The 53,930-nt window shown below is 43.3% G+C and overlaps 1 protein-coding gene across 2 annotated transcripts; it reads left to right on the top strand.

The window, feature by feature from the left end:
• Positions 1 to 26,763: 26,763 nt before the first annotated feature.
• BST1 (bone marrow stromal cell antigen 1) lies at positions 26,764 to 45,717 on the top strand. 2 transcript variants are annotated; one of them, XM_054708043.1, is made up of 9 exons: positions 26,784 to 27,040; positions 27,408 to 27,534; positions 32,064 to 32,199; positions 36,393 to 36,475; positions 37,983 to 38,059; positions 38,406 to 38,498; positions 39,804 to 39,890; positions 42,621 to 42,680; positions 45,348 to 45,717. In XM_054708043.1, exons 1-9 carry the CDS (start codon positions 26,835 to 26,837, stop codon positions 45,352 to 45,354), a joined length of 876 nt encoding a protein of 291 aa, XP_054564018.1. In that variant the 5' UTR covers positions 26,784 to 26,834; the 3' UTR covers positions 45,355 to 45,717. The 2 variants fall into 2 exon arrangements, with proteins under 2 accessions (XP_054564022.1, XP_054564018.1); XM_054708047.1 differs by lacking the exon at positions 39,804 to 39,890 and having other exon boundaries at positions 26,764 to 27,040.
• The last annotated feature ends 8,213 nt before the right edge of the window (positions 45,718 to 53,930 follow it).

Below are 53,930 nucleotides of genomic sequence, written 5' to 3'. Positions count from 1 at the left end.
TGGAAATAGTACTACCTATCTGACAGGGTTATATGAAGGTTAAATGAGATGACACAGGCAAGGAGTTTATGACAGTGCCTGGAAGGTGATCAAAGTGCTTTAAAAAAGAACCTGCCCATTTCTGTTATTATTTAGCAAACTCTGTGGGACTACCGTGTATCAGAAATTCCAAATTCAGTGTTTCTAAAAGTGAATTCACTATTTTCTCGGTCCACGGCGTTTGCCAAGCCTGTATCCTCACCTGATTTTTATCGCTGTCCATCCAGTTACCCTCGATGGAACAATGATAGCAAACAAACTTGAGTATAAGACACTGTTCTAAGCACTTTTTGGTAATAAGTTATATCTATTCACAGAAAAGCTGTATGAAGTGTAGATATGATCATCATCCCTACTTTACAGATGAAAAAACTGAGAAGGAGAAGATAGGCTATCCCGTTAATAACAGAGCCAAGATTCCAATCTAGGCAGGCCACCCCCAGAGTCTGTATCTTCTAGTGGACGTGATACTGCCTCTAGAGATTTTGGAGTTATTTTAAAAGCTTTCGCTCTCCATCACTTCAATATTTAATAAGATACACAGTCCTCTTAAGTACCTCTAGTCCACTCCCTCTTCGCTGCTCATGCTGTTGTCGACCCAGTTTAGGCCCTACTTGACTCCTGCTTGGTCTCCCTGATTTTAACTTCTCCTTCAATCCTCTACCAAACCAACTAGTCAGACATGTTCCTAAGACATAGATCTGATAAATGACTCTTCTTTAGTTACAAACATTGAATGGGCCCTGGTTAGTTTGGCTTAGTGCATAGAGCATTGGCTCTATAAACTGAAGGGTCCCGGGTTTGATTCCAGGTCAAGGGCACGTACCTCGGTTACAGGCTCAATCCCTGGCCCTGGTTGTGGCATGTGCAGGAGGCAACCAATTTGTGTCTCTCTCACATTGATGTTTTTTTCTCTCTGTCTCTTCCCCTCCCTTCCATTCTCTAAAAATCAATGGGAAAAAATATCCTCAGGTGAGGATTAACAAACAAAAAAATCACATTTAATGGTGCCCCAATTCCTCCAGAATGGGACCCTAACACTCTTACGTGTCATTCAATGAGGCAGCTAGCGCAGCACATCAGCTCACAATGAAGGTGTTGCATTTTCTTTTCATTGATGTGAACACGGCCTTTTCCTCACTGACGTGGGCCCTTTTGGAAAGTAGGGACACTGCTTGGTTCATCTTTATAGAACCCATATTTCTCCAGGTCCCACCAGCCCCCAGATACAAATGAGGTCACAATAGCGTTAATGTGTGAACCTTAATGATTGGTCCGCCAGCAAGCACAGAACCTGAGGCCTCAGCACATCTTCCCAAGCATTACTATGAAGCGCTTGGGAGTCCCCAGGGGTGTTTCTCACAGGCTCAGTTACAAATTCATTGTAACTATGCTGCTACTCCAGGTGACCAGTGAGCCACTGGGTCTCTTCCATTCCTCCTCTAGGTCCTGTATTTTCAGATCGTGAGCTTAGGTGCAAAGGTAGCAAAGAAAGGCTTTCTTCTTTGTGACATGTTAAGGAGTCTCAAAGGAGAGTTGTTTCAGCCTCATGTGCCCTAGGAAGTAGCTTCCAAACGTATTCACTTAAGTCCTGTAGCAGCGGGTATGCTCTCAGGGGTGGGAGCCAGGGCAAAGGTGAGGTATAGCCATACCATCATGTTCAGAATCCCGCCTTCTCTCCAACCAGGGTTTTTGTGCTGGTCCAGCTCATTCCTCTTCCCCTCAGGATGACCTGTCTTTGTAAGCTACCTCAGAAAATCAGGTAAAACTTTTATGGGCCACGCTACAAGGATATCACATGCATCTAAAATAATCCAAACTCCAGAGTGCCCATAGGTAGTACCCAGGTATACACTCCTCTTCCCGCTCTCCTCACCAACCCCACTGCCTACGTGGAGCTTTGTGTACACTGGAGCCTTAATAAATGGTTTCAAACATGTAATAAAAAATGACACTTTATGCCACCTGAGCAGATTTACAGTTTACCCGAGGAAAGGAAGACAAACTTAGGATGAGATTACCTGGCCCTCAGTTCAAAACTACAAAAATCCTATCATTTGAAGAAAAAAATAAATAAAACAACCCCACATCCATGGGCTCTCAGTTGAGATGGATTTCGATGTTGTAGGACCCTGAAGACTAGTTACACACACCTGTGTTCTCTAAAGGAGCCTTCCAAAGAATCTGGGTCACAGGCCATGTGCCACACCCTTGGAATGAAGCAAGAGGAAGTTGAATCACTTTCCTTACGGTCAATTGCAGGCAGATTGCCTCAAGTTCTATTGACACATTTGTTGTTGTTTTTTTAAGTGCAATTTCTATTTTTTTTTTTTTTCTGGCGAACTTTTCTTAGTCCTTAAGGACTTAGCTCATGACATGGGCTTTGGTGGAGGTCATGGGGCAGCCCCCGAGGTCTAAATCAGGGTTAGGGTGTTCAGTCCTTCCTGCTTCCCAAGAACGATTCCTGACCACCTTGCTGTGAATGGCACAATTCACACAGCAGTGGAGTTTCCCATACAGCTTGGGAAGCACATAGGCGTAGAAGACACTTCGGAAATATTTCTAACGGCTACAGTCTCTCCTATGTTTCAAATGACAAACTTCTTTTTTTTTAAAATTTTTTATTGATTAAGGTATTACATATGTGTCCTTATTCCCCCATTACCCGCCACCTCCCATTCATGCCCCCAACCCCCTGTTGTCTGTGTCCATTGATTAGGCTTATATGCATGCATATAAGTCCTTTGGTTGATCTCTCCCCCTTGCCCCCACTAGGCAGAGAAAGATAAATATCACATGATCTCACTCATTTGTAGAATATAATGAACAACATAAACTGATGAACAAAAATAGATCCAGAGACAGAGAAACATCAGATGACAAACTTCTCAATGGCCTTGTCCTTGGGTGCGCATCAGGCACAGTGGCTGCAGTGAACAGGCTGCACACGGCCACGGCCTTTGTTTTGGCACGTTGTTCTGTCTTTTCTTAGTCATCTTGGAAGCGAGAACCCCGAGAACCTGAGAGAGGATCTGGTATGGCATCCGGCCTGTCTCTCTTGTATATTACTGACACATTCTTTAACACACACACACACACACACACACACACACACACACACACACACACCATTTAGTTATCTTGTTTATGTAACGCAAACCTTTTAGGCTTATTTGACTTTTCAAATTTGTAATACATGTCTGTTGCTGTTTTGATGAAACTCAGCCTGTAGGGTAATGTAGTATTTATTCATGGAGAGAATTCATCCAATTGCTAAATAAATTAATGTTTTAAACATTGGTATTGTATCAGTTCGCTGGCAGTAAATAAGCTTTGCTTCAGAAGAAATTACTAGAGCCCTCACTGATGTGGCTCAGTTGGTTGAGCGTTGTCCCATGCACTGGAAGGTCGCCAATTCGATTCCCAGTCAGAGCACATGCCTGGGTTGCAGGCTCGATCCCCAGTAGGAGGCAGCTGACCAATGTTTCTCTCTCTCCTTCTCTCTTCCTCTCTCTCTAAAAATAAATAAATAAATATTTTTAAAAAGATAAATTAACAGATGTTAAATACTTTCTAGTTGAATGTGAACCTTATAAACCATACTAGTACTATTATAAATTGTAACTATTAATCATAAAAGTTTCATCCCACTCTTCTTTTTTAATATGTTCTTATTGATTTCAGAAAGAGGAAGGGAGAAGGATAGAGAGATAGAAACATCGATGACAGAGAAACATCAATCAGCTGCCTCCTGTATACCCCCTACTGGGGATCCAGCCCACAACCCAGCATGTGCCCTCACTGGGAATCTTACCTGCAACCTCTTTGGCGCAGAGACAATGCTAAACCAACTGAGCCACACTGGCCAGGCACATCCCACTCTTAATGATCTAAATCATGGTATAATACAGTGGTCGGCAAACTGTGGCTCGCGAGCCAGATGCGGCTCTTTGGCCCCTTGAGTTTTTAGCAAAGGCCAGCTTAGGAGTACCCTAATTAAGTTAATAACAATGTACCTACCTATATAGTTTAAGTTTAAAAAATTTGGCTCTCAAAAGAAATTTCAATCGTTGTACTGCTGATATTTGGCTCTGTTGACTAATGAGTTTGCCGACCACTGGTCTAGTGCAAAGGCACTTTATGCTACTGTACTTAGGTTCTGTTCTTTGATTCCCTCACTGAAAATCTCCATGATCATGGTCAAGCTCTTTCACCTTTATGGCAATCTATAAGAAAACATATGTAAAAGTTCTTAGCACAACACTTGGCATATTTGTATAAGTATTCAATATTGATTAAAATGGAAGTTCTAACACATATTAAACAACATATGTCTCTATGAGTTACATGCTAAGTAGCAGTACACTCCTATTTGACATGTAGATCTAGAAAGACTCATCATGACATTCCAATGAGACTAAGCAAAATCTCACGTTGCCTCTAAACACAAATCAAATGGCATAGTGTAGTGCTTTTGTAAACAGCAGGTCACAAGCTAATCATGGATGGAAATGAGCAAAGTTTTTAATTGGAAATGCCAGAGTAGCTTACTCTGAGCAAGGACTGTGCCTGCTGCCACAACTGTGGCCACTGTTAATTCCTGATAAATAAAACAGAAATTGGCTAGGATATTTTGATTTCTATCTTCTCACTTGGCATATTGTGAAGCAGAAGAGAAAACGACTCACATATTTTCTTCTAGTATGTTTAGATATGGTGTGTATAAACTTAAGTCTCAGCTAATTAATTAAAAGCTGTACCGAGTGACAGCACAGTACCTCGTTTGTTCACTATGGCAGAACATTTAGAAGCAATACTGAGCACAAATCTATAGATATAGCAAAAGCCAATCTGATGAGAGCAGCTGCATAACACTTTCAGTTTGTTGGGTATGTGTAATAAGATCATGCAGTATAGGTTATGTCATGTTGTTTAAACATAACTTCACACAAAACTGAATTAGATACACTATTTATAGTAGATACTATATTGCTGAAGAATATTAATTGTAAAAATGCTTTATGATGGAAAATTTCAAACAAACACAAGACTAGAGACAATGGTATACTGAATACTGCCATGTACTTGAATCTAATAATTATCAACTAACATAAAATATAACAAGTTTGCCATCCAAACACATTCCACTGTTTTCATTGAGGTATTGAAAAACACAGTTAAAAGTTTTTTTAATAAATATTCAACAATACTTGCCCAGCCGGTGTAACTTAGTGGTTGAGCATCAACCTATGAACCAGGAGGTCACGGTTCAATTCCCAGTCAAGGCACATGCCCTGGTTGAGGGTTCCATTCCCAATATGGGATGTGCTGGAGGCAGCCGATCAATGATTCTCTGTCATCATTTATATATATATATATATATATATATCCCTTCTCTCTGAAATCAATAAAAATATATTTTTAAAAATTTAAAAGAAAAACAAAAACTAATACTTGGTCAAATATATTTTATTTTTTCTAGTTGAAAAGCAATTATTATTTGGGAAAACATTTCCAAAGACAATATCTAATTAATACCATCACATATGTAATTGATATCTTCAGCATTCCTGATTAACTACTTTTACAACTACAGGGATTTATTTCAACATCAAACATATACATAAGTTCCAAAAGGCATTATTGTCATGGCAATAATCACCCTCGCTATTACATGCTCTCCGAATTGTCGCAACATATGGAAGAGAACATTAAGACATTTTGAAAGAAATAAAAGGAAAGATTGTTACATCTCACTTTTTTGATGTATACTTTTATAAAAGCTTTATGGAGTATAAATGACATACAATGAACTACACATATTTGAAATGTAGGATTTGATGTTTGACAAGGGCAAACACAAGAAACTCATCTGAATCAAGGTGTCGCCACCATCCCCAAGTCTTACAATACCCTTGACGAGCCCTCCCTCCTGCAATGTCAAACCTGCCTTAATCCCATGGCATTTTATATTTCACACATTATAGTTTTCATCCCTAGCGTTTGATGTCTATCTTCCATGTCCTACTTAACTTTTTAAACATATGGAATAGTTATAATATATGCCTATTCTAGTTTCAGTTGTCTCCTCATAATGAGTCCTTTTCCTACTTATTTGCATTTTTGGTAAACTTTGGATGCCAGACATTGAGAATTTTACCCTTCTGGGTACTAGCTATTTTTGTATTCCTATAAATCTCTGTTCTGAGATAGTTACTTGGAAACAATTTTATGCTTTCAGGTTTTGCTTTAAACACAAGGTAAGATAGAACAGTGCTCAGCCTAGGTCTAATTATTCCCAACAACTGAGGCAAGATCCTTCTATATACTCTACCTAATGTTGTAAATAATGTTTTCCAGTCTGTCTGTGGGAACAGCCATTATTCCCAGCCCTCTCTGAGCTGGACTCTATTACTTCTAATACTTTTGACCTCAGATTATTTCCTCACCTGCACACATTGATCAGTACTCACCTGAAAACTCAAGGAAAAACTAAGGGAGATTCTTTCCAGATTTCTAGAGTCCTCTGTGCAGCTCTCTCCTCTGTAGTGCTCTTGCTGCCAATTCTAGACACCGTGGTTTCACCAGACTGTCATCATCAAATCAGGGATCCCACCAGGCTCGCTGGTGTTCCCACTCCTTGTGGTATGGCCTGGAAACACTCTCAAGGCAGTAAGCTGGAACAATCACAGAACTCACAAACATCATGGATCAGCTGCCTCCTGCACGCCCCATGCTGGGGATTGAGCCTACAATCCAAGCATGTGCCTTGATCTGGAATCGAAGCATGACCTCCTGGATCAGAGGTCTACAATCAACACTGTGTGGCTAGGGTTCACATTTTTAATTTCAGTGTCCTTAAAAACATTGTTTTATATATTTTGTCTATTTTTTAATTGTTTCTGGACTGTCTCAAATGTTAAACCATATGTCCCAGAAAAATTAATTGATGCATTCAAAGAAAAATATCTGGAGATTCATTTGCTTTCTAAAACTTTGAATCAAAAGTTGAGCTATATTTGGTAATTAGGAATATGAATTATAGCTTACTTTCTGTAAACAATAAAGAGTGACCAAGAGACATTAAATTTATGATTCTTTTGGATGAAATAAAATTTCCCATTACAAGGAATGCAGCACTAATTAATAGTACTTTTAATATTTAATCCAATTAAAAACAAAGGAAATAGGGTTACTAGTGTATCAAATATGTGACAATTGCCCTAGACTTGAATAAACTTATGAACAGAAAGCACACTAATCACATTAAATATTCCTCAATTGTTATTTCTATTGTGTTTAGTTGGGATTATTTCTCCATGTTGCATTTAAGTATTAGTAAAATTGTATGTGATCACTTTCTTCTTCTTTCAAAGGTATAGTTTCGTGAAACTTTTACTTCAGTCATAAAACTTTCCCTTCTCCCATCAGCTAACTCATTTCTATTATTAGAAAATGATCAAGGTAAAGGCTTTTAAAATAATTTGTGACTCAGAGGTTGAGTGTCAACCTATAAACCAGGACGTCACTGTTGGATTCCAGGTGAGGGCACATGCAGGCTCCATCCCCAGTAGGGGGGCATGCAGGAGGCAGCTGATCAATGATTCTCTTTCATCACTGCTGTTTCTATCTCTCTCCCCCTCCTCTCTAAAATCAATAAAAAGTATATTTTAAAAAAGATTTTTTAAGATAATTTGTCATATGCTGACAATCATTGTTTTTGCAAATTCTCATCAGTGCAGTGGGAGTCACTGAAAAAGAAAGCACTACGTTTATACATCAAACAGATAAAGCAACTCTGAGATATTCAGTGAAGTGTAACCAGGCTGTAAATGGCTTTTAGGCATCACTGATTTTACAGCATCTGCTCAGTTATGTAATCAGTAGAGGAATGTAACTTCCCTCTAGTGTTCACTGTCTATATTTTGTTACATAATTTATTTTCTTCAAATTAACATTAACTCGGTTATTTATAAGACAAGCAGGGACTAAAATGGGAAACAAAGCATACCAGTATAAAAATAAATGAGATGAACAAATGCCACAAATAATAATTATTTAGGACTAAATAACTGACTACTATGGTAGCCTATAAAGATTTCTTTGCATTCTTCCCATCCTGGATTTACCAGGCTTCAGGCTTAGTCCTACCTAAGGCCTCTCTCTCTCTGACTTCCAAACTCAAGTCTTAGCTCTCACACTGGCAATGCAAAACACAGGACTACTCAAAGGTATTGAAAGTTTCAAAGGTATAGTTTTCGTGAAACTTTTACTTCAGTTATAAAGCTTTCCCTTATCCCATCAGCTAACTCATTTCTATTGTTAGAAAACGATCAAGGTAAAGGCTTTTAAAATAATTTGTGATAGCCTGGCTGGTGTGACTCAGAGGTTGAGTGTCAGCCTATAAACCAGGACGTCACTGTTGGATTCCAGGTGAGGGCACATTTATCCAAGGCCCAATTATCCAAGTGATGTAACCTGCATGTATTAACAAAATAAACCGCCAAAACCTGTAAAATTAATATACCCAATCAGATTCAATGTACAATGTCTTACCTTTTCAGTCAAAAAGCTAGCTGGACAGGCAGAAATGCCATCCTGACTGCCTCTTCTTTTTGGATGCACAAATACCTTCAGAGTATGGCATATGCAAGTGAGGCAAGTTTTTAAAGTAGTTTAAGGTGAAAAAGAGCCCTACCTTCCATTAAATTAGTTGCTTTGGCCTTTGGCAGATATTTAACTCTCTGGGCCTTATTTTCCCCATCTGTAAAAACAGTGGAGGTGATAAGACTACAGAGGAATATAACTTAGAGGAATCATATTATTGCTTTATAATTCTTAATTCATATATAGTAGGACACCATTTCAAAATATTATTGAAGCTTTCACCTCCTGATATATATGTAGTAGTGTTTATAAACTACCACATAAGAACTATTTTTTGTCTCCCCCCAAAAAGAGTCAAACTTTAACTTAGTCATTTACTCTTAAAGGGAGAGCCTATTATATATTAAGAGATACAAAAAAAAATCAACCAAATGAAATGTATAGACACAGTATAGATCCTAATTCAAAGAAACAAGTGTGAAAAAGCATTTTTTTGAAAACATTTTAAAAATACAAATACTAGTTATTAGATGAAATGTTATGATGACCAAGATTCTTTAAAGCAATTCTGGTTGGGAGTGGGGGGTGTGTTTGGTGGGGGTGTGTGGGGGGGGTGTCTGCGTGAAATGTTTTTGTGGTGGGGAGGGGATAAAGGAATAGAAAATTTGGCCAAATATTATTAATGCTTAAAGCTAGGTGTTGGGCTGTTGGGTTCATTTTACTATTCTCTATGTTGAAATTCTTTCCCCTTGATTTTAGAGAGAGAAACATTGATTTGTTGTTCTACTTATTTATGCATTTGTTGGTTGATCCTTGTATGTGCCCTGACTGGGGCTTGAACCCTGAAACCTTGGTGTATCAAGATGACACTCTAACCAACTGAGCTACCCAGGCAGTGCAAAAATTTTCATAGTAAAAAAAAAAAAAAGTATGACTTTCCAATCTATTAATTTTTTGGACGTTTCCTGGTATATCACCACTCCTGTTGCACAAATGGAATTCTAAGTACAAAATCTTAAGATAACACACACACACACACACACACACACACACACACACACAAACACACACACAAGTAGTCACTGAAGGCCCAATTATCCAAGTGATGTAACCTGCATGTACTAACAAAATAAACCACCAAAACCTGTAAAATTAATATACCCAATCAGATTCAACAATTGTCAACTCACAGTACAGCTTTTTTCCAAGATATCCAAAACCCCTATTCCAAATTAGAAATGATTTCTTAAAAGGCTCATTAGTTTGCTTTTTATTGAATTGCTTTGAAAGGAATTTTTTTTAGTGTTTGGGGCAAAAACCATTTCCTCTGCTTAAGTACATTTTACTTTCACATCTGACAGGTCAGGATCATGCACATATTTATTGTTAAATAAATTAAAACACTCACTTAAAAAGAGAATATATTTTTTACTCTGAAAATTGGGAAGAATTTATTAAATAAGATATAAAAGAGGACAGTCCATTAACAGATACATCTTACTTTCATTTAATTCTTATCCGCCAGTAAGAAAAAACTAACAAACACAAATAGCACAACAGAAAAGTGCACAAAGATATAGAAGGCATTTTATTGATATAGGAACAAGAAACATAAAGATATCCAACTCTTAGTTATCAAGAAAATACAATTAACATGAGAAAAAGATTCCACTTTTTTCCACCAGACTGGAACAAGTAGAGTCTGATAATTAGATATTAGGTATGTGTGTTAATTTTATTACTTTTGTGGCATAATAAAATATATTTAATCATTGCCTGTTTCCTGTTACATAACTCCTGAACCCTTGGAATTTCCTAATAGCAGTGTCTTCTATTATTCATGAGTTCCTTTCCACTAGGGCTGAGTCTTGGCATGGTTGGGAGATCCTATATAGCTTCCAGATACAGGGTGGCCACCAGAAAAACCAGCTTGGTGATTATAGGCAGGGACTTGCAGGCCCATCCACTGATTGCCAGAAAGGGGAGAGGGACTAGAGATTTGAGTTCAAATAGCCAGTGATTTAATCAATCATGCCAACTCAATGAAATCGCATAAAAAACCCTAAACTATCAGGCTCAAGAGGCTTCTAAGATGGTGAATACACCAAGGTGCTGAGAAGGTGGCACACCCAGACCTGCACTCCTAAAGTTGCCTATGCAGCTCTTCCATTTGACTGTTTCTCAGTTGTACCCTTTATAATAAAACTAGAAGCCCAGTGCACAAAATTCTGCACAGGGGAGCAGGGGGGCAGTCTCCTCAGCCCAGCCTGCACCCTCTCACAATCCAGGACCCCTCAGGGGATGTCTGACTGCTGGGATCGGGCCTAAGCTGGCAGTAGGACATCCCTCTTGCAATTCAGGACCACTGGCTCCTAACCACTAACCTGCCTGTCTACCTGAGCACCCCTAACCACTCTGCCTGCCCGCCTGATGGCCCTTAACCACTCGCCTGCCTGCCTGATCACCCCTAACCACTCACCTTCCTGATCACCCCTAACCACTCTCCTGCCTGCCTGATTGCCCCTAACCACTCTGCCTCCCTTATCGCCCCTAACAACTCTGCCTGCCTGCCTGGTCGCCCCTAACTGCCTCTGCCTCGGCACCTGCCGCTGCGGCTTCGTCCAGAAGGACATCTGGCTGTTGGGTCCAATTAGCATATTATGCTTTTATTATTATAGATTATAATAGTAAGTATAGCACTTTCTTGAATAGTCTGTCATTCTAAAGATTTATCACTCCTATTACCCAGCTGGTGTGGTTCAGTGGTTGAGTGTCAACCTATGAACCATGATGAACCAGGAGGTCATGGTTCAATACCCAGTCAGGGCACATAAGTGGGTTTCAGGTTCAATCCCCGGTAGGGGGTGTGCAGGAGGCAACTGACCAATGATTCTCTCTCATCACTGATGTTTCAATCTCTCTCTTTCTCTTTACCTCTCTTCAATCAATTAAAAAAAAAAAAAAAAAAGAATGATCATCCCTGTGGAACAGGGTGGGTAGTTGTAGAAATCCCTGAACTTGTAGTCAGCTGGGTAAAAGTACAGGTAGTGTGGAGATGGAAAATGAAGAAATAACAGGAATAAATGCAGAGAATAGTGAAGGTGGAATAGAGAGAAATAAGTACATGTATTCGCATTTGCTTACATTTACAGGACTGGAAGGATAAGCAGGAAACTCATTAAAGGTGGTTATCGATAGGAGGCCATGAGGAACTGCACTGGACAGTGACTAGGGACCCAGCGAGTTCCTCAGTGTATGGCTTTTTATGTGCTTTGTATGTGATTCTTTTTATGTAGTTTTAAAAACTATAATCTATAATAATAAAAGCATAATATGCTAATTGGACCGGACAGCCAGACGTCCTCAAATCTATGTGTTGGACTGAGCCATGTAAAATAAATATTTGCTAATCAAATATTTTGTAAAAACCTCTTTGTGTAATCTTGTTAGTAAAAGAAGTGGTAACTTGAGGAAATGATGACAAAGTCATGTGAAGTCTCAGTTGAAATGAAAAGTTCTGTATCTAACTTTGTTCTCTTTCTTAAACTATACTTTATTATAATTTATTTCAAAATAGTTGGCTTATAACTATTTCACTAGTTTGGATCACTTGTTTGCACCAACTTATTTTGGATCACTTGTTTGCACCAACTTATTTTGTTAATAATTAAGAATTGCGTTGTTAAAATCATTACAGGGCAGAAACAGAAATATACATATGTGTTTAATATTACGTTTAAAATATACTTAGTGAAATGCAGATGCATGTTAAAAATCAGTCACTGATTTTTAGTATTTTAGACTGACAAAGATAGAGATAAAGCTATATGACGTGTGTACTGTGATTATTAAGCACAATATGGCTCTCTAAATAAGGAAACAGGTAAAATGATATTAAAATGATAAATTCTTTAAAATTCTCTTACAAAGACTGTCAAATTACTTCCGAATGCGCTCGCAGCTGCATGAGCTCGAGCGGGAGGACGAGGGAGGCAGAGGCTGGGTGGTGCCTGGCTCAGGGGCTGCGGTAGGTGTGGCTCCGCGCCAGCGCCAGCTCCGCCTGGTTCCGGGTGCGGCTGCCGCGCTGGCTGCGAGGCCTTCCGAATGGGCCGCAGCCTCTTCTCCGTCCCCATTGCTGGTGCGACCCGCGGGGACGAGGCCCGTCTGCGCTCGGCTGCTGCAGGACCCACTGACCACACAACGAATCTCCAACTCTCCGACTCCGGGCAGCCAGCGGCGGTTCCCGCCAGAGCGGTCAAAGACCTCTCGCGAGAGTAGGAAATGTCGCTAGACTGCCTCGAGCGTGTCGGGAAGGCGAGAAAGCGGAACCGGCCCCAGGTTCCGCGCTTGCGCAGAAACCGAGACAGCCCTCTTCCGGCTCCAAGTGGGATATCTGTGGAGGCTGAGGTTAGGCCGGAAGTGGGGTTGCCTAGGGAATGTGGGGCGAGCAGAATCGCGGATCCGAGGGCTAGACGAGAGGTTCGCGGAGCTGGGCTGGAGGTGAGGAGGAAGAAAGGCCACCTCTGACGGGAATGGGCCGGAGTCCGCCAATGGGAGACATTCCAGAGTTCGTTGTCGGGGAGACACATCTAGGTTTTGCTCCAAGGATGAATTGACGTCTGCCGCGGGGGAGGGCAGCAATACAGGATCTGAGGGGAGACATTCTAGGGTCCGCTGGAAGGGTCGGGCTGAAGGTCTTAAAAGGCATTGTTGGCTCCCCAGAGCATTGGAGGGAACAGTCGGGGACCTCCTAGGGGAGAGGGCTACATTCTAATCTATTAAAGCTCATACCTGGAAGCTCCCACTCAGCAGGCCTGTGTACTGATGTGTGCGCGAAGACAATGTGGGAAATAAAGGGGAGAACAAGGATGCACATGATTTTCAGTGATTGGCTATGAGAAAGGTTTGCAGTGCCTTCCGGAGGGAGTCAAGCCTTATACATACTTTTTAAAAAATAGAATATTTTAGATTGACACAGGTAGAAATAAAACTATACTACATGTGTACTTGCCACTCAACTGGAGAAATCAGTTATTATATAAGTAATTGAAGTCCTTTGCTCCACCAATCACATTCTGTTCCCTCTTGTCCAAGATGAACCACTTTCCCAAGCAACTTTTATGTTTTAATTTTTAATTACATATGCAGTGTTGTTTTGCATATGTTTAGCAGTCGGTAATGTATATATCCTTTTACAGCTTTCTTTTACTTAATGCTTTTTAAGATTTGTCAGTGTTATGTAACTTCCCTTCATTCATTGCAACAGCTGGACACAGGTATTCCCTTATATGAATAAATCAGTATTTGTTTTCTTGCTTTGTATCCCCAGTACCCAACACATTGTAAGTGCATAACTGTTGGTTGAATAGATGAATACTGTAGCATTTGAGCTAAATCCTAAATAATTAATAGGTTTTAAAATAACTTAAGGCAAGAAAAGCATTCCAGGCAAAGGGAACATTAATCTGAACAAAAGCAAAAATGTGAAAGTGCATGAGGTATTTCAAGAACTTTCATAGTTTTAGAACTTAAAATGTAGAATTGTATGGAGATATGTGATGAAAGAGAAATTTAGAAAGATAGGATGAAGCTTAGATTTAAAGAATATTATCTGAGGAGATTACACTAGCTCAGAGCTGTTTTTGAATTATGAGGAAACTGATCAGAGCTGTATTTTTAGAGGATAATATTCATAGCACCATGAAGATACCTATAAGAGGTAAAAATTAGTGGCAGGTAATTAAAGACCTCATAACAATAATGATCATTACATTAAACATGTAAGTCAATCATGCAGACTCACTTAAAATTCTGCAACAATTTCCTAGTTTATGGTATCCTTTTCCTAGACAACTATTTCATACCTTCTGTGAAACTTGCAACATTTTCTCCTGCCTCCCATTTAGCTGATACCTTACATCCTATTCCAGAAAAGGACTTTCCCATGCTTTCATCCCCACATCTACAAAGTCTATACCCTAATACACTACCTGTGCTATTACTGTAAGTAAGTTGTCTGAGGAGAGAAAGCCCTTTAAGAATACTTTTTTCTTCATTTTTTTATTAAGGTATTATACGTGTACATATCTTACCATTGCCCCACCCCCCGACTCCCATACATGCCCTCACCCCCCAGTGTTTTGTGTCCATTGGTTATGCTTATATGCATGCATACAAGTCCTTCGGTTGATCTCTTATCTCCCCCATCTCTCCCTAACCTTCCTGCTGTAATTTGACAGTCTGTTTGATGCTTTATTGTCTCTGTATCTATCTTTTTGTTCATCAGTTTATAATGTTCTTTATTGTCCATAAATGAGTGAGATCATGTGGTATTTTTCTAAGAACACTTTTTAATACTACATTCTGAAGCATAGCCAATTATAAACTCATATGACTGGATTGAAATGGGAACAGTCAAATATAGAAGAACAGAATGATTATAAGACAGTTGTTTTGTCTAAAAATGTAAAGAACCCATACCTATAGTAATATATATGAGATGTTAGTTTTTTTATGTGAGTTTCTTATTTTCAGGTAGATTAGGTATTGAGCTTTATATGCTAAGTCTAAATATAATTGATATTTATGTTTTATAAGACCATTGTTTCTACTATGTAACATTATAAGTAGTTTATTTTGAAATAGATATGTTTGATGATCCTGTATTAAATAATATATTAGTCTTTGTCTTACATATTACCAAATAGTATGTTCAGTAACATAATTTTCACTGACTGATGAAATAGAATGCACATTGTATGACTTAGTACAGGTGTTATTTATTCTCTCATTCTTTCAAATATATTTATTGAGTACCTACCATATAGTAAACACTACTATAGGTAGATAAAAAGCTTTATTAGTGGAAAATCACTAGCCTGAAACCATATCACCTGACTGTATTAATGCATCTTGATATATAAGAAACTTTCAACTGCAGGCATTTGGTCACCTTAATTAGAATTATTTCCTAAAGGATGCCTAAGCTAGCTGCACAGCATCACTGCTCTGATATATCCACAACAATCAACCTCAATGCACACATCTTAAGCATTAGTGCACTACACTCAATTTATGTGAATGAAATTATGTATAGGCACATCCTGCTGTGGCCTATAATGCAAATGTAGGTTATATGCAAATACCATGCCATTTTATTTAAGGGACTTGAGCGTCCATAGATTTTGGTGTCTCGGGGGGACCAAGAACCAATCCCACATGAATACTGCAGGACAACTTTATGTGGTGAATGAGTTCTACTTCATCATGGCTTGCTGTATTCAGCATTTTCAGTAAACTTTACAATTCCTGATGCCAACGTGCAGGTTTTACTGACATCATTTTTCTTCTTAAATATGTTTTCATTGATTTCAGTTAGAGGAAGGGAGAGGGAAAGAGAGATAGCAGCATCAATGATGAGAGAGAATCATTGATCAGCTGCCTTCTGCACGTTCCCCACTGGGGATCAAGCCTGCAACCCAGGCATGTGCCCCAGCCAGGAATTGAACCTCGACCTCCTGGTTCATAGGTCAGTGCTCAACCACTGAGCCATACCAGCCAGGCTGACAGAATTTTTCTATTTACTAATCTGTGCTGAGGAGGTTTGCCTTTCAGAAATAGGCTTAAGCCTGTATAACAGAGTGATGAGGACATCTATAGGCTTTTTGCTTCGGCACCCACGACCTTGGATTTTGTAAAGGTCCCCAGAGCTGACAATAATATTGCTCTGTATTGTAATGCTCTAATGTCTTGTCTCTGTTCTCATTCCTAGATCAAGGATGCATTCCAAGCAAGTACTAAAAAATATATCACCAGCTCCAACCTGATAGTTGACCTCGCCATGGAAAACCTCATTGGAGCCTCACTAAATCAGACCATAACTGGCACTCTTAAAATCTCTCCCATCAAAAAGTAGCAGGAATGACTATCTTAAGATATAGATCTACCACTTCAAGAAAGTTCCTGTACCAGTCAGCGTCGGCAGGAGGTCCACTCCTGTGCTGCGTAAAACAGACTTCCATGTGCACTTGCCCAGAATCGACGTCAGGTGGCACTGCCGCCCTGTGTGGGCGTGGGGTTTGGTTGCCTGATTGCGTTATGGGGAACAGATTCCCAGTGCCCCAGCACGTGCCCATTCTCAAATTCCTGAGGCAGAGTTGCAGCCCTGTGCGAGGGGCAGGTCTAGCAGTTCCTATGGCGCTGCAGGGAGCCTGCGGGGAGGGGGGAGGGCTCTGTGACTCACAGAAATCTGCAGCCGGGATGGCTGAATTCTTGATGTCTGTGGTTGCAGGTCTTTGTCCCTAGTGGCTGTAGGGTCTCGGTTTGTGTTTGAGACCAGATTGGGTGGTGCTGAGGCCAGGATCCTAGTCTCAAGCAGTTCTGTTTTTCAAGATGGCATGGTCTCTGTGCCCACGCTGGCTGCCCCCGGAGTGTCTGCGGTAGCAGCAGGGTTTTGCCATCTAAGACTGCCTGGTTTGGCAGCCCCTTGGAAGACCTGCAGGATCTAACTGTCCCTAGCTCATATACACACACACACACACCACACACGTCTATACACTCCTCTATCGCTCCCTCACTCTCTCTCCCTCCCTTCTTGCCAGTCTCCATCTTAATCTTCTCCTTGGTATGTACAATTTTTGATGATAAGTCAGCTGATAAATTAAAAACTATTCCTAGTGATAACACAATATTTCTTCGAATTTGTGCTATTGCAGAACATTTAGAAACAATGCTTATGTCTCGGTTGCACTCTGATGTAGATTTTGCAATCCAGCTTGATTACAGCACTGATGTTGGGAGTTGCATAACACTTTTAGTTTATGTCAGATATGAGCGGCAAGGTGATTCATGGAGGATTTTTTTGTGTTGATTACATTTTACCTCAGACCTAAGTGGATTAGACATTTTTATAGAATTAGAAAAGTGCATTGTTGGTCAATATAAATGAAACTGGAAAAACTGCAGAGGAATTACAAGTGACGAACAGCAAACGTAACTGGAAAACATAGCAGAGTCATTAAAAAAATGCTAGAAGTTACTAATAATGGTGCTGTGTGGAATCACTGTTTTATACATTGTGAAGCTTTGGGATCCAGAGAAATTCCACAGAATCTCATGGAAGTATTGAAAGTTCAGTGAAAGTTGTTAATTTCATTAAAGGAAGCTTACTAAATAGCCAACTTCTTGAAACATTTTGTTCAGAGATTGGAATTAATCATACCCACTTACTGTATCACACCAAGGTTCAGTGATTGTCTCAAGGGAAAATTACTAAGCAGCGTTTACAAACTCAGGAATGAGATTCACATTTTTCTCATTAAAAAAAAAAAAATCTTACTTGGCAAGTATTTTTGAAGATGCCATTTGGGTAATGAAATTGGCATATTTAACTGATATTCTTGGCATTCTTAATGAACTAAGTTTAAAACTACAGGGGGAAAACGTGATATATTCCAATGTGTTGAATGTATCCAAGGATTCCAAAAGACATTATTGTTATGGCAAGCAAGGGCTTAAAAGCAACTGGCCTAGCTACTACATGTTTCCAAGATTTTTGCAACATATTGAAGAGAATATTATTAATGAAACCAATTTGAAAGAAATAAGAAATATTGTTACATGTCAACTCTTTATCTCAAACTTTTAATCATTTGTTTCCAGAAGAGAAACTTGAAACATTACGAGAAAACTGTTGAGTAAAAGATCCATTTGCTTTTCGAAACCCAGAATCAATAGTTGAGTTAAACTTATTGCCTTAAGAAGAGAGTGAATTAATGCAGCTCAGTTCCTCATATACATTGAAGAATGATTGTGAAACATTAAGTTTATCATATTTTGGATTAAAATAAAGGAAGACTTTCCTTTGCTCAGTAGAAAGAGTACCCAATTATTATTACTATTCACAACAACCAGTTTATATGAACTAGGGTTTTTAGTCTTAACCCAGTTAAAAATGAAGAAAAGAAATGGATTGAATGGTGCAGTAGATATGCGAGTAGCATTGTCCTCCTGTGTTCCAGACTGGAATGAACAAGCAAGCACACCCATCACATTAAATTAATCTCATCTCATTTTTGGTTTTGTTTCCTATTTTGTGGTATTTTTCTGTTTTATTTAAATGCTAATATATATAATTTTATGTGATAACTTTGTTATGTTTTTATTTTCGTTGTGCTAAATATTAATAAAATAGTGTAATTTTATATTCATTGAACAAACATTTAATGAACTTCTATTAGAGGCCAGGAACTATTCTAGAGACATTTGGGATACAGTAGAGCTAATGTTCTGGCAAGGAGAGAGACAATAAATATAAATAGGCTTTATAATATTTAGAAGATACAAGTGCTATGGGAAGAATAATAAGAAAAGGGGGTCAGAAAACTATTTGGGGACCAAATCACAAAGGGCTCTGCCATTATAGGGCCTCTGGGATTTTTTTAAGTGGAATGGAGAGCAATTGAAGGATTACCTAGAGGAGAGACATGGTATGAATTAGGTTTTAGAAGACTGCTGTTTTGAGAGTGAACGAAATGTTCCTTTCCTCAAGAGGACTTTCCTAACCATCTTAGTTTGGGTAAATTGTCCATATTCTCCCTTTTATTTCTTTGTAGTATATAATTTGTGATATTTTTTTCTTAATTGATTACTAACTAGTTCTGTCAGTCTGCCACCCTGGAATGAATGCTCCTTGTGAACAGAGATCATGTCCATCTTGTATGATGCAGAGTATTCAGTATACATTTGAGGAGCAAATGAATTAATATCTAACATCTGTAACTTGAGGTCATATTCCCAGGAATAAGCATTAAATAAGTGGGAATTTCTTTGCCTTTTTTACATGTTAAAATCTCATTTGGCCTGACTATCATGGCTCAGTGATTGAGCATCCACCTATGAACCAGGAGGTCCCCAGTTCGATTCCTGGTCAGGGCACATGCCTGGGTTGTGGGCTTGATCCTCAGTGTGAAGCATGCAAGAAGCAGCCAATCAATGATTCTCTCTCATCATTGATGTTTCTATCTATCTCTCCCTCTCCTTCCTCTCTGAAATCAATAAAAATATATTTAAAATAAAAGATTCTCATTTGTCAGATAATCTCTAGAAGCATCTATAAATGGCATTGATTTATGTTACTTTCTCACATTGTTGCTGATAATTAAGCAACGTGTATTGCTTAATATATTTTCCTCAAACTAATTTCACCTTCTGCCATTCTTTCCCTGTTCCCTGACCCTACTGGTGATGTTTCTTTTAGCATGGTCTTTCTCTAAAGTCATACAGATCAGCAATTCCTTTCCGTCAGTCTACCATTATTACAATATTTGAATTTTCAGGTTTTCTGTTCTATTAAAAGTAATAGGTTCTCCCACCCCCTATTGGTACTTGAAATAAAGTGCCAGAAGACCATTCTTCATAAGTAGTTCACATTCCTGTGCAGTCTGGATTCTCTGAAAATATTTGCATCTAAGTTAAGAATGTTTGTATGAGGTGACATTCCAGGATAATGAAGCTAGAGACATCTCTCCCTAGAGACATTCCAGGGAATTACAGATCCAGCCCTCTCCTCCCTCCCTGTTGGAAGCCGCCCATTGTCTTCACTAGCAGAGAAGTGTTGACAAGGAAACCCAGAAGGCTGGAGACCTTGAGCTCTGCACCCACTGTTTAGTTGAGACAATGGTAGTTGAAGCAACTTCCACCTTTTAGTTTGATGTAAATCCTTGCTGATTGGCTATTATTGGAATTGCCTGCCTAAGGGCTATGGGTGTATCCCAAAACCTGAATAAAAGAGATAGCAAGGCCAGAGCAAAGCAGAGTCCTTCCTCTTGAGCTGGGCTCCCGCCTGGCCCCCAATTCCCAAATACATATTTTCTTGTCTAGTCTCTTTCATTTGTGTGCTGCCTCCTCCAGAACCCGAACCCTGAACCTGAACCCTGAACCACGCAGGATGTGGGGGGGGACACTCACACCTCCCAAGAGATGTTTGCTTGAGTAATGAGTGATTTCTCTGTAGGAGAGGATGGGAAGATGTACCAGCAATTCCACAAAACCCTAGTCTCCTATTGCATGCGGAGGTACTATGATACTGCGAGACTTGGGGCATGACCTTGATCATAATAAAACCCAAGCCACTTCTGTCTGTGGGCCAATACTATCCACTGAGCAAAACCAGCCAGGGCTGCCACAATAGTTTTTATTAGCCTGTTTTCTGCCTGTAGAATTTTGGGAGTCTGATAGCCTTTCAAAATGTTGTCCTCTGTCCTTTCTAGTCCAACTTGAAAATGTTTCTGTTCATATAACATTCTAAAAACACTTTGTGGGACACAGAGATTCACACCATCAGAAAAGAGGCTATTCTGCAGATCTTTACTGAAGAGTCTCATCTATTTTTGACTTCTGCTGAGATAGCTGAGAGAATCCACAAGTCATACATCGCTTCAAAGAGCCCTCTGTGTTCTTGAATGCTCTAACCTTTTGTACTTTCTATTATATTGCCTTCTCTGTGTCTCTTATCTATCCATTTCCCTCTTATAAGGACCCTTATGATTACATTGGATCCATCCAGACAATCCATGATAATTTCCATCTCAAGATCCTTAACAATCACATTTTCAAAGTCCCTCTTACTATATAAGGTAAGTATTCACAGGTTGAGGGAAGCCACCCACTGCCAAAAATATCATGAGGGTGCACCAAGGAATTCGGAAGGCTGATGGACCTTGGGCGTTGGCAGGGCTGATGCTATGCACCGATTGTTCAATTGTTCATGTTGAAATAGTGGTGACTCAAGTCAAATTCCCTAACCTTATAATCCTTTTACTGTTTACCAAACTTTACCTTTGATTTGCTTGTATGCATTGCTAAAGGGAAAATGTGTATTCAAGTAAATAAAAAGCGGACCAGCCAGAGGTCAGTGTGCTCTGCATGAAAGAGACACCACCTGGCCCCCACCCCTTAATAATTCATATTTCTTGTCTAGTATTTTCATTTGTGCATCTGCCCCTCCTTCAGATCCTCAACCCAGCCATGCAGGTCACAGCAACAGGTTCCAGGGGACTAGGACATGGACATCTTTGTGGGGCCATTACTCAGGCTACCACAACAGAAAATAAACAGAGGCACAACTAAAATGATGCTAATTATCCAAGACACTCATCGAGGGGGTATGATGAAGCACACTGTTCTAAGACCTCTTCATCCTCTAACAGCCAAGAATTCCAACCAACAAAAAAGATAAAGTTTTCAATAAGGAAGTTCAAGGATTACTAAAAGCTCTTAATGTTCAAGAGAACAAAGTCCAAATCAGTATTGTTTTCAAGGTCTTTAGAATATGATCATAACTTTTCTGTCAAGCCTCAATCTGCACCCTAATTACCAGTCAAAATAAGTTTTTTAACCTTTTTCAGGAGATGCCTCACACTTTCCATTCTGCCTTTGCTCAGAATTTATTCTATCTGCAACTCTTTTCCCCTAACTCTATATGTCAGCATTCTATTTCTTCTAGAACTTCATATAAGGGGAATAATAAAGACTTTATTTAATATCAAGCTTCTTTCAGTCAGTATATACACTGAGTGGCCAGATTATTATGATCTCTGAATGCATAATAATCTGGCCACTCAGTGTGTATGTGTGTGTGTGTGTGTGTGTGTGTGTGTGTGTGTGTATATATATATATATATGTGTATATATATATATATATATATAGAGAGAGAGAGAGAGAGAGAGAGAGAGAGAAGGGGGGGGAGGTCCGGCGCATGAATTCGTGCATGGGTGGGGTCCGGCCAGCCTGGCCAGGGGGAGGGGACATGAGCAGTTGGCCAGCCTGCCTGCTGGTTGAACTCCTGGTCAAGGGAACAATTTGCATATTAGCCTTTTATTATATAGGATATACACTGAGTGGCCAGATTATTATGTGTTCAGAGATCATAATAATCTGGCCACTCAGTGTATATTCTTCATTATATAGGCAGTTTGTTCTTTGTATTGCTGAGTAGTATTGGACTGTATATATAAAAATTTGTTTATTATCTTATGGACATTTGCATTGTTTAATTTAGGGGCTATTATGAGTTAAGTTGCTATGAACATTTCATGTATAAATCTTTGGGTAGACAGTTTCATTTTTTCTTTGGTAAACACCTCATAGTGGAATATTTTCTTTGGTAAGGTATCTTTTCAACAATTTTGCCCATTTAAAAATTTGGGTTGTTTTCATCTTGTTTTTGAGTTGTTGATTTTTTTCTATTTTTTGGATACAAGCTTTAAATCAATAATCTGCACTTACATTATTATGACTTGTAAATATCACTCATGGCTGAGTTTAGAGAAAGTTTCCTTTTTCAAACTTCTTTCTTCCTTTAGAGATAATAATCCCCCCCCCTTTTTTTATTGGAAACATCTTTTCTAGAGCTGTCAGAACAATCAATGGAAATACTCACCCCCAATTTCATCTCTGAGATTTAATGCTCTTGAAGATAAAAAGAAATCCTAAAAACTTCCTGAGGTCGGGGAGAGGTCAAATAAGCAGGATTAGGAAAATGGCTTCAGGTTTTTCGACAGTAACAGACAGCAGAAAACAATGGAGCACTGCCTTCAAAATTACCTGGGAAAACGATTTCCAACTTAAAATTCTCCCCAACCAAACTTTGAATCAAGTATGAGGGTAGAATAATAGCAGTTTGCATTATTATGCAAAAGTTTCAAAAAAACTAACCCCTTTGGCATCTCAAGGAGGTATTGCAAAGTATTCTCCATAAAACAAGAAGGAGGAAGAAATAGGATCTAGGAAACAGGGAATCAACCCAGGAGTGATGGGAGGGGGATACCAGGATGACAACTATGCAACAAGTCAAGAGAGGAACCAGCTCAGATTGAGAAAGTGAACTGGACAACTCTAGCAAGATAGATAGATAGATAGATAGATAGATAGAGATAGATAGATAGATAGATAGATACTACCTGAAATATTGACTGATGCTGTTGAATGCACTGAAAGGTCTACATGTCTTACAGAGAATTTGACTATAATTGTTAGAAAGAACACCAAAGCAAACAAATACTAGTAAGCCAGGGGTAGGGAAGCGAGATAATTACTACCCTTAGGATAAGCATGAAGTTTATAAGAAATAAAACAAAATCATAGAATAATATAAGCTCAGCCATGAATAATATGTATAAGACTAGAGGCCTGGTGCACAAAATTCATGCACGGGGGGGAGGGAGGGATCCCTCAGCCCAGCCTGCACCCTCTCCAATCTGGGACCCCTTGAGGGATGTCCAACCACCCGTTTAGGCCCGATCCCACTGGGATTGGGCCTAAATGGGTGGTTGGACATCCTTCTCACAATCCAGGACTGCTGGCTTCCAACTGCCCTCCCCTGCAGGCCTGGTCCCCCCCAACTGCCCTCTCCTGCTGGCCTGGTCCCCCCCAACTGCCCTCCCCTGCTGGCCTGGTCCTGCCCAACTGCCCTCCCCTGCTGGCCTGGTCCCCCCCAACTGCCCTCTGCTGCAGGCCTGGTCCCCCCCAACTGCCCTCTCCTGTAGGCCTGGGTCTCCCCCAACTGTCCTCCACTGCAGGCCTGATCCCCCCAACTGCCCTCCACTGCAGGCCTGGTCTCCCCCAACTGCTCTCCCCTGCTGGCCTGGTCACCCCTAACTGCCCTCCTGGCTTGCCTGATTGCCCACAACTACCCTCCCCTGCAGGCCTGGTCCCCCCCAACTGCCCTCCCCTGCAGGCCTGGTTCCCTCCAACTGCCCTCCCCTTCAGGCCTGGGTTCCCCCAACTGCCCTCCCCTTCAGGCCTGGGTCCCCCCCAACTGCCCTCCCTTGCTGGCCTGGTCTCCCCCAACTGCCCTCCTCTGCCAGCCTGGTCACCCACAACTGCCCTCCTCTGCTGGCCTGGTCACCCCTAACTTCCCACAACTGGCCTCCCCTGCAGGCCATCTTGTGGTGGCCATCTTGTGTCCACATCGGGGCAGCCATCTTTGACCACATGGGGGTGGCCATCTTGTGTCTTGGTGTGATGGTCAATTTGCATATCACTCTTTTATTAGATAGGATAATAATTATGTAAATGCTGATTATTGATTTAAAGCTTTTAATATGGGGACATCTATAATAGTGTCAACAAAAATAAATAAAAAACACAGAAAGCAAGAGATTCAAATAAAATGTTATAGAACCCTCCAGACCTACCCTGCAGCCACCTCCCATGTTAATCAAATAACTATGTTGTGATATAACTGTGTTGAGAGGATGAAGGGTACAGAAGGATGCTTTTTGAGAATGTGTGGGATTAAAGGTAAAATTTCCTTTTCCATACTAGAATAGCATCAAAGGTGGAAATATCAAGAAACAGTGTATAGGCATGCTATTTAGAAATGTGAGAGTATGCCCAGCTGGTGTTGCTCAGTGGTTGACCATTGACCCAGGAATCAGGTCACAGGTTCAATTCCCAGTCAGGGCACATGCCCAGGTTTTGCCTCAATCCCCAGTATGGGTGTGCAGGAGGTAGCCAATCAATGATTCTCTCTCATCATTGATGTTTCTGTCTTTCTCTCTCTCTCTCTCTCTCTCTCTCTCTCTCTCTCTCTCCCTCTCCCTTTCTCTCTGAAATAAAAAAATATATATACTTAAAGAAAAAGAACAACGTGGAAGTAAATACCAGGAAAAAACTGTTGAAATAATTAAAAATGCATATTCCTGAAATGTGGACTTGAGGAGGGGCTGGACAGAATGTGGGGATACATGGAACAGACTGACAGCTGTCAGAGGGGAGGTGGGTACTGGATGAAAGACGATGAAGGGATTACCCAAGGAGCATATATGCATAACCCATAGACACAGACATCAGTGTGGTGATGGCCAGAGGGAAGAGGGGAGGGCAGGGCTGGATAGAAGAGGGCAAAGGAGGGGGGAATGGGGGCATCTATAATTCTGTCAACAAGAAAAAATAAAGAAAACCGAGAACAAGAGATTCAAATAAAATGTTGTAGAACCCTCTAGTCCTACCCTGCAGCCACCTCCCATGTTAATCAAATGCCTGCCAGTTAGAGTTCTTAGCTATCATTGGTGGGAAAATTGAGAGTTTGGCCCTCCATGTGGAATTCTGTTAATCCTGGCATCCTAGCTCTCTGTGCTGATTGTCTCTAGGACTGCACATCAGCCGGGGAGGGAGATGGTGACCTCAACAAGTTCCTTAAACTTCCCTGGGTTTCTTCATCTGTTAAATGGGGGTGATAAACCTGGCTCAGAGGATGTTGTGAAAAATAATAAAAACTGCAGAGTTCTGGGCACATAGAATAGCTCAATAATATTAGTTTGGGAAATTGTTATTTCCTGAAAACAAACAACTCACTCATCACTGACAGGTGGAAAAGAGGGTGTCTGTCAAAGTGGGCATCATTTGGGGCCAGGAAAGTCTTTCCCTTGGCTGACTGAAGGCTCCTCTCCTGTTCTCCAACCTCCCTGCTTCCGGGCTCCCTCCTCCTTGGCTCAGGCCAAAATCAACAAGAGCCGTGTCCTTTCCCGGTGATGTCCCAACTAAGCTCTGGAACTGACACAGGAAGCGGGGCAAAGAGGGAGCTAGGTGTTATGCTGAGGAGCTAGCAGGTGTGTCTTGAATTCAGATGCTGCAGATTCTGACCTGCTGAAGGAGGAGGCACTACCTACTCACGTGATCAACATGACCCAGGGGCAGGTCTCAGCATCTAGCTGCGACTTGATGGAAGTTGCTGTTTCATACACCCACACAAACAGGAAGGATTTTGCTCTCAGATGCTCATGTGGGTGTGGGATGAGTGTCCGGGTGCAATGCCTAGGGAAGGAGTCCTCTCCCCGCCAACAGCCAGCTGGAAGTGGAGAAGAACAGGGTGGCAAACACCTATTCTCTACCTGGGGCGGAGATCACTAACTTTCCCCGGGCTTCACTCTTGGTGGTTCTGGTTAAAGAGTGTCCCAGAAAAGCAAAGCGGGAACTTAGGGCGGTAACCCTAAACTCAAGCCTTTAAACGTCCAGGCTCTTGGTGGGAATAGGACCACAAACGGTGAAATGACTAGGCAGCAGCTCAGAAAAACACACACAAGTGCGGAACGCATGCCAACCTTGCCCAGGGCAGCTGGGGTGGGTGGGGCGGCTTGCGGTAAAAAGGAGAAGCGAGTCCAGCAGGCTCTCCCAAGTCCCCGCGATGGCTGCCCAGGGCTGCGCACTGTCCGGGATGTCGCTCCGGCTCCCTGCGCTGCTGCTGCTGCTGCTGCTGCCGCCGCCGCTGGCGCCCGGCTCTGCGGGAGCCTCGGGTGCGCGCTGGAGCAGCGAGGGTACCACCCCGCACCTGCGAAGCATCTTCCTGGGCCGCTGCAACGAGTACCTCGCGTTGCTGAACCCCCAGCTGCGGTGAGCTCCGGCGGGCGGTGGACCTGGGGGCGGCGCAGAAAGGAGCGGACTGGGTGGGCGGAAGGGGCTTAAGTGTGTGGGGGAGAGGAGGAGGAGGAAAAGGAGGGGAAGAGGAAGGAGGGGGGGAGGGGGAAATGGGCCCTCTGGAGGTCAGGAGGTTGTGGGGAGGAAGGAATGGGTTCTAAAGACCAGGAGTGTGGGGGGAAAAAGGGGGTCTCGACATGAGGGTGCTTGTGTGGGGAGGGTGGGGGTTCTGAAGATCAGGGGAGCCAAGGTCAGGGGAGTCTGGGGGTGACAGAAATAGAGATCTGTCACATTGCGAGGTGGCTTTTTTTTTTTTTTTATATAAACGTGTGTTCCTGCACAGGGACAAGAACTGCACAGACATCTGGGAGGCCTTTCATGGGGTGCTGGCCAAGGACCCCTGCTCCGTGCTGCCCTCCGACTACGACCTTCTCATAAACCTCTCCAGGCACTCAATTCCCAGAGACCAGGTAACTAAGGCGCTCCGACGTGGCTCTGTCTTCACAGAGGTCAGAGGTGTGAGATTCGCTGTGTCCAGTGTGGCGGAAACATCAGCCACAACCTCCCAGAGCGCCTGCCCTGTGGGCTCTGGGTGGGAAGGAGGCTTTATCTTCACAGGTGATCCCGGCCTCCTGCCTGCCTTGGGCAGAAGGAGATTCTCTAAGTCAACAAGTCAGCGCAAGAGTCACAAGGACATCTGGACATTGCCAAATCCCGCCCGCCCTGGGCCTCCACCCAGGCGGATTCTTCTTGTTTTTTGTTTTTGTTAATCCTCACCCGAGGATATTTTTCCATTGATTGTTTCAGGGAGAGTGGGAGAGAGAGGGAAAGACAGAGAGAAACATTGACGTGAGAGAAATACATTGATTGGTAGCCTCCTGCACAAGCCTCAGCCAGGGCCTGGGCTGGGGAGGAGCCTGCAATCAAGGTACATGCCCTTTGACCAGAATCAAACCCGGGACCCTTTGGTCCGCAGGCCGAAGCTAGATCCACTGAGCCAAACCAGCTAGGGCCAGGGCGGATTCTGAGTGACCTCTGTCCTCACTGACCCTAAGGGCCTGGCCTTGAGTAATTCAGAAAGTGCTCAACATCAAGTAGCCTCCCAGAAAACCCTTTTCTCCTTTTAACGGGCCTTAAGGTTATATCTGTTCAGTACCAGTTTAAGAAAACCACATGTCTGTACATTGTAATATAATGAATGAAGGAGGTTATGTATGTATGTAGGTGTGTATGTATGTATGTAGGTATGCATGTATTTATTTATTTTGGTTAATCCTCACCCGAGGATATTTTTCCATTGATTCTTAGAGAGCGTGGGAGAGGGAGAGACAGAGAGAAACATTGATGTGAGAGAGACACATTGATTGGTTGCCTCCTGCACACACCCTGACCAGGGCTGGGAACCTACAACCAAGGTACCGTGCCCTTGACCGAAATCAAACCCAGGACCCTTCAGTCCGGAGGCTGATGCTCTATCCACTGAACCATACCGACTAGGGCAGGAGGTTACTTTTGAAATCAGTGGCGGGGAGCTGCTGTGGAGCCCCTGCAGTCAGCGAGTGTGGTAGCCGTGGTGTGCGGTGGGTGCTCCGAGCTGTGGGTGCGCCAGGCTGTGGGCCTGGCCATGGTGCGGCAGCTCCCTCTGGAGCGGGGCATCGCCCTTCACACGGCCTGAAATAGATTTTCTCATTTGGCATCCACATCACTTTATATCAGAGTGACATTCATCCAGCTGAAACCTTCCCTCGAGCTCAGAAATATGGACTCATCCTTGCTTGTCACCCCTGATACTGAGTCCATGAAATACCTAAATCATGGGATGGAACAATGAAAAGACCTGTTATGCAAGTGCTCAGTGCAGAAACGTGTGGTAGTCATCTCAAATATTTAAGTAGTGAGGTCCTTGAAAGATGGCAGTTTGATACTGAGGGTACAAGACTGCCAAAGATAACAGTACACCCAGAGAAAAGCTCTCAAGGTGAAGTCGCCCGGCACTCACACAGAACACAGCTACAGTGGCATGTCTGCCACTGCTGGAAGCTTCCTGATCTGCACAGGCAGAGATTTGGCTGTACCTGCAAAGTGGGAAGAGTCGGGACCACAGTTTATAACCTATTCTGAGCAAGTCCCTCTGCCTTCCTTCTGTTCTATATCCCGAAGCAGCACGGTGCCCGACAAAATCCTGTCCATGACTGGAGATGGGACAAGAACAATAATGGAATTCAAGAACAATGACGGAATTCTCAAATGTGTGTTTCCTGAAACCAAGCCGACTATCATTCATGTTTTATTTCATTGGTTAATTTTGAGATGGGGAAAACAACACTATATTTTACTGAACTGTGCATAATTATGCCTTTTTTTTGGTACCTGTCTGACTTTCCATCAGGTTGACATAATGTTTTTGCCCACTGTTCTAAAGGGAACCAGCAGGTTACATCAACGCTGTAACGTCAATTCCTTTGAAGATGGTAACTGTAGATGGAAAAACATGCTATAAAGCTAAATGCCTTCCTAAATTAGATCTTTTGGTCATGTAGCTTGTCTCAGAGTATAGGTAAATATGAAACACAGCAAAAGAAGTCTGAATATTCAGAATCTTTATTTAGGTCCTAGAGTAACTGATAATCCACAATCACAAAACATTCCTACTAGGTCCTTTTGCCATTTGTTTCATTTGTATAGTTTCCATATTGAAAAAATCTCCAATTATTTGATTTTAATGTATATAACTTACACTTACAAAGCTATCGCTATTTCTACTCTTCAAATTCCCATAGTACAAAACTTTTAAAAATGTCTTTTTTGTGTTTTATAGAATCAGGCTTTAAATGACAATGATAAATGTGTATATTTAAAAGAATAATAATTAAGAAAAGCAGCCTAAAATGTTTTCTTTGAACAGTGCCTTGAGTTAAGAACTGTTAGAGAGCATTTTTATTTCTCTGACATAATAATTCTTAACTTGATTTTTAATTGTAAAGTCAGGTAACATTGATGATTACAAATGAAAAAAAAATCTTAACACTAATTTTTTCCTTTGAAAAAGAGGTAAATGGAGCCAGGAGGTTCAGAGATATAATAGACCAAAACCATGATTTTTAAATATATGTTGAACCTCGCTGCTTCCCTGACAGTAAAGAGAGGAGCCATAAATTTTGTTCTCCTCTCTTGTTGATTTTGGTTCTATTTGGTGAACTCAGTAAATATTTGCTGAGCTATTTCCGTGTGCTGGGCATTGTGCTAAAGGTTGAGGATGCATCCGGGAACAAAACAGCCCTGCCCTCAGGGAGCTTCCTGTCTAGGCAGAGACCAGTTGGACTACTGAGGATCTGATGAAATAATGAGTGAGCGGGTATTGCTTTTTGTCTTATTTTTATGTGAAAACAGTATAATTTTATCTTATTTTTTAAATTTTATTTTTCAATTACAGTTGACATAATATTTTACATTAGTTTCAGGTGTATAGCATAGTGGTTAGACAATCATGTATTTTACAAAGTGATCCCTCAATATTTCAGGTACCCACCTGACACCATGTATAGTTATTACAATATTATTGACTATATTTTTTATGCTATACTTTACATCTCTGTGACTATTTGTAACTACCAATTTGTACTTCTTAATCCTTTTATCTTTTTTGCCCAGTTCCCCCGCACCCCTCCTATCTGTCTGTTCTCTGTACCTATGAGTCTGCTTCCGTTTGCTCATTTGTGTTATTCTTTAGATTTTACATATAAGTAAAATCATATGGTATTATCTTTCTCTGTCTGACTTATTTCACTTAGCATAACACCCTCTAGGTCCATCCATGTTGTTGCAAATTTTTTTTACAAATTGTTATATGTACCACCTCTTCTTTATCCACTCATTTACTATGGGCACTTGGGTTGCTTCCAAGTCTTGGCTGTTGTGAATAACATTGCAGTGAACATAAGAGTGCATATATCTTTTGAATTAATGTTTTGGGTTTCTTCAGATATTTATCCAGAAGTGGAATTGCTGGGTAAAAATACTATAACTTTATAGTGAGAATATTGCAGATTCATCTTCCGAAATTTAGGTTTTATACCCACTGCACTAGTAACACAAACATTGAGACACTGGTGGGTGGAGACAGAGAAAGGTTTATTTGATTTTTCCAGGGCGTCCGAGAGAGCAAGATCTCGCAAACTCATCTCTCCCCAAAAGCACAGTATGAAGTTTGTATGCAGCTTGGGAGTAGGGGATGGGTAGTTCCGGGGAACTGAGAGAGAAGTCTGTGTTTCTTTAGTCACAGATAACGTTTTGTGCAGCCAGACGCCTGGGCGGCAGCAACTAGTCACAGCTGCTTTGGAGACATTCTTTCCTTCTGCAAGGCAAACTCATAAATTTCCCTCAGGACCCCGAAGTCATCATCTCCTGCTTGAGATCCCACCTCAGCAACTTATGACACATTCGTGAGAAGAGAAGAGCAGTTAATGTAAACAAAGGCCTAACCAAGAATTAAATTAATTAATTCTAGCTGCCCCCAAAATGAGGGGCACTAAAATGACCTGGGGTTCAGCTACAGGAACTGTAAAGTATAATATAAAAGGAATATATTGCATATCATCCTAAACACAGCTGTGGAAGAAGAGGCGGCTCATGCTCTCCATTTACCAGATGTGGAAGCTGAGGCACAGGGAGAGAACATGCTTTGGTCAAGATCACATATCTAATTTATCACAAACCTAGGCCCCTTGATCTTCTTTTAAATCCAGGGGTCTTCATACACACACGTGTGCGCACACACACACTGTATTGTACTACTGGGGAAATATTTCACTAACATTTGCACGACACCCTTGGACTAACAGGAAGAAATGAAGACCAAGAAAGGAAAGTGCATTTGATCTGAGGCAGGTCAGAGTTGAATAAGAAATGGGTTGCCTGACTTAGCTTGATGACATTGCGCCTGAAAACAGTTTGCTTTGATTTCATTTTATAGTTGAATGTTGTGTTTGTTTTTCCGCAGTCCCTGTTCTGGGAAAATAACCAGTTCCTTGTAACCAGCTACGCGGAGAACACCCGTCGCTTCATGCCTTTGGGCGATGTTCTGTACGGCAGCATTGTGGATCATCTGAGCTGGTGTCGGCAGGAAAACGCCTCTGGTAAGACTCCTGCACAACACACAAGGCAAATAAGAGTTTTTGGCTGGCCAGTGTGGCTCAGTGGTTGGGGGTCAACCACTGGACCAGGAGGTCACAGTTCGATTCCTGGTTGGGGCGCATAACCGAGTTGTGGGCTTAATACCCAGTGTGGGGCGTGCAGTAGGCAGCTGATCAATGATTCTCTCTCATCATTGATGTTTCTGTCTCTCTTTCCCTCTCCCTTCCTCTCTGAAATAATAATAAAAAGGAATAGTTGTTTCTTTCTTAAAAAAAAAAAAAAGAAAAATAAGAGTTCTTGCTTACTAGGCACTTGCCATTTGTGCTAAATGCTTTCATATGCCTTTACCTCATTTCATTCCCCCCACCACCACCAATCCTCTGAAGTAGGTGGTAATAATGACAATCACCATAGCAGATAGCACTTATCTTTTGATGGGTACGTCCTAAGCACTTTACGTACATTAACTAGTTGAATCCCTGAGACAGCCCCATGGGACAGGTCCAATCCTAATTCATATTTTGACAAATAAGGAAATTGAGGCACAGCAAAGTTAAGGAGCTTGCTCAGGGGTGCACAGCTAGGAAGCAGCAGAGTCGGACAGTCTGGCTCCAGAGCACGTGCTCCCCACCCTGCACAACTGAGCTTCACTCTCATTTTCCAGAGGGGGAAGCTGAGGCTTAGGGAGGGTAAATCACTCGAAGAGGGAGAGGCCAGGATTCAACCCTTCCTGAAAGATTTGAGGCCTGGGCTCTGAAATGCCTCTCCAGGCCTCCAGCAGGTATTTCCAGATTAAAATCACAGTGAAAGTTAAGGTCAGGAGAACTGACCTGCGGGTAGGGACAGCTCTCATCCATCCAGCTCCCCTGCTAGGAGCTGGCAGCAAAGTGTCCCCACCCTCAGGGAGCTTATAGCCTTGAGAGAGACCTTTACCCATTGTCCAGTGCTAGGACACAGGCAGGGCTGGGCTCCAGGGAGGAGCAGAGTGAGATACCAGCCAGACCAGGGTGTTCAGGAAGCTTCCAGGAGGCTCTCAGCTCTGGGTGAGTCTCAAATGACAAGCAGGAGCAAGGCTAGCAGGGAAAGGAGGTGGGGGAAGGTGTTTTCTCCCCGAAGGCTAGAGAGTCTTCCTCCCTGGGTATTAGAGATGCTTTAAATGTTAACCTAAGCTCAGTTCTGCTTATTTTCCTTCATTCATCCATCCATCCAACCAGAAGTCATAGAGTGCCTACTATGTGCCAGGCCCTGGGAATATAGCAGGGAATCAAACAGGAAAATAATACCCATTCTTTTTTTAAAATATACTAGAGGCCCAGTGCATGAAAATTCATGCACTGGAGCGGGGGTCCCTCAACCCGGCCTGCCCCCTTTCACAGTCTGGGAGCTGTCAGGGGTGGGAGGTGATGCCCCATTACACCTCTGCTGCTGCCACTGCCAGCAGCACAAGTCTCAGCCGGCCCTGGTTACCTGAGCCTCAAGCTGTCCTGGGCAGCTGGGCAGCCACCATCTGAGGCTTGCCAGTGCCTTGGGCCGGCCCTGGGCAGCTGGGGGACAGAGGGGACTGGGGAAATCTGGAGGCAGGCGTGGCTGAGGGGACTGGGTGCCACCATCTCTGGGGGCGGGGCAGTCAATTAGCATATTCCCTCCTTATTGGCTCTGGGCGCTGCCATCTTTGAGGGTGGGGCAGTCAATTAGCATATTCCCTCTTTATTGGCTCTGGGTGCAGCCATCTTTGAGGGTGGGGCAGTCAATTAGCATATTCCCTCTTTATTGGCTCTGGGCGCTGCCATCTTTGAGGGTGGGGCAGTCAATTAGCATATTCCCTCCTTATTGGCTGTGGGTGCCACCATCTTTTTGGCAGCATGAGGGTCAATTAGCATATTTCCTCTTTATTAGATAGGATTTTTTTGTTGATTTCAGAGAGGAAGGGAGGAGGGGAGAGGAAAGTGTTTCAGTGTCACCTGGGCCCAGGGAAAGCCTCACCCCTCATGAGAAGCTGATATTTGAGCAAAGCCTTTAATAAAGGAGATGAGGAAGAGCATTCATGACAGAGGGAACAGCAGGTGCAAAGGCCCTGAGTTGGAGGTGTGTCTGGCATATTTAAGTACAGCAAGGAGGGCAGTAAGTAAAGAGTGAAGTGGAGGCAGTCTTGTGGGACTGAGCCCTTAACCTGTGGTGCCTACGCTAACTCTGCATACTTATGTCCGAACTAAATTGAATTGTGGGACCCCCAGCCTAGAGAGTTGGGAGAAGTGATTGTTGTCGGAAGTGTTGAGAGTAAAGCAGCTCAGAGAAAGTGTCCCAGAAAATCACAGGTTGTTCCCCACCTCTCTCATTCGATCGATGCCATCTTCTAAGGGGTCTTTGTTTAAAAAGGAAGTGAAGCCCAGAGTTTAGAATCAGAAAAATAATGCTATGTTCATGTCATGGTTTCTCATGTAGCTTTGAACAATGATGGTCATGCTTTGTGTCTGTTGATCTGGTGAGGTGTTTGTGATATATTTTTAAGTGAAAAAAATCAAGTTAATTCAAATAAAAAATATACACACAAACACATATGAAAATATACACATGAAAAAAGTCAAGAAGATAGAAAACCTGAACTGTTCTTGCTAGGAATTTGAAGTCATACACTTTTAATTTTTTTTTAGTATTTATTTTTATTGATTTCAGAGAGGAAGGGAGAGGCAGAGAGAGAATCAATAATGAGAGAGAATATTGATCAGCTGCCTCTTGCATGTTCCCTACTAGGGATCGACCCTGCAACTGGGCATGTGCCCCAACCGGGAATGGAACTGTAACCTCCTAGTTCATAGGTCAATACTCAACCCACTGAGCCATGCCTGTCGGGCTGAAGTCATACATTTTTTTTCTTATCCATATTTACTTCAGTTTTTGTTTTTTTAGTTTAGATAAACTATTTTTTAAAATATGTTTTTATTGATTTTTAAAGAGAGAAGAAGGGAGAGGAAGGGGGAGTGGTAGAGAGTTAGAAACATCAATGAGAGAGAAACATCATTGATCAGCTGCCTCCTGCTTGCACCCCTACTGGGGACTGAGCCTGCAACCTGGGCCTGTGCCCTGACTGGGAATCGAACAGCCAACCTCTTGGTTCCTGGGTCAGTGCTCAACCGCTAAGTCATATTGGCCAGGCTAGAATAAGCTATTTTTAATGAACAGAATTCTTCAACTACATAAATGATCATTAATAATACTCACCAGTTGTTCATAGTCTAAGAGCAAGAAAGTATAAAACAGGCAAATACAGAAATTACTTTTGGGACAAATACCACCTAAAGCCGTGGCTGTCAGAAATGGTGGGAGGAGCAGTGGGAAGCCAGAGAGTTCAATTCTGTTCCTCCGCGCCATGTACCATCCCTGGGACCTCTCTGAGGCTCAGAGATCTCTGAGAAATTCGGGCTCTGGCCTGCCCCCATGATAACCAGAACTATGTTCAAATCTAGAGTGTGTACTTCACAGAAGTAATTACCACTTTCTTATACTGATCTTCTCTCGAGTTATGCAATGGACCTTGCACCTTAACAACATTACAGGTGGTTGCATTTGCACCTCCCTAAACACATCACCTGCCTTCAGGGACTCATTGTGTTCTACTTGGCTCTCCCTGGAACAACTTGTCAATTAGCACGTTCCTTTTTTTGGTTGTTTTTTAATAGAGTATGTAGTGAAAAAATACCATATATATCTACTGAATTATGTCCTTAAAGTTAATGCAATTTAATACATTTGAACATGTTATAAAATGTCTGTTTTCTGGCTAAGACGATCACTTTCTGTTTTTCTTGTATTTACTTCCAAACTAGGGCTAATTGGAGAAGGTACTTCTTCCAGTGAAGCAAAGTTGTATGTGGTGTTTTTTAATTCCCTTTACTAGCATTTCAGTAGAGAATACCCCAGCTAACATGCTGGTGTCCGGCCAGGCTCACTCATTAGCCAGCTGCTTAGTTCTTCACCTTCCTCGCATCTGTGCCGAGCAGGATGACATGTCTCCGTATCAAGGATTGGATGGTCACTCACCAGGCTCCTATAGATTGGGTGGGCAGAACTGTGACTGCTCACCTTGAGCACATTGTGCAGAACACAGGCTGAAAGTATTTTTCAGAGCCAGAAAATACCTTTAATTGATTCTTCCCAATAACATCTTTGAAATGAAATGTGTTTGTTTTCTTCCTAGGACTCGATTACCAATCCTGCCCTGCGTCAGAGGATTGTGAAGACAATGCTATGGATTCTTTCTGGAAAAGAGCATCCATGCAGGTAATCCTGGGGTGCATGGCTAGGGGCTGGGCACAGCGGGGATCCCTGAGCATGGGACAGAGGGGGTCAGAGACGTTCTGAGACTGGACCATCGGATCACCACGTACCTTCTTGGAGCCTCACTTTCCACCTTTTTAGGACTCTGATTTAGTCTCTCTGCTCCATAAAGTTGTGTGGACTTGAGCTTAACGTGGCACAGAGGAGATGTTCAATTAGTGTTAGTCAGAGATGAGGATATTAAGTAGTCCTTATTGCTGTCAGGTGGTGGTGGTGGTTAGGATTTCGAATCAATGTGATTTAAAATATAGATAGATAGATGATAGATAGATAGAGATAGATAGATAGATAGATAGATAGATAGATAGATAGATAGATAGATTTCAGAGAGGAAGGGAGAGGGAGAGAGAGATAGAAACATCAATAATGAGAGAGAATTATTGATCAGCTGCTTCCTGTATGTCTCTTATTGGGGATTGAGCCCTCAACCCAGGCATGTACCCTGACCGGGAATCAAACCGAAACCGTGACCTCCTGGTTCATAGGTTGATGCTCAACCACTGAACCACTCCGGCTGGACTCAAATAATTGTGATTTTGATTGCTATATAAAATAGGGTGGCCCTGCTTTCTGGGAGGCCCTGGGACACCTGATATCTAGATGTGGGAGTCAGAAATGTCTCTAAGACTGATTCCCGTGGGAGAGGAGGTGAGAGAGGACTGAGGACAAACTGGAGATCCAGAAATGGTCTCCTTGAGGGAAGTCTATTCCTCAGAGAATGTTGTCACCAGGGGTGATGGTAGTTATCAGTAGTTATTAAATGCCAGTGAGTACAGTTCACATTTTCTCTCACCAGGTTGGAACAAATATTAGAAATTAATGAGGGTTAAGTCTTTAGCTCTGTGCCAGGCAAAGAGCTGTCTACTATTAAATGTTCCCTGTATTGACTAGGTGGCCCACGGACTTCAGGGTCCCCTGACCCATCACTGCCAACCAACCCCCTTTCAGGGCTATCTGTCTCTCTTTTGGTCCCATTTCCTGCTCTGCATTCCCAGGTGTCCACCGGGTTCATTGTTAATCAGGGTAAGAGGGACTTTGGTCAAATCCTCTACCACAGATGCCATTAGGAGCTAAGCAAAGGGTCTGCTGTGGACAAATACATTATATATCCATCCAGTGCTCTCCAGGCAGCTCCGATGGGAGCCATGTGTTTGCATTAGGCTCCGCTCTGAGTACAAGTTCCAGGCAGTTGGCTATGGATGCCTTGTCACCGGGACATGGATCATAAGGGCAACTCAGGGCACATATAAGAACCAGGAAATACATGTATAAGTGGAACAACATACTGATGCCTCTCTCTCTCTCTCTTTCTCTCTCTCTCCCTCTCTCTCTCTCCCTTCCCTCTCTCTCTCTCTCTCTCTTTCTCTAAAAGCCAATATATATAAATATATTATATATATATTTAATTTGGCCATTTTATAGCTGAAAAAAGACTCATTTCTTCTTGCAGTATGCAAAAGACAGTTCTGGGGTGATCCACGTCATGCTGAATGGTTCAGAACCAACAGGAGCTTATCCCGTACAAGGGTAAGAATGTCAGCACCAACCAATATAGCAGAGATGCCAAAAGGTTTATCTAGTTGTTTTGGAAGGAGTCTTATGAGAATGGTCCTAATCCCCAACCTAATGATTGCTTTTGTAAGTTCAGGTAGAGCAAAACGATTGAAAGACCTGGAGATCAGATATATGTTGATCCAGTTACACCATTAACAGATGATGAATGCATGAATGAACTAAGTAACCTCAAAGTTAACGCTGAAAAATAGCCCCCAAAGGCTTGAAAAAAAAAGTAATGTGTAACTCAGCTAACATTGAAATAGCGAAAGTATCATATTGCTTTAGGACTTTGAGAAATGTCTTTCCTGTTTTTCAGGTTTTTTGCAGATTTTGAAATTCCCTACCTCCAGAAGGATAAAATCACACGAATTGAGATCTGGGTTATGCATGAAATCGGGGGACCCAACCTGTAAGCTATGGTGCTCTTGAGGAGGGTAATCCTGCAAACCTGCTTTTCCCAGAGGGGATATGCTCGTCTCTTTTGCGTTTTCATTTTGGGGAAAACAATAGACTCTTCTAAAAAAAAATTTTACTTATTGATTTTAGAGAGAGAGAGGAAGTGGGAGGGAGAGAGAGAGATCTGTTGCACTTAGGCATTCCTCAGTTAATTCTTATATGTGCCATGATCAGGGATCAAACTTGCAGCCTTGGTGTATCGGGATGATGCTCTAACCAACTGAGCTATTGTGCTCCCAGTATTGTGCTCCTTGCCTGTGATATGAATACGAATACCATGCCTGTTGACCACACCTGTTTGCCTTTATACCTGCCCCCCTGCTTAATCACGAGGGGGGTCGGGGTGGGGGGCAAGAACCCCTGTTGATGAGAAGGTGGGGAAGTGGACACCTCATACTCTGCTGGGGTGATCAGCTTGGGGTTCAGTGTGGTGGTGCCTATCAAGAGCCTTAAATTGCATTCAAAAGCTTGGTACCAGAAAACCTACTTTCAGGACTTCATGCTAAGGAAACAAATAATGAAGGATGTGTATAAAAATGAAGTTTTATCAAGTTTGTTGTAGTGTGCATGAGATTGAAATATACGAGTGAACCTTGATCTTTAAGAGGTGGCTGGTTTTAGGGATTATGTTCCAATTATGGAAGGGAGAGTACATAGGAATTAAAAACAAGGACAGGCATGTATGTATGTACACAGACATGGGCAAATGCAGAAAAGAAAATGCACAAACAGCAGAATGCCACTGTTATATTTCAAATCTCATGGGAATAAGTATATTTTAAAAGTCTAGAATGACATACATCAAAATATTAGCAGCAGTTACCTCTAGTGATGTAAGATTTATTTTTTTCCCTTTTGTTTATTTGCACTTTCTAATGTTTGTTTTTTTTTGAATTGCATCTTGTTGTGGCCATATAAAACTTAACTTAATACACTGTCGGTAGGACAAGTTGGCAGTCAGCACTTCACAGGGGTGTGTTGGTGGGTGGAGCCAAGAAACCCTGTGACGCACCTGGCACCTGCGCATGAGCCTGTAAGGCCCTCCCGGGGCACTTGGCATGCAACCTTTGGACTGGGTGTTGGGTGCTTAGAGCAGCCCCTTTGGGGTGCTGGGGGGTTACTGCAAGCAGCACTTTTGGGTCCAAATATTTCTCCAGAGGAGGAGACTATCTCAGAAGCACATGGTCAACACACATTTTAATACCTAGAAAAGACTTCTTCTGTCCTCTTACTTTGCATTTCTGTGTTTGTGTTTTAGGGAATCCTGTGGAGAAGGCAGTGTGAAAATCCTGGAAGACAGACTGAAGGGGATGGGTTTTCAGTACAGCTGTACTAATAATCACCTGTACGTGTCATATTATCACATCAGTGCAGATAATCAGTGGTTTTGGAGAATCGGGGGTTGTTTGAGAGGGTTTTAGGGGGATCAGCTCTGAAGACTAAGAGACCGTGCCTTCTGGGTTGTCACTGGGTGGGGGGAAGGTGGATGCCTTCTGGCCAGGGTTCTGCCTGGCTCCACCCACTTCGGTCCAGAGCCCTTTTTAATTATGGAAGGACAGAGGGAGCAGCCCTTTCTCATTTGCGCATATCCAGGTTGCCCTTCACCTGCAAAGGGCACAGTGAGTAACCTGCGAACACGAAGCATGGTGCCTGCACCTTTGGGTGCCACGTGCCTGTGGGTCCTTCCCTGTGAGAGGTGGGTCCTTCCCCGTGAGAGGTGCTAAGGTGGAGTTTGTTTGAGATACTTGCAGGCAGGTACATCTTGACTATAGGCCAATAGGAAAATAGTACCAGCTACCGTTTAGTGAGCGCATTGTGGGCCAGGAACATGATGTACTTAAAATCAGATATCGTTTGTGGGCATTCCCGGATTCTTGGAAATGTAGATGTGTTTGGCTCAAAGCCTGGGAGAGTGGGAAGCCCTGCCTTCAACTGGGAATTCCTCACCTATGTCTGCACCCTGCTTGGTTCCTGGAGATTGGAGTCCAGTACTTCAAGGCTTAGCGGCTCTCCCCAATGTCTGAGGGTGTGGCAGGGTGCCAGTTACCTCTGCATCTCCTCCAGTGCCCACAGCTGTCCAGCTGGCTCTGCCACCTCTGCCTTCTCAAGGACCCCAGGGGCTGGATAATCTTCCCATTCGAGCAAAACCCCTGGAAGTGTGGATCTCCCCCAACTCCTGCCTCCCCAGGAAATTGAGTGCCTCAAAGCTGTTCTCTAAACCCACAGCTCGAAGTTGTCCATTTTGTTCATCTATTGTTGTTAATGCTGTCAGTAAGCTCAACAGTCAGCTGTTGTTACCACCCAAAGGCATGTGAAAGCTGATACTTTTTTTAAAGAAATATAACCTATGTACAGAAAAATGCACAAACCATAGGCATCCAGTTGAATGAATTTTCACAAGTTCAAAATACACGTGTAACCAGCACTCAGATCAAGAAACAGAACGAAACTGGGACCCCAGTGCCTTCCCTGGCCTTCCGTTCAGTATCTCTCTAAACGTGCAAGGTCATGGGTTGGTTTTGTCTGTTTTTAAGCTTTATACAAATAGCCCCATTTTATGGATGTGCAGAGTAAGGATCAGAGAGGTTAAGGAAGTTCCCCCAGGTCACCATTCAGTGGCAGGCAGACCTGAGTTTTGAACCCAGCATTGTGTGGCCTTGAAGCATGCTCTTCCTTTCTTCCTACTGTAGGACTCTTCCTCCTTCATGCACCAGATTTTAGTAAATTTTGTAAAAGTTATTTCTTACTTTAAAACAGCTCAATGATGGAGAAATTTGTGGCTAAAAAGTTCACATTTATGGCCACTTTGCTTTGGTTCAGGAACGTCCTGAGGAGGCTGTCTTATTTTAAGTCATTGATCCAGGTGGGAGGCCCAGCCAGAGTCCAAGTTCTCCTTCTTGGCTCATAGCTGCCCTCAGGGTCTCAGCCTGCTTTTATTTCCCCTTTTAGGTCCCCACATAAGCTGGCCTCAGGGCTCTTGCCTTGAAGCCCAGCCCAGCTCCCATTTCTTTACTGCCCATGAGCCGGTCTGTGTTCAGGTGGTCTTTGTGTTGCTCCTGGGAGCACAGAGGAGGTAACAGAAAGTTTAAATGACAGAGATTAATGAATCAAACTCTAAGCTCCTTGTAAGTGAGAACTCCTGCCCCTCAAAATGTGGGTGACGTAGCCTCTTGCAAATTTTGGCAAGGTCTTATCTTTGCATACCCCGTCTTGCCTCCTGGTTGGTTTCTGCTTAGCACTGTACTGAACCAGACTTCGTACAACTCCATGAGTTTTGGAGGGCACAACACAATAACTACGTTATTAAAAATAGCTGTGTTGGGTAGACTACTGAAAAGTGGGCATGTCCTCCCGAGGGGTCATGTAGCATGTCATAGAGTGAACAATGTATTTCCTGTTCACCCAAAGTCCCCTCCAGTCACCCTGCCATGAGAGAGCCTCTCTCAGCCCGCCTCCTGCCTAATGTCCAGTGTGCCACCTCTGCCTTGCTCCTCTGTTGTCTGCTGTTTCCCTCCCCTCCCAGCTGCCCAGGGACCCCACATCTTTCCCCTCCATCATCATGTGCTTCAAGTCCAACCTTCTTCTCAAAGTACTCATTGAGGGTTTTTCCCCAGCAAAATAGTATATCCATGCAGAAGTGAATCCATGCTTGGGTCCCAGAGTGAGCCTGCAAGGTTCAAGTTCAGCCCCCCAGCTTGCTACTGTGAGCACATGGGCAAGTCCTGGGGACAGATTTCTTTACTGTAAACTGGAGATGATAATAATACCGGTTCTATGTCGCTGTTGTGTGGATTAAATGATATAATTGATGTAATTAGTATATGTAATTCTCGGTACATAATGCTGGCTAATATTTTTTAAAAGAAACTGTGTTCTTCACAGGTCAGAGACTTTATGTCCCTGGGATTTTGCAGGCATACCACAAATGTTTGATGAATGAAAGCCATTTAAACAATCCCTTGCCAGGGAGAGGTCAATGGGGGAATAAAAAGACTCATGAAATACTTCAAACAATAAAAGGAATTAAACAAACAAACAAACAAAAAGCAATCTCTTAAATCGTTTTATTCTATAGGCCAGTGAAGCTCTTAATGTGTGTGGACCACAGCAAGCATCCTGACTGTGCCTTAACTTCGTAAGTAAATGTCCTAACCCGACCTCATTGCTTCCCCAGGGATAACCAGTCTTTACTCTATAGAACACGGATGAATTGCAATATGAGTTGCTAAATGCCAACTGCAGAGTCAGGTTTGCACTTCTTTGGCCTGGTGCAGGTATGACCCGGCTGAGCCTAACTCCCACCATGCACTGCAGAGCTGAGCCTGCCCTGGTGCAGCAGAAATTCTAGGAGGACCTTTTAAAATTATTTCTTATTCCTAATATGTTATAAAATTACACTAGAGGCCTGGTGCATGAAATTTGTGCACAGGGGGTGTGTGTCCCTCAGCCCAGCCTGCACCCTCTCCAATCTGGGACCCCTCGAGGGATGTCCGACTGCCCGTTTAGGCCCAATCCTGGTGGAATTGGGCCTAAACGGGCAGTCAGACATCCCTCTCACAATCCAGGACTGCTGGCTCCCAACTGCTTGCCTCCCTGCCTTCCTGATTGCCCCTAACCGCTTCTGCCTGCCAGCCTGATCACTCCCAAACCACTCCCCTGCTAGCCTGATTGATGCCTAACTGCTCCCCTGCCAGCCTGATTGCCCCTAACTGCCCTCCCCTGCAGGCCTGGTCACCCCTAACTGCCCTCCCCTGCCGGCCTGGTCACCCCTAACTGCCCTCCCCTGCAGGCCTGGTCCCCCCAACTGCCCTCCCCTGCAGGCCTGCTCCCCACCAACTGCTCTCCCCTGCAGGCCTGGGTCCCCCCCAACTGCCCTTCCCTGCAGGCCCGGTCACTCCCAACTTCCCTCCTCTGCTGGCCTGGTCACCCCTACCTGCCCTCCCCTGCAGGCTTGATAGCCCCCAACTCCCCTCCCTTGTAGGCCTGGTCCCTCCCAACTGCCCTCCCCTGCTGGCCATCTTGTGGCAGCCATCTTGTGTCCACATAGGGGCAGCCATCTTTGACCACATGGGGCAGCCATCTTGTGTGTTGGAGTGATGGTCAATTTGCATATTACTCTTTTATTAGATAGGATAGAGGCCTGGTGCACAGGGTGGGGGCCAGCTGGTTTGCCCTAAAGGGTGTTCCGGATCAGGGTGGGGGTTCCCTTGGGGTGTGGGACAGCCTGGGCGAGGGGCCTGTGGTGGTTTGCAGGCTGGCCATACCCCTGGCGACCCAAGCAGGAGGCCCTGGTATCTGGGATTTATTTATCTTCTATAATGGAAACTTTGTAGCCTTGAGTGGAGGCCAAGGCAGGCCAGGGTGGGTGGGAAGCTTGGCTTCCTCCATTTCCAGGGGCAACCCAAGCCTCCTGCTCTCTCCAGCTCCATGGCCACCACCATTTTTGTTGGGATTTATTTATCTTCTGTAATTGAAACTTTATAGTCTTGAGTGGAGGCCAGGGCCGGCCAGGGCAGAAGGGAAGCTTGGCTTCCTCCATCGCAGGGGGCAACCCAAGCTACCAGTTGGCTCCAGCTCCGTGGCTGGCCGCCATCTTGGTTGAGTTAATTTGTATACTCACTCCTAATTGGCTGGTGGGTGTGGCTTGGCGTAGCAGAGTGATGGTTAATTTGCATGTTTCTCTTTTATTAGTGTAGATAATTTTTTGGAAAGGTAACACATATGCATGGGATGAAATTTATAGTATAAAAAAGTTAAGAGAACAATCTTTCTCTATTCCTACCCATCCAATTCCCTTACCCAGAGGCAACCACTACTTCTTTTTATTCTTTTCAATTACAGTTCACATTCAATACTATTTTGCCACTAGTTCTAGTTTCTTGTGTATCCTAGAATATTCTGTGCTTGTAACAACACACACACACACACACACACAGAGGCATATTTCTCTTATGCATATAAATGATAGCACACATGGGATTCTACAACTTTCCTTTTCCACATAATAGTGTATTTGGTGCTGCTTTCATATCTATGGATGAAGCTGCCCCACCCTTTTGAACAGGTCTGTGGTGTTCTGTTGTATGTATGTATCACGACTTACTTAACCCCATTACCCATAGGTGAGCATTTAGATTGTTTCCCATATTTAGTTGTCACCAACCATGAAGAAGAGGTTATCTTTTCCCTCTGCTTCATTTCCTCAAAGTAATTTCCTTTAGCATTTTTGGTTCATCTATTGCCATATGTCCTCAATGCTCAGGCCTACACACACTTTACAGATGCAGATGTAAGTTTGCTTCTTTGGTTTTGGTTTGATCTAATTTCCTTGTTTTGCCTTTGTTTTTGTACAAAAAGCAATCATGCTAGACATATTGTTCTGTGGGCTTTTTTTCACTCAGCATGGAAGGGGGTCCTTCCACGTCTAGTCACGCTCTTGGTTTCTCAGTGGCTACTGAGTGGTCTGTAGGAAAGCCACTCCTCCATTAATCACTGTCCAGTCATAGGTGGACTCATTTGTAGGTTGTAGTTGTCTTGTTGCTATGAACAATGCTGAGGTACAACCTTGAGTGTACACTTTGAGCTCTCGTGCAAGCATTTGTGTAGGACAAATCACCTGCAATGGATGTGTGTGTAGTTTGAATTTTGATGTTTCTGAGAGGATGCACATGTGTACACACCCACCAAAGTATAAGGTGGGTGCTCCTTCTGCCCCCCGCGCCCCCCCTCCCACTCCCCCTTTGCCACCATTGGGTTGTAGTGTGAATCCTGACAGTTGTTTCTTTTTTCTTTTTTGTAACAGTGCCTGATTAAGCTTTGATTGCTGAGACATCCACTTCCACAACGGCTATTTCCAGTGAACAAGCCACCAGCCACAGGACTGAAGAGCCAGCGCCCAACCCCCTTTGAGTTTCCTGAGTTTTAGAGATCTTGGTTGATTCAATAACTGCTCATTCTGGCCACTGTTTTTCTTCTTGCCCTCGCTTTAAATCCCTGCTCTTAAGTTTTAAATTCATCAATAAATATTGAGTCCCTAAAACCCTAGGCCTTCACCCATGACCCCAATAAAATCAGACCTGTGTGTTCTCGCTCTACCCATGACTTCATTGTGTGGCCCCAGGTGCACTGGGTAATTTCCAGGTCCTATAAGTAATAAACTTTTCCCCCTTGAAGTTCTGTGATGGTTATTGCTAAAGGGCATTTTGCAACCATGAGAAGAACCACAAGGGTTGGCACAGCCACAGTGCTGGATATTGGGAAGCTGAGTCTGGCACAAAACATGGAGATTATCTTTGTCTGAATCTGTACCTGTACCTATCTCTATACCTAATTATTGTTGTTTTCATTTGTGTTGGCAGGAAGATTTCCCTTTCATTTCTTCCTATCTGCTAAAATCATACTTACCTTTGAGGACCCAACTCCAAATGCCCCTCTCTACAGGCTTTCCTGAGTCTACAGGTGGATGGAAGAGCTCCCTTCTCTGTGCTCCAAGGACTTTGTAGCCAGCTTGAGGACACCACTTCCACTTTCTAGCCTCGTTACATTACATTCCACACCATCTGTCTACTTCTCTTGACTTGGATATCGCATCAACGTCCTCTCTGTGTGTCTCATAACAGTTGCACATAGTAGGTGCTCCATGAATGTCTGCTGGATCCATTTGCCCATCCACAAGGGGAAGAGAACTAATCAGGGCTGGACACCAACGGTGTGCCAGGCATTGTGCTATGTGCCTTGCATAGAATGTTTCCTTCACCCTTATAACTGGTCTGTATAATTATACAGACAGAAAGATAGAAACTGCTCATCAGCCCATACAGCTCTTCGTCCCTTCATTTAGTAGCAGAACTTTTGAATTTTAGTCAGGTTCCTGGCTGCCAAGAAAAACAAGTGTCCTTCCTAGCCTCTCTTTCACTGTGGCAGCATGATGTGCACAGCTCCTGGGTGAAGCACTGGAAAGGAAGGGAAAGGGAGCCTTTTCCTCCTGGGGGGCGTATGGACCCAGAAGAAGTGGTGCTGAGCCATCTCCAGAGGGGCGTGTGCCCTGGATGGGGCTGGAGCCACCTGGACAGTGACTGAGAGAGAAATGAATATCTGTCCTGTCTAAGCCATGGAGATTTGGGGTCATTTACACAGCAACCAAACCTGAATATGAACCAGTGAGGGTAGGTTCTGATATGCTTATGCCAGAAATGGAGAACCTCTGGTTCTGAGAAACTACTGAAGAACTCAAGACCACCCAGCAACGAGTGGGTCTGAAGCAGTGGTCGCCAACCTTTTGGACCTCATGGACCACTAGTGGTCCGTGGACCACCAGTTGGGACCGGCTACTCCAAAGGTTTCCTTAAACCAGCGGTTGCCAACCTTGCAGACCTCTAGGACAGTGCAGGATTTTCCTTAAACCAGCGGTTGCCAACCTTCAGACCTCTAGGACAACCAGTGGTCCATGGACCACTGGTTGGCGACCGCTGGTCTGAAGCGAGTCAGGTTTCCAGAACCCACTCTGGTATATGTTCTGGGGGCTAATACCCAGGGATGGCTGGTGAGCTGAAGTCCTATGAATTTGACATGCATTATTTTGGAGTCTACTCATAGGAGATGGACTTGACTTTCTTCACCTGATAAAGAAACCCACCATCTCATTCCCACTGCTCCAAGACCATCACAGTTCCCTGCCAGCAAGTCCAAACTGCTAGCTTAGCCTTCCAGGTGCTTTATTGCAGGATAGCTTTGATCCATGTCTCTAAAGACATCTTTATGCCCATCTGGGCACACTGACCCTTTGGGCAGAGTAAAAGCACTGCAGTTGGAATCCGATGACCTCACCCACAAAACTAAAACTAATGGAAAACATCTCTGAGTTTGTTGTGAAGATTGAATAAATCAATGTGTGTAGAAGCTCCCAACATCCTTTCTAGACAGGATACTGGGAAGACTCCCCAGAGCTTGGTATGGGTGCAGGATTTTAGTTCTTCAAGTTCAAGTAGGGAGCTCATTGATCGAAATTCTGAATTGCAGGTGTCACACATCAGCCCCAGGTAGTTCAGGGGAAATGGGGTATATATAGTAAAGGATTTTAGGTCACTCACAGAATCTTTCTGAGAGAGCCAGAGAGGCAGGACTGGAGTTCACACCAAAGTTTCACCCAGAACTGCCTCAGGGAAGACCTCACTGCAGCCTGTGTAGGTTCTCAGAGTACCTGTGTTGCTCACACCTGGGTGCTTCTTCTAGAATTTCTGCCTTGGAAAACTGTTGCTTTTGGGTACTGCTGAGGCTAGAATGGACCCTGAGTGGAACCTGTTGTTTTAATCCATTGTGTTCACATATATACAGATGTACCCAGATGTGGGTATATCTGGTTAGTAGAGTTTTGGTCACATGCTTTGGCTCTTAACTGTAAGGGAGTTTGGGAAATTGAGTATCTGTGTTAAATTCATCCTCATGGCTTTCAATTTCATCAATATGCTGGTGACTCCAAAATGAATACATGTAGTTCAGGCCTTCTACTAATTCCACACTTGTATATTCAACAGTTTACTAAATAGTCCCCCTTGGATGCTGCATAGATACTTCAAACTCAACACACCCCAAACTGAACTCCTGAATATACTCATGATGGTAGGCTGAGCCATGATATCCAAAGATATTAGCTCCCAATTCCTGAAACCAGTGAATTTTACCTTCTATTTATAGATTAGAGGCCAGGTGCATGAAATTCATGCATGGTGGGGTCCCCTCAGCCCAGCCTGCACCCTCTCCAATCCAGAACCCCTCAGGGGATGTCTGACTGCTAGTTTAGGCCCGTTCCCGGTGATTGGACCTAAACCAGCAGATGGACATCCCTCTCAAAATCCTGGACCGCTGGCTTCTAACTGCTCACCTGTCTGCCTGCCTGATTGCCCCTAACTGCCCCCCCTGCCGGCCTGGTCATCCCCAACTACCCCCCCTGCCAGCCTTGTCGCCCCATGCAGCTTGTGTTTGGTTGTCCATCCAGTTGTTTTGGTCATGACGGCCCCTGGCTTTTTATATATTAGGATGAGGCTTTGCAGATGGGATTAAGTGTCTTGAGATCAGGGCTTATCCTGGATCACCCAAGTGAGCCCTAAATGTAATCATAAGTTTCCTTTTAAGATGGAGGCAGAGGGACATTGACATGGAAGAGGAGAAAGCTGGGTGATGGTGGAAGAGAGATTAAGTAATGCACTTTGAAGATAAAAATCAAGGACTCAGATTCTTCCCTTAGGAGGTTCCTGGGAAGGAGCCAGCCCCACTGATACCTGGTGAAACTGGTTCCTGACTTCTGGCCTCCAGAGCTGTAGGAGAGCCACTAAATTTATTTTGAGCCACTAAATTTATTAGGGCAACAATAGGAAACTAACACCCCTAAATTTGGTCTACCCATAGTCTTCCTGTCTCGATTGATAATAATTCCCATCCTTCCAAAAACCTCCCAATGCCCCTTCCAAAACCCTTGAGCCACCCTTCACTCCTTTCCTTCTCTCACCCCTCCCCAGAAAATCCTGCAGGTTCAAAATTGCTGAATCATGCAGTCATCTACTGTGACCAGCCTATTTTGAGTGGCTGTCATCTGTCACCTGTATTTTGGCCATGAACCCTGGCCTCTTTGAAACCTAGATACTAAAATTAACTTTTTAGTTTTCAATAGGGACATTTTCAAACATACATGAAGCATAGAGAATAGTCCTTTAAAAAGTCAGTCATCTCACGCATGTGCTCACAATCCTGCCATGGCTCTCATGTCACTCAGAGTGAGAGCCAAACAGCCCTCCTCCACCCACCCCCCTGCCTCACTTCCCTGATTTCTCTCCTTACTCCCCTGCTCTGACTGAGCCTCAGCCACAGTGGACTCCTGGAACACGCCAGGCACATCCCCACCTCGGGGACTTAGCCCTCGCTGTGTCCTCTGCTTAGAGTCCTTCCCAAGCTGTCCATGTGGCTGCCTCACTTCTGTATTTGTTCATGCCTCTCCTCTATGAAATTACCTTGACTTCAGTATCTAAAATTACAACCTGCAGACTGTGAACTTTATATGGACACAGATAAAGCAAAACTCCTCTTTGCAACACCCATTGCACTGTACACTGCTGCTCCTGAAATAGGAAACTGGTGCCACTCTGGCAGAAGTGCCTCAGTTTACCTCCCCTGCTGCAGGATGTGTAATGTGAATGAGGGTGGCTCTTCTTGCCTGCCCTCAGGGTGTTACGAGTGCTTTGGACATGTCAAACTTCCAGCCCAGCACTCGGGAGTCTTCACCTGTTTCATTCCTACCACAAATTCTTGCCAGGTGGGCAATTTGACCCCAAATGATGCTGAGGTTCAGAGAACATGGATCCAGGCATATAAAACAAATGAAGACAAAACCATGTTTCTCTCTGTGCATAATAATGGGTGTAAATGATAGAAATAGGTCTGAGAAGATAAACTCCAAATTGCTAACTTCTAGGGAAGGGAGAACTGGAAAAGATAAAAGGAGACTTTCACTATTACTGTGTTTAGTTTGGTATTACTCATTTTCTTAAAAAATAAATTTATCCTTTTATGTATTAGTTAATTGCGTAAAAGCAAAAATAATGTAATCAATATTGAATGAATCAAGTTTGGGACCTTAACTGAATCAGAAGTGCAATTGTAGAAAATGTCCAGCAGGCGGAGCCCTGGTACAAGTTTGTGGGCTGCTGGGGATTCCTTTAGCAGAAAGGGTGACCATCACTGTGGCACAGACCTGACCAATCAGAGCAGACACCTGGTGGCCTCATCAGGAGAGCCACTAGCCTCAGCAACTGGCCAGACATGTGGTGGGTACCAGCAGCAACTGCAGCAGGGATGGGACTAAACCTGCTCATTGTTGTATCTTCAGCCCCTGGCTCAGTGCTTGGCAAATAAAAGATGCTCAATAAATATCTGGTGAGTAAATGATTGTTCTCTGGGATTGACCTTTCCTCAGAGCCACATTTTTGGACAAAATGTGTTAAACCTTCCAAGACTTCCTAGCATGCCCTCTTCCAGGCCATGGATGCCAGTTAGTGTAGCCTTGTCATGCTTCCAGCTTCGTGCAGACACTCAGGCACCTGATGGAACAGTGGATTCTTCCCTCGAAGCCAGAACACTCTGGGGGCCTGGGGTGTGGCAGGACCCTGTGTACACCAGCTGTGGGTGTGGCTAGGAACCAGGTTAAGCTCGGAGTGGTTTAAATACACAGACTCTGGAAAGGAAGACTGTAAAGCAAGCCTGTCAAACTTGAGGCCCATGGGCCTCATGCGGCCCAGCCAATATAACAGTATGTAAGAAATGTTTTGACAAAACTTTCGTAACTTAATTTTTACAATATCCTGTTATATATCATCTATACTAATAAAAGAGAAATTTACCATCACTCCTCGATGCCCACAGCCAATCAGGAAGGAGTATGCAAATTAGTGGGACAAAGATGGCAGCGGCCACGGAGCCAGCTGGAGTGGGTGGGAGGCTTGGGTCGCCCCCGGCGATGGAGGAACCCCCACCCTGATCTGGGACACCCTTCAGGGCAAACCAGCCAGCCCCCACCCATGCACCAGGCCTCTATCTATACTAAGAAAAGGGTAATATGCTAATTAGTCTGGGATACCTTTCAGGAGACTTTTCTTCTGGATGTTCTTCTGGACAAAGCCACGGTGGCGGGGCCGAGGTAGAGGTGGTTAGGGGCCAAGAGGGGAGGGCAGTTGTGGGTGATCAGGCCGGTGGGGGGGGGGGCAGTTGGGAGCAAGCAGGCTGGCAGGGGGGGGAGTTGGGGTGGGGGTGAGCAGGCCAACAGGCAGAGTGGTTGGGGCAATCAGACAGGCAGGCAGGTGAGCGGTTAGGAGACAGCAGTCCAGGATTGTGAGAGGGATGTCCCAGATTGTAGAGGGTGCAGGCCAGGCTGAGGGACCCCTCCCCACACCATGCACGGATTTTGTGCACTGGGCCACTAGTTATTAATAATGAACTACAACATTCACTAATGACTGATTACTACATAATCGTGTTGCATTCATTTCCCTTATGTGCGGGTGCACCATTTCTCTCCATTAATACTAGCAGCGAATATTTTAGCAGCTGATTGCCATGTCATTAGTTTTGTACTAACTTGTTTGGTGAGCGCAACAGGAAATATTTCACTTTCAGAGAACAAGAAAAACAGGTTTATTTGCATTACGCTTATTAATTTGTGCCGTTATTTCGGTGTCTGGTAAGTTAATGTTCAATAAAAATATTAATTTTAATTAAAAATTCTATTATTTTATGTTAACAATTATTTATTTCAGTCCTTTGTATTCAGCATGCCTCTATCGAAATAAATCTACATATCTATGAAAATTGAAGCTTTTGTTTTTTTGTGGCCCACATAAACTCAAGCCTTGTTTACTTGGCCTGTGTTAGCCTTTGAGTTTGACATGCTTGCTGTAAAGGAACAAAATCTAAGGTGATCTGGCACGTTGCAGAGTGTTCACTGGTGTGACTACTGATGTTAATTGTAAGAGTGGGATCAATTTCTTAGAGAAACTCTGCCCAGCTGGGCACCATCAAATCATGTAGCTTGCCTGCCGTAACCCACAGGCACCCTAGTTTCTCACTCCTTGGGGTCTTGAACATGCTCGTCTCTCTAGATTGATTTCTCTTCCTGTTCTGCAATCCATTTGACAGACTCTAACGGCCCACCTTAAGCATCACCTCCTCTCTGAATCCTCTGGCTCCCTCCCCCACTAGAACCTTGGCTGTTCTTTGCTCCTTTGCTCCCCAGCCGTCTGTGAATTCCCTAACACGGTCCATCTCCAATGTCTGGTCCTGGTTTGGGACTATGGCTTCTTTGAAGACTTACCCATCTTTGCACCCCTGGCCTGGCCATGCCTGGAGAAAGTGGACATCCCACATGTGGTTTTAATGAGAGAAAGGATATGTGAATGAACTTCGGAGAAGAAAGCACAGGGTGGGTAATACTTTAATGTTCTTTAATGTAAGTTTTGTTAGAGGAGGTCAGGGATGGCACGAGAGAAGATTAAAAGCATCCTGTGTCATACTTTTCTGTACTTACGCTATTTTTTCAATCAAACCTTAGAAATGGGTGACATATAACTTGTGTGGGTGAGGAGAGAGGGTAGCAAGTGGCATGAGACCTTGGGATACCTCGAAAGGAAGAGAAAAGGTCCCAGCTGATTTCCAATGCGCAGTTTGTCTCCGGGCAGCCAGCCTCTTGGGCGGATCCCACGGAAGCCCCAGCCAAGGGCGTCTCTCGGGCCAGGCTTGGAGAACACCGTGTCCACCGCCTTTGGGTTGCCGGGTTACCATCCACTTCGGCACTCACAGCACACTGGCTTGTGAATTAACTAGGTGCTGCCATTTTAAGTTCTGTGGAAAAGAAAATACTTTATTTTTTAATGAATAAAAGGGTTTACTTTTATCTGAACACAAAAGTAATAAGACCGGCTCCCTTGAAAGAGTTTAAACAATACAGAAAAAAAATATTTCCTGTCATACTACATGCAAAGCAGCAGACTTTTCTCCATGTCTATTCATACACACACACACACACACACACACACACACACACACACAACCAACCACCACCACCAACAACAACAACAACAACAATTTTTAAAAAATTAATGTTTAGAGAGAGAGAGAAACATCAATTGGCTGCTTCTTGCACACCCCCTACCGGGATCGAACCCACAACTGGGGCATGTGCCCTGACCCCAGGAATCAAACCAGCAACCTTTTGGTGCACAGGATGACATCCAACCAACTGGGCCATGCCAGCCAGGGCCACATTTATAATTTTAAATGCATGAGGCTATGCTCGACATCAGGAATGCAAGTGAGAACAGAAGCATTGAACAGAAGGTTCCAGGCTTTTTTACATGTTAAAAATGCTGATTTCAAACATAAAGTTGCCTCCTAACTGGTCTCCTGCTCCTGATTCATTTCCCCTCCAGCCTAACGTCTACGACACTATCCTTTCAATCATCCTAAGCTAGGATCCTGATTACAACAAACTTCCCTACCTCCCAGATCAAAATCATCAGTGCGAAATACAATCTAGCATTCAGGATCTCTCCATTGGCCCCCGAACTGCCGTCCTAGTCTCAGGTCCCCAGGGACCCTCATGCTCTCCAGGTGCCTTCTCTCAGTTCCCCATTCTCAGCAGAAGCATCCACATTTGGTACCTTTGCTCACCTCCTCCTGGAAGCCCCACATTGTCCTAGTTTCAGGTGCATCTGTTTTTAGGTCTCTCTTGAGGACAGTGACTTTATCTCTCTGTCCTTATGTTTCTCACAGTGCTTCACCCTGACCAACTGTGACCCAGTAAACATTTGATACATGAAGGAACCAACACTGAATTGGCATCTAA

This window comes from Eptesicus fuscus, chromosome 2 (assembly GCF_027574615.1).
Source record: "Eptesicus fuscus isolate TK198812 chromosome 2, DD_ASM_mEF_20220401, whole genome shotgun sequence".
Lineage (NCBI taxonomy): Eukaryota > Metazoa > Chordata > Mammalia > Chiroptera > Vespertilionidae > Eptesicus > Eptesicus fuscus.
This window is presented reverse-complemented; position numbering and strand designations above follow the sequence as displayed.

What these genes read in the sequence shown, in the direction of transcription:
- BST1 (XM_054708043.1), top strand. Translation starts at nt 26,835, where the DNA reads ATGGCTGCCCAGGGCTGCGCACTGTCCGGGATGTCGCTCCGGCTCCCT. An exon ending in GGAGCTTATCCCGTACAAGG is followed by an intron (nt 38,060 to 38,405) that starts GTAAGAATGTCA and finishes CCTGTTTTTCAG; the next exon opens with GTTTTTTGCAGATTTTGAAA. An exon ending in GAAATCGGGGGACCCAACCT is followed by an intron (nt 38,499 to 39,803) that starts GTAAGCTATGGT and finishes TTTGTGTTTTAG; the next exon opens with GGAATCCTGTGGAGAAGGCA.